This window comes from Akebia trifoliata, chromosome 7 (assembly GCF_017979445.1).
Source record: "Akebia trifoliata isolate Shusen 1 chromosome 7, ASM1797944v1, whole genome shotgun sequence".
Lineage (NCBI taxonomy): Eukaryota > Viridiplantae > Streptophyta > Magnoliopsida > Ranunculales > Lardizabalaceae > Akebia > Akebia trifoliata.
In genome coordinates, this window is record NC_141381.1 from 6,307,197 (window position 1) to 6,379,285 (window position 72,089).

A 72,089-nucleotide genomic window follows, 5' to 3' on the forward strand; every position below is an offset into this window, starting at 1 on the left:
TTTACAAAGTCAATAGAAAGCACTATTGAATTAGAGAGATTCTATTATCACACCAACTTTTACTAATAACACTCTATCATATATGCTAATTCTTAGTTAATATAGAATGAGTTGGGGTGTCCTTAGTAAAATGTTGATGTGGTAAAAAAGTCCAACTAACCTTACTAATTTAATAAAGAAAAAAAAAAAGACTTTACTAAGACTCATCAACTGTGAAAACAAAACCTTGAGATTTGTTATGAATCATAAGATTCTGTCACAAATTTCGAGGTCTTATTTTGAAGGTGGATGAACCTTAGTAAGATCTTTTTTTTTTTTTTCTTTACTAAAGTAGTTAGTGAGGCTAGTTAGACTCTTAAAATATTTACAACAACAGTAAAAACGTGACTAGGTAAATATCTTGGAAGTTGTCGTTGTGTCGTGGTAGTTGGTCCATTTCTCTTCTTTTAAATAAGTTTCAGAATAAGTCAAATCATAATCCAATCGAAAACATACTTCAGACAATTAAATTGTTTAAATTCCACATTTGCCCTCATGAAAATAAATCGATTACTCATGTATCCCTCTACAATCGACCCGAGGTGCGTGGGGACCACAACCACAACTAACTATTGTACTTTAAGTGTTTGTTTAGAGCCAAGCAAATGTTTGCCACGCTTGGGCTTTGCAAGTGGGGAGCGGCGCAAACGTGAAACTGTCGGCAAATAAAGGTTTGTCACGTGATAGAGCGACAGTACTTGTTTTGGTGTCACGTGCATGTGATACAGTGAATCTGTGACGCAGCAGAGACGATGAAAATTATTAACTAGGGTAAAGTTAGAAACATTTAAATGGGGTTAAACTTATATTTAAATAATTATAACTAATTTTATTAAGTGCGTTTATAAATTCTCAGTTATAAAATCTATTTTTTATATATATAAATAAAAACATTGAACAATTTTTTATAAAATCCCTAGATAGAATTTTTATTTTTTTATTTGGATTCCCTGGATGCTCAAAAGAGAAAATAATTTTCAATGTGAATTAATAATTTTATTAAATTTATAAAATATTTGAATGACAAAATCAAATTATATATAAATATTATAACTAGGTACTCCTATAGATAGTGAACTGAACTCTTATTTAAGGACTAATCCTGTAGCATGTGCAAAGCCCACGCATCACACACACTATGTACGTGAGAGTGCACCATCTCGAGTGATCTCCTAAGTAATTAATACTCATACTAGGTATCGAACTTATAACCTATGGGTATCAACCCCTTATAGGGTCCAAAATTGTCATTGAGCCAACCCCTCGGGTTAAATCGAACCATACTTAATCTTATTCCATTAACATTGATGTCTTATCAACGTGTATCCTATTTCAATATTTAATAATGAAGATGCCAAAACTGTGTAAAGGTCCCCACATCCCTCCTAATTGCATTAAAGTCAATAAAGTTGTAAACTGACACTAAACAATCAAATTGAGTCCTATCCCAATAAATTGACCTCTTATGGCCCAAGCATTAAATAATGTCTAAGGTTTATGGTGCAAACATATCATCAAGTATATCAATAAATTGATCCATAAACCATAAAAAAAAAAAATACATTGGCTCACGAATCAAATAGCTTAATTGTGAACCCTACAAGTAGGTGTGCTCACCAAAAGTGCATAAAATGATTATAATTTGACCTTCAAACTCATTAACATAAGATCATCAAATTAGGATAAGAGGAACATAAAATCAGGATAGAGGGGCCATTGACATCCCTAGAATAATAAGATATGTTACATTGAGATATGCAATAGAAGTGGAAGTCAGTATTCGACCTTTCCTAGAGTCAGAGTCGGGCAATTGGAAGCTAGAGTTGGCATATGGCTACGATCCTCCCCAAAGTTGAAGTTAGGAGTTGGAAACTGGGAAGTTCAAGTTGGAATTCAGTTAGAATCTTTCCTATAAAGTCAAAGTCTACGTTCAATTACAAACTTTCCCATAGTCGAAGTTAGGAATCAAATCACCTAGAATCATAATCAGCATTTAGTTACACCCTTCCTTGAAGTCTAAGTTAGGGTTATTACCCTCCCCAAAATTAGAGTCAGGAAGTGGTAAATGGGGGACACCAGTAACTATTCAACTTCGAGGATAGAAACGTAACCACAAAAGACTCAAGAAGGTTATAAGATAATTCCAAACAATCACACAATAGTTGCATGGCATGAAAAACTATTGGTGTGATAAAGGGATAAAATTATGGGAAAATTATTACGATAAATACTAACCCTAAAATTTATATAAAAAATAAAAAAAAGTAAACAATATTAAACAAAATCTCCCTTTTTATTCACAAATTGGGTAATTTGGGCATCACAGCATTTTCAGAAATACACCCGTAACACTTGTTGAACTAAAATTGAGGTAAGACCTAGTTTGAAAATGCATTGGACATGTCGAGGTAACTTCAAGATTTTTGACTTTGTAATTTGACATCATAAATTAAACAAAAGGTTACACTCTACTATGAAAAGAACGAGGCAAGATTAGACTATGAATAGAAATTTTATTTTTCATTTGTTCTTGGTTTTATCTTGCTACATCAAAATCGAACTAAAAATTAGACCATTTTTTTAAAAATTGGTCAGACAACAACCCCTCTTGGTACAATTTGGTTGGATCGATTTGCATTTGTTAAAGAATTTTGAAAATATGTATAACTTTTTTCTTAAATACCTAACGTTATTTTAATAAAAAGATAGCATTATACATGCATTATTAAGATCTTATGATTATAGACTTAGTGTATACACCTCGAAATGCGTGAGCCCAACCTAAAAAAGAAGGTTCCAAGGTTTAAACAAGTACAAGAGTTGAAATTATTTGGAGTCAAGATTTACATTCCAAATTATGGCCCAAACATCCAAAATCAATAAAAAGATCCAAATAGAAAACAGAGCCTCAAAAGATATCAATTTCGCTCATGGACTTTTTGTTTTACAATAAAAGGACATTGGGCAACCTTCCATAAGCCTCAATCTTTAAGAAGACTCTCATTGGTGGACCAATTCTCAAAGTCCATTGGTGGATCCACTCTCCATGAGAAATTTCAACTTCTACCTCCTAAATCAAAGTCAATTTAAAAAGCGTTAGGGTATTTTGTAAATATGTCAAAAACTATATGGTTGGCTATCTTACCCTCCAAAGGTAAAAGTACTTGGTCATTTGTTGTCACATTTCTCCCATCTAAAAGGTAATTTTTTAATCTAATTTTTTAATCATGCTTTTTAAAATATTTATTAAAAAAAAAAAATCAAAGCTTTTCTTTACACATGTTATCATCACATTCATACTTTTAAAATACTTTTTCAGCTCTCCGCATTTATCCTTTATTTTTTAGATATTTACAAGAAATCTAAAGTTCACATTTTCCATGTATTTATCTCCCTAATTCTCCCAAAAAATCACTTTTTTGTTTTTCTCTCCACTACCAAGGTTGGGCCACATGGTACAACCCACATAGGATTGGCCAAGTGGCATAGCTCAAGAGGCCCATGACATCTTTTCTCATTTACCCTTGAAAATCTTGAAAAATCCAAAGAAAGTTCATGAAAATCTCATGTCATTTTCTTTTATTTTTAGGGTTGGGCCCTTTTAATCCAAAAATGCTCCCAAAACTCTATAAAAAGACGTCCTCTCCTTTGAGAAAAATCCATACTTTAAGTCTTATTGTCCCTAAACTCTACCCGAATCCCTTCTTAAAAAACCCATATCTTACTCACTTTCTCTCCTATGCCCTCACTCTTTCTTTCCCTTTTTACTCAAAAAAATCTTCATTGAAGGCTTAAGAAAGAAAGAAAAGATCAAAAGTCAAGGTGGGTTTAGACTAGGTTTTTTTTTTTTTTTTTTTTAAGTTCTTGCATAACTTATCATTCTTCTTCCTCTTCAGCTCGCTCGCTCTCTCTCTCTCTCCTCTCTCTCTCTCTCTCTCTCTTTATTTTTTGTTCTAGAAATCCGTTAAGATGTGATGAATACTCTCTCCCACAATGGTTGATTGGGCTCAACCATCATGCAAAGCATGTGAACAAGTTCGGTCGAAATGGTGGGAATTGAAGCCCTATATACCCAATGGTAAGATCTCACAAGTGAGATGACCTTAGTCCCTAAGGGGATGGCACCACTTTGTTCCCTTAAACATTAGTGTTCTATGTCATACACATTCTATACACACTCAAACCATTGACAAAGGTAAAAAGGGATCACTCTCTTTTCATGAATGTGTCCCAGCCCATAGCCTCTTGCACTTCTATCTCATGCATTCTCAAGGCTTAGGTGATAAAGACACTTCCAATGAGATGACTCTATTCACCCCTTAACCAACATTACAATCCCTTTCTCCGGAGAAAATTTATGCATCCATATCATTGTAAGGCAAGGCTTAATTAAAGTGTTCCTTTCTCAATGAGGATGCCTTCATGACCTTATGCCAAAAGACAATGGCCTTTCTTTAATTAAGGGTATATCCCATGCATCAGTTTTCTTTTTTATTTTCTTTAAAAATGGCCTAATTAAAAGTTTATAACCATTTAAGGACGGAGAGAACGGGATGTCTAACACTTTCCACATTCTCTAATTGAATCTTCTTACCTAGACTCTAGGTTGACCACTCCCTTATCCATTAGCAGGGCGTAGTCAAGGGGGCAATTGCCCCCCTCCCCCCAACTTTTAGACACTCTTAGAATTTGTTGATAATTTGATATTGCCCATGCTTCAAGTCAATGACTTTCCCCCTTGAATGTGTTGCCCACCTCCGAATTCAATTTTTTGCTCCCCCCCCAAAATTGATTTAGATACCACCCTAGGGTTTGATGAATATTAATTTGAAATGCCCACATGTGATCAAACAAATTGGTGACATGTCCCCTTTAACCTTGCTGTCACCGCTCTTTCAAAAATTTTAAATGATTAAGACACTCCATCATCTTCTACTAAAAAATTCATATTATTAGATTTGGAGATTAAAGTATATTAATCTTAAGCTTCTCAAGCTTGAAAACTAAACTTTACCCAAGATGTTGAAGATGACTAATTTTACGGAGAAAAATCAATTTTTAGTTTCATGTTGACAATGAGGGTGTTGAGATCATTTTACATTAGCCTATTGTACAAGACTAAGGTCAAGGGCATGTAGACATTTTGATGAATTTGAGACGCCCGATGTTTCTAAACTAAATACATTTCCCCTTGACTTGAATCTTCTCTCGGATTAATGAGAAATAACTTAAATACCATTTTCTTCAAATTCTAACTTAAAAATCCTTGAATCTTCTACTAAAAAAATGTCAACTTGAAGCTTTAGAACCTAACCGTTAAATATAGTTTGCTTCCCCCTAGAAAAAAAAATCCTTGTCTTACCCCTACCCATTAGTGAGTCACTATAATGCAATGAAAATCATTTTCTTGAAAAATTATTTTCAAGTGATCATTCACATCCTTTTCTTATAAGAATAACAACGACTTCAAATCTAAGTGGTAACAAGATTTTCCTTAGTTGAAAATCATGTCATTACATTTAGCATAAAAAATGATTATTAAAGAATTATCCCATTATTCCAAAACAAAATAAAAAAGTATCTTAAAAGAAAAATATTGCAAAATATTTTTTTCTTTTAAAACAGTTTATCGGTTCCAAGTTAAACAACGGATAATGTTAAAATGGGTGATTCTTTCAAATATTATGAATCAATTTGAACCAGGTTTTATTTCAAATTAATTCTTTCAAACCGAGTTGGACTAATTGTTGGATTTAAAATTTTAAGACACTAGATAATACTCATTGTATTGAGATGAATTTTATAGAATTAATTATTATTTTTTCAACAAGAGATGCATGCATATCTGGATAAGATGAGATGAACATGGTGACAAGGCATCATGGCAAGCCATGCATGAAAATAATATAGTTATGGGGAACATGTAGAAAGATGATGGGTTAAATCTGAAAGAGAAACTGACCCATGCACTTAAAGTGCACAATCTTGAAGAGAGAGAGAGAGAGAGAGTATCACTGGTGGGAGTGGGGGAGTTTGGACCACTACTGTTATCTACTGTTTGCTTATTTTCCTCTTGTCTCTCTCTTTTGGGTGAAGAGCCCAAAATTCAACAAACAGTGGTCAGTGTATTATCTCCTTTTCCTCTGACTTCTCTCACTGTCCCCTCCCCTCCCTTAACATTTGCTTTCCCATAATTAAACATCACTACCAACACACACTCTCTCTCTACATGATCTCATCTCCACTTCTTCCCTTTTTCATCTCTTATCTCTCTCTCTTTCTTTTTTGGTTTCAGAAAAAAAGAAAACCCAAAAGCCTGTTTGGTCTTTAGATAGTCATTCAATGAAAGCTAAGTAGCACAATTGAAGGAAGATGTCTACTGCAACTTAAAAACAGTATGTATGCCTATGGTAATCCCCCAAAAATATATCTCATTTTTTTAATTTTTTTTTTAGTATCTAAGTTGTTTGATTTTGGTGATGATCTATTTGATTTGATTCTTTCTTGTGGTTATGCATATGGGTTGTTGAATATGTAGTATGTTTATAAATAATTTGTGGATTGATTTGAAATTGGGTTTCTTAGGTGTTTGCTTTGATCAAATGAATTGGGTCCATTTTTCTTTTGGGTGTTTATTATGGGTTTCTCTGTTTTTTTTGTTTTTTTTTTTCCTTAAATTCTTTTTGGGTATCTTTGATTTGGTTCTGTGATGTTTGTTTCAAGGGAACATGGAAAGGAGCGTCGAAGGACAGATCGATTCGATCAATCTTGGGGTGAAGATTAAGTGATGAATAATTACTACTGAAAATTTTATAGTATTTAGAACTAAGAATTTCCAAGCTTTTGGTTATCTAATCATTTGGAGTTATGGTCCACACTACTACTACAGAATTAGGGTTTCAAATCAACTTGTTTGAAGATTTGACTTGTTTCTAACACTTTCTCCTAAACTAGTTGATTTGAAAAGTTCACATATTTGGTTAACCACAGAATTAAAGTCAACCAATTTGGTTATGCTCAAGATCTTAGTTAGATTAGCTATTTTTGGGACTTGTGGAGGAATTTTGGCTGTTCAAAATTAAATAAAGATGGTTTTGGAGTTTTTGTTGGGCTTATAGGTTTCTATCTTTGTGTTGGGTTGGATGTCTTGGATTAAGACCTTGGTGGTTACTGTTCTCCCTCAATTTAGTAATTTCTTCCCTAGGGGCAATATTTACTTTTATGTAGATTATAAATTAATATTGAATTTTATTTTATTTTTAGGGTTTTTATGAGAAAGATTTTTCGGTTTCTTAGAGAAGTGAGATTGAGATTTGAGAGATTGTAACTCAGTTTTTCATGGAAATAGCAAAAGATCTCTCATTGCCCATGGGCTTAGGCAATCTCGTTGAATCATGTAAATCTTGTGTTTCTTGGTTAGTTTATCGTATACATCTCTAGAACAGGGATCCACACACAGTTTATCGTATATATTAAAGGAGAAATGGAGATTGAGGAGACCTGTCAAACAGAAAAGAAGATAAGGAGAAGAAACAATAAACAAACAAAGAACAGAAAAAACACAAGAACACATTGAGCTGAACTTTACAACTTAAAATCTGAACAAATCAATGGGGATTGCAAAACCGTAGGAAATCTCTTTCTGAATTGTGTAATTCGGAGTGCGGAAACCTTAAAAGGTGTAGCCTTATTTTATTTCAGAAAGAAATAGATCTGAAATGAGAATGTTATTGACTTTTATTTGGAAATGAACGGTATATCCGACTACTGATATATTTCAGTTGTTATGTGGATCACAATTACCACATGTCGAGACTGTTTAAATCTGAGGATACCTTTCACTGCCTCAAGAGTAGTAGCCAAGGAAACTAAACTTTTTCTCCCATAGATGATAATTATTGTATTTGAAAATAAGGTCAAATTGTTGCCAAGTTTATTCCAATCCGGGGGATTAGTTTCATTCTTCCTCGTATGTTATTTACTCATAATCATCCATTAGCACAACCTTAACAAAAAATTTGGGGTTGGCTGAACAAATTTTGCAACTCCATTCAATTCTATTTGAATGAAATGAAGCATTAAGATTCATGTTAGTAGGAGGCAAAGTTTGCTCACTGGTTGCCAACTCTCTGGGTACTCCTTTATCATTTCGTCCAAAAGGAATAGTTCTTCTAATTCCGCGGATTTTTCTGGAACGTTCTTTTCTAGATCATATAACCGGATTTGTCTTATTTGTATTTATTTTGTATGTAAAATGTCACATATTGACAAAAAAAGTTTTGAATTTGAATCTTGTGCCAATGTTGGCTGTATTGTCTTGTATATATAGAATTCTTACAAGAGGGAATCATGGGCAATCTTTACAATTATAGAAAGAACAATAAAGGAAATCGTTACAAAAATAGAAACAGTAAGAGAGGTGATTGAGGAAGAGAGTATAGGCTATGATAATATGTATCTGTATATGCTGTTAGTATGGCATAAAGATGTAGGGTAAAAGAAACACTACACAGGCTGAGTTTCATATATTAGTAACTAATTTACATATTTCTTTTAGTTGTATTTGTATATTCTATGTGTCCATGACTTCTTTTAAATGTTTATCATGGACCTGAGACCTATAAGTTAGGGAAAATTGCTTCCTATTGTGTTCATTCTCATGTTAATCTGAGAACATTCTTATGTTTGCTAAAACTAGATTGACATTTTTATTTTTTCCAAATTGTAAGTCTATTTTAAAAGGCTTTTGAGTACAAGATCTGTCATGCAACAACACAAGTCCTTACCAACTTGGAAAATTAACAAACAACTTAAAACTGGTGATTGCTACCACTGCGGAAGTCTGCTATTAATGAGATCTATTAAGGATAGAAATGTGTTTTGAACCTCAAAAACTTGCTACCGAAGAATACAAGCCCTTACCAAGTTACACAAGTAGCTTTTACAAAAGGCAATGAAGTTAAGTACCTCATTCTATTTGTTGATTTTCTCATGATAGCATACTAGAAAGAGTCTAGTTTTGGAGATAAATAGTATTGATCTTGAGGAAATTTTATGAAGTTGAGAACAACTTCAAAAGGGAAATAGAGTTAGGTCCATAGGAGTATAGAAAGTGCTCATAGTTCTCTAACTGTCCAAAAAAAAAAAGTGAAATGTATCAGATGATTAAGATCATCCACGGGTCACTTTCCATGGAGATCACCTTGGTGGCAAAGTCACCAAATTGGGTGACTTTTTGAAGAAATCATGTTTTAATCACGATGAAATCAAGACTTCTTCAAAAAGTCACCACATAAGTTGTAATAAAAATGATATAAACAAATTAGATCCTAAATTCTCTCTCTCCCCTCTTAAACCCCATACCCTCTCTCCTCTTGGACTGGTAGAAGCGCAACTCGCGAGAAAGAGAAGGGTAAGAAGAATATGATCATTTTGCCGATGAAGCATCAAAGAATGAGGATAATGTTGAATTTGATGTTTTTGATCGATTTATGAATCCTTAATACTTTCATAATGTGAATGAATAAACCTAGAATATGTTGTGAATTTGTGATTACTTTTTGTGGGTGTATGGATGATAACAATATGGGATTTGATGATTTATTATTTTAGTTTAGTAAGGGTTTTGATGATATAATAGGCCTTGATGCTATGGTTGTTAATTTTAAATGTTGTCACGATGTCATGTATTGTTACCTAATATTACACCTTGCTGACTTATTTTTTAATCCTGACTTGGTTACTATGCCTTATGAGACCTTCAGGACAATGCTTTTGGTTAGAGTTCTTTACAACTCTTATCACATGAATTACATGTATTAAACAAGATATAGAGCCTTGATGTGAAACCAAAGAATGACCTAATTAATTTAACTGTTTAATTAAGAGCCTATCTCGTGATATATTCTGAGTCATTCAATTGACTTGATGTTTTTTGAACCAAGAACTGAATCCGATTAAAGAGATGAAATTAAAATTGGAATTATGCACTTGAGGGGGCTGGCTTCTCCCTTCTTTCCTTTAATAGCAAAAATCCCTCTTAGGCTCCAAACCCATCATGGATTCTGGTGGGGTGCGCTTCAGCAGTGATTGGGGTTGGTCTACCACTCACAAACCATAGGATCCTTAAAGATACAAATCCCTTTGATCACACTTCTAAACGAAGTGGTATGTCTTTCCTTAATCATACAATCCTAATGCAACCTTTTAACCCTGCTTTTAGCTATATAGTAACTTTATGCGTGTATGTGTGTGCGTGAATGTGCTTTCTTGTCTTATTCGACTTTTGCCAATGTTACTGCCATGCAAAAGATCAAAACCATTTACAAATTTGTGATCCCTATTGGGATTTTTCACTTTTTCAAATTAACATAATACATGTTTTCAATCTCTCTTATAATGTAGGTGAAGAAAGAGATAGTCACCATCTATATCGTCAGGCGCGACTGAGTCTTTATAATTACTGCTCATTTAGATTCAAGAACGAGATCTGAACCTTACTTTACGATAACCAAGCAATGAAAAAGACAAATTCCGACATTGAAGCAGATGTTCCATCAGAAGAAGAAACCGATAGCAGCCAAATCGCTTCCAATATATCCATCCAAGATACCTCAGATCCTCCAAAAGACACCACTAACACTACAACCTCGTCCTGCCTTACAAATCTCATAAATCTTCAATCAGGTCATGGGTCTGAGTCAATCTCCCTTGACTTAACTCTCAGCTACAACACTGGTGATAAAAACTTATTTGACACAAAGGAATCCATGGAACTCTCATTATCGAGCACTAGTGGTAGTAACGAAGCTGCCCGAGCTCCAGCATCTACAATCCCAAGAATTTTCTCTTGTAACTATTGTCAGCGTAAGTTCTTCAGCTCACAAGCTTTGGGTGGTCACCAAAATGCACACAAGAGGGAGAGAACACTCGCGAAGAGAGCCATGCGAATGGGTATCTTTTCCGAGAGGTATACAAGCCTAGCTTCATTACCCCTACATGGGTCCGCTTACCGGTCCCTTGGGATCAAAGCCCATTCCTCCATTCACCATAGATTTGCACCACCACCTGAGAGACAGCCCCTTGAGATTAGAGGGGGTGCTAGGTTTGATCATAGTTACTTTGGGCATCCGGTGTTCATGGAGAATGACGACGTGGAGATGTTCTGGCCTGGGAGTTTTCGGCAAGTGGGCTTGGAAGGTGGTGGTAGTCATCCGGTTCCAGGTTTTGAATTGGTGGGAAGTTCGAATTTGAGTTTTGCAGCGGTGGGTCCACCTCAAGAGACTGATTCGTCCTCCACGCCAGATCTTACACTGAAACTTTGATAGGTTTCTGTATTTCCTTCTATGCATTATCCTCTATGTACATTGAGATATACCACTCGAGCCATGCGAGCTTCTCGTTTTTTTTTTTCAATTTTATTTTACGTGTGTCGTTGTTTTAGCATATATATCTGATCTTGTACCGGAGATTTTTTTAGAATGATTTTCCAGTCTAAATGCTTGTTTATGTTACTGAACATGCTGGTTGTATGGTGGAGAGATTCGGTGATTCGGATTCTCATTGCCATTATATTTTTTTCTCTCTCTAAATTTAGTAGGATGGCGATGAAGATTCGAGTCTTTGCTCGCATTTTTGGTTGTAGAGACATTTTTTTTAATTCTTAGATACAACATTATAAAAACTGTATTGAGATGGATGAAAACTAGGATAGATATGATTGATCACCTAGTCTCAATTGCACTCCCATCACTTAAAAAATCCACATTGCAATCCATTGAAACAATTGAACTTGAGAATATAAAAAAAAGAAATTGCACTTCTTTGGAAGCTCAAATCAGTTGAAGTATAGTCTACCTCTGTGGGAAGTTTCACTCCTTTTCGTTCAAGTTATCAGTGGAGAGAGAAAGAGAGATGGTGCAACTGATAGGAATTTAATATATATATATATATATCAGTATCCATGTACACACATATCTACTAATATATCTACAACGTGTTTTGTTCTATGTCGGTTAAAATTTTTGGATTGAGCTGATTTTTGGTTTGGATGATCTCTATGACGAGGATATCACCCTCGCCAAACATCAGCTAATTCTAAAACTTTTAACCCCATATATATATAAAGTATTTTTTTCAAGGTTGGGATGCAATCGATGACTTTGATCTACAAGTAATGGATAACAAGATAAATTAGAAATAACTGCATTTGAGAAAATGTACTTGTAATTCCAGTAACGATAAGTTAAGATAAAGTCAGTTAAGGTGGTTTGGGAATCTTCAACGATGGACGAAGGTTGGTTACAGCCACAGAAACAATATTCAAATTGAAGGTATTTTTAAGTTAAAATTCAAGTCGCATTTTAAAATCAAATTTAATAATTGTGTGTGTTAAGTTCCAATCCCCTGCATCTTCCACAACCCAATAGCATTATTTAAAATCTTGGTTAGATACTTCCTCACCTGATAGTCATAGTCTCATAGAAAAGGTGGAACTAATACCACTTTTGATGCAATGGGAAGTATATCACATTCATGCACAACCAATATAAAACACATGAAATTAACTTGTGTTGGTTGTTAAACGAGGGAGAGAGGTTAATAAAAAGTGAGTGAATTTCACATTTTGGAGAGAAATTGGTTTATTTAACAGCTTAACATCCTCATTTGTTAACAAGACAAATCCAAACACTGAGCTATATAAACTGAATGATGCATACGAGCAATGTAGCAAATTTCCTCAAATTTGGGAAGATTTTTCTCTGAACCAACAAACTTAGGAGAAGGCTATGCCGAGAGACATTTATTAGAGTCAAATGTTTCAGTCCGATTTCAGCATAAATCAAAATATCCCACCAAAACATATTCTGAAATGACACAAAATTGTTCTTCACCATTTACAAGCAAGCAAGCCAACCAACCCTCATTGCCCAAGCACAATTAGTAGAGGTTAAGCTATTTGTCCCCAAGTAAGAAAGGACAAGAAAAATGTGCACCCACCCTTGGAAACAAGTCCGACTTTGAAATGGGCAACTCGCTTCAAAATTTTGAAAGACCCCTGTTCGTACTATGACACGTGGTTTTTCTTATTTCATTCACATCCCTACTTTTTCATCAGTATTTTTGTATACCTCCTTGAAGATGTCTTGTAATCCAAAGAAGGGGGTTCCTTAAAAATTTTGAAGCAGCCTGCCCGCTTCAAAGTTTTTCCCTTTGGAAACTCCACACTATGAATGAGATGGCAATCAATTCAAGCTGTAGTGTTCCAAATTAAAACAAGATTCAGGACCATATTCATTAGGTTAGGTGTCAACGTGTTTAAAACACCTTGGGCTCTTAAACAAGCCGTTCAGACAGACCAATGTGTTTATTTCCTAACCAAATTATCGACACTTAAAAGGAATAATCTGACAACTTTTCGGAGACACACAAGCCAACCAACAACCCTTGTTTCCCAGGCAGTTTTCTGGATATTAAATACCATTGGATGGATTTCTTTTTATTAGCATTTGAAGCACTTCACATTATGGCAGATCAGAGTTCAATGAAACCTCCCCTTATATGATGGGATGATTAAGGAATTGTGTCGTAAAGAACCTTACATCCATGCCCCAATCCAACCACTTGAGAAACATGTGCTTCTAAAAGATCTTTCACACTACCCAATTCCCAAGTTAGTTCTATACATGTGACCAACTATCAGGAAAAGAATTGCAATAGCTAAATGATGATGACCAATATCAGTCGGCGACATTTAGCCGAAAGTAACAGAGGACACAAAAATGTGAGCATACATGCATGATCCATGATCCGGCCAAAACACAATGAAATTCCTTATAAAGTCTCCGTTTTTAATGGAGTTGACACTCTAAATAAGGTGGCAGAAATCAATTCAAGCCATAGTGCACTAGTAGCAAATGTGCAACCCCCAAGACCATGACACAAGCAACAAAAACCTCCAGTGAAGTCCTCCATCATCAGAGCTCAAAGCAAACCAGCGGTTTTCAGAGCTGCTTCGAAATCCTTGTCACACTGCCAATTGGATACCTGCACGTGCATGACATCAATTACAAGAAGGTATTTAGATTGCAATAAGCTGGAAATCCATCTTTATGATGAAGTGTGTAAATAAATGGATCAACTCTCTCCAAATGCCAACATTTAAGGTAAAGTAAAACTTCATATATTACCTCGGCTACTTCATTCCCAAAATGCTTCTGGATTTTTTCCATCAACATTTGATCCTTACTTGTGCATAGCAAATTAAATACTTCTCCAGCAAAACCAAATTCGAACATTTGTTGTTAGTTGTAGAACAGATTTGATAGATGTACTGAGACAATGGTTTAAAATAAGATAGTTACCATTGCCACACCAACTGTGTGCAATTCTTTGGTGATTTACATAGGAATTGGTGTGGCATTAGTAAAAGTTGGTGTGGCAATAACAGCTCTCTAAAATAAACAGGGCATAAAATGGGTTAGACTTTATCTGAAATCTGAGTAATGTAAACCCAAATTAGCAGGTATGGATCCTTGGAGCAGAGCAGAATAAAAAACCAGTAGAATATGGTTTAATGTCCCTTGATGCATCAAGGATCAAGGTCAGATACAAGCCCATCCCTAAATCTACTCGGATCCGAATGATATATTACTTTGAAAACTATAATATTTAAGGGTCTGTTAGTCTAGGCTTTTTTTGAGCTTTGAGCCGCAAAAGCCATGTTTGTTAGAGGTGCTTTTGCTTTTTTTTTCGCCTTTATGGAAGCCAAAAAGCCCATTTTCAAGAAGCTGGTCTGGGGTTGCCTTTGTGCGCAAGAGCTAATGCTGGAAGCCAAGACCAAAGAAACAGCTTGGGTGAAATACCCTTTTTACCCCTCTTTTAAATTCAACATAATCAACGAAACAGACTCCTCTATTGTTTTCACTCAGCAGAAACCATCGAACCCCCGGGAACCAAAGCAAAAGGGGTTTAGGGCGCGACCTTCGTCCAAATTTTCGATCAACCTCCGATCAGTTTCCGTTGCACTTCCGAAGGTAGGAAACCTATGCCAAACTAACTTCTATCATCGTTTTTTTCTCTCTTCTTAAACGATGTTCTGGTGATGAACATTCATGCAAACCAAAGGAAGATTTTTTTATTAGAATAAGAATTAGAGTTTAATTACAATAAGCTTTCAGTGGCTATAGGATTTAGATTTGATTTAGGAGTATACTTCTATGAATGATAGTATTTCCAGTTTTAGTAGTATTTATAGTTCTAGTAGGACTTATTAATTAGTTTTAGTAGTATTTCTAGTTGTAGTAGGACTTCTTTATTTTTTTCTATATAAGGATGTACTCGGATGGCTAGAACATTCATCAATAAATAAATTCTGATTTTTTTAAAGGTTTTAGACCTTTTCCTCTTGTGGATTCTAGTAATACTACCAGTTGAAGACAATGATCTTCTTCCTTGTTCATAATCACGATTTACTTCACGCTCTGCTACGTTAATTGGCATCAGAGCGAGAGTTCCTCGTTCCTATGGTAACTAAAGACGGATCAATTTCGACAAATCTCATATATGATACTCCAAATCATCGAGAGTCATAACCATAGCAATCTTCGAATCCTTCCAACGGGAGACTCAACAATCATTGCAAACTATGCATACAACAATTGAGCAGTTGACTCAGGCTTTGCATAAAAATCAGATTCAAAGTAATGAACGAATCATACCCAATGATAGAGATCAGCATGTTGAAGGACCTAGGGTTATGAACATTCGTAAGCAAGTTCATGAAGGTGAGTCTAGTGATGAAGAAATTGATGATACAATACTTCAACATGGTGAACGAAGGAGTTTAAAGCAAGAACAAGACTTTTGTATTAAGGTTGATCTTCCTTCTTTCAACGATCAACTTCATATAGAAGATTCCTCAATTGGCTTTTGGAGGTGGAACATTTTTTTGATTATATAGATATTGCGGAAGAAAAGAAAGTTAAGCTTGTAGCTTACAAGCTTAAAGGAGGAGCTTTAACTTGGTGGGAGTAGTTGCAATTGTCACGAACACGACAAGTCAAAGCCCCAATCCGAACTTGGCAGATAATGAAACAACTGGTGAGGGCACGCTTCCTCCCTATAGACTATGATTAGGTACCATTCCAACAGTACCAAAAATTTTGCCAAGGAAATCTTACAATCCAGGACTATATAGCTGAATTCTTTCGATTGTCAGTCCATAATGATCTTGCTCAGACATAATCACAAGTAGCTAGGTTTTTTGGTGGATTGCACGTCGCCATCCAAGAAAGGATTGTGTTATAGCTAGTTTACACTCTAAATGATGCAATTCAATTAGCAACAAGAGTTGAAATCCGATTGTATCATCTAGGTTGGCGGAATCAGTCCTCTGGGAAGATTGTGACCACTACGACAATATCGGAACCGGAACTGAAACTGAATCGAGGTAAAGCATCGTTTTGAAGAAATACCCAACCAAATGTTACAAACCGAGATTCGAGATGTAGTCAAGCTAAGTCAATAATGAAAGCCATTACTAATCGAGGTTCATCTTCAAATCCTTATGCCCACCCACAACTAAATAAGTGTTATCGTTGCAATCAATCAGGACATCGTTCTAACGGGTGCCCACAACGTCCATCGACCAATCTAACAACTCATGTTGGAGGAGCAGATGATGGTGAATCGGATCCTGAAGATATGGATGAAGTATAACAAGAGACTTGGACTCATGAAAGCAAAGGAGTTTATCTCATTGTTTGTAGATTGATGTATACACCAAAGCAGAAAATCAATCCACAAAGACATAACATCTTCAAGACTAGGTGTAAAGTCAATCAAAGGATTTGTGATTTGATTATAGATGGTGGCAACTGTGAAAACATTGTGTCCAAGACCATGGTTGACAAGCTACAATTGAGGACGGAAAAGCATCCCGGCCCATACACAATCGGTTAAATCAAGAACATAGAAGAAACAAACATAACTGAAAGATATCAAATTCCATTTTCAATTAGAAAATTTTACAAGGATACAGTTACTTGTGACGTAGTTGATATGGATGCTTGCCGTATGCTACTTGGTAGTATGATGTAGATTCTACCCCCACATTCATGTTTTACAAGGATGGGATTAAACTATCCTTGCCCCTATGAAAGGAAAGAATCGTCCCAAAACTACTAAAGTGGAAGGGCAATCATTTCTAATCGTTAGTGACATCTTACAAGAGTCTAAGGAAACGAGAGAGATATGCTTTAGTAGTGAAAAATGAAGAAGATAAGGTTCTGGAAGTCCCTAAAAGGTTGAGACATTTGCTGGTTGAATTTGAAATGATTGTACCCGAAGACATTTCAGATGGCCTTTCCCTATGATAGATATTCAACACCATATTGGTTTGATTCCTGATACAAGCTTCTGCCTAATCTGCCACATTATAGGATGAGCCTAAAAGAGTTTGAAATTCTGCAAATTTAAGTTGAAGAATTGATTCTTAAGTGTTGATCAGGGAAAGTATGAGCCCATGTGTTGTCCCAGCTTTGTTGACTCCAAAGAAAGATGGGAGTTTGAGGCTATGCATAGACAACAGAGCCATCAACAAAATGACCGTGAAGTATAGGTTTCTTATACCACGACTAGATGACATGCTTAATATGCTAAAGGGGTCTAAGGTGTTTTCTAAAATAAATCTAAAGAGTGGATACCACCAAATTCGCATTAGACCAGGTGATGAATGGAAAACAACTTTCAAAACCAAATAGGGTTTGTAAAAATGGTTGGTGATGCCATTCAGGTTGTCCAATGCACCAAGTACGTTTATGAGGGTGATGAATCAGGTACTCAAAACCCTTCATTGGATGATTTGTGATTGTTTATTTTGATGATATATTAATTGATAGTTGTAATGTGGAAGAACATGTTCAACACTTATGGGATGTGTTCACTATGTTCAAAAGAATAGTTTGTACGTCATATCAAGATGTGCAAATTTATAATTGAGTTTTATATTTCTGGGTTACGTGGTAAGTGCTTCAGGAATTAAAGTTGATGAAGATAAAGTAAGGGCATAAAAATTAGTGAGGTACGCAATTTCCACGAGTAAGCAACATTCTATAAGCACTTTGTGAAGAACTTCAGTAGCATTGCAACACCACTTACAGATTGCATGAAACAAAAACAGTTCCACTGGACAGAAAATGATGAGCAGATTGATCAAGGAGAAGTTGACTTACGCCGTTTTTTTGGCTTTGCCCAATTTTGAGAAGAAATTTTTCAAGGTGGATTGTGATGCCTCCTATGTAGGCATTGGAGCTGTCCTTTCCCAGGAAGGTAGGCTAATTTCCTTCTATAGTGAGAAGTTGAGTTATGCTAAAAAGAGGTGGTCCATGTACGAGTTAGAGTTGTATGTCGTGATTCAGTCTTGATGACATTGGAAGCATTACCTAGTGCAAAGAGAGTTTATATTACATACCGATCATCAAGCCTTAAAGTTCATCAATAGTTCAACAACTCCAAATCACATTCAAGTTAGGTGGATTGCAACAATCCAAGAGTTCACGTTTGTATTGAAACACTAGTATGGGGTACAGAATAAGGTAACAGATGCTTTAAGTCGACGAGTAACCCTACGACAATCAAAAGTGAAGTAATCGGGTTTGACTATTTGAAAGATTTATATGTTGATGATGAAGACTTTAAGGATGAAAGGGTTAGATGTATATCAAAACAACCAAGTTCAGGTGAATACCAAATTCAGAATGGTTTTCTATTTAAAAGAACTCATTGCGGGAACACATCATTCGAGAAAAGCATGGTGAAGGACTTGGACGTCATATGGGGTATGACAAAAGCATAGCTCTAGTTGAAGAATAGTATTTCTGACCACAATTGAAGAGAGATGTGGGACGGTATACACAACGATGTTATACTTGCTAAATATCCAAAGGTCAAACACAAAACACAAGTCTTTACACCCCATTGCCGATACCTAATGCACCATGGGAAGATCTTTCTATGGACTTCGTATTGGATCTTCTACAGACTCAACGAGGTATGGATTCTATTTTTGTTGTAGCAGATAGGTTTTCAAAGATGACACATTTCATTCCATGCAAGAAGACATCAGATACTACCAACATTGCCAACTTGTTCTTTAAAGAAGTTGTGTTTTGCATGGTATACCCAAGACTATTACTTTTGATCGTGACAATAAATTCTTAAGTCACTTTTGACGTAATTTGTGGAAACGATTGGATACATCATTGTAATACAGTAGTATGTGTCATCCACAAACAAATAGTCAAACAGCGGTAGTAAACCAAATCTTGGGCGATATTTTGCAGTGTGTCTAATGAGAAGCCTAAACAGTGGGACCTCACTCTTTGCCCAGGCTGAGTTTGCGTACAATAATGTGGTAAATCACCCTACTGGAAAACTACCATTTGAGATTGTGTACGGTCGACTTCACACACACATTGGATTTAGTTCCATTACCAAAATTACCTGGTATGAGCATTATTACAGATCACATGGTTGAAAAGATGACTTCAATTCATGTTAATGTCAAGAAGCAGTTGGAGGAATACAATAAACAAACACCGTCGAGTAAAGGTTTTCAAAGAAAATGATATGGTTATGATTCATATTCATAAAGAGAGATTCCCAATAGGCACGTACAACATTTAAAGCAAAAGAAAATTGGACCATTCAAGATCCTGTGGAAAATTAACAACAATGTTTATGTCATTGATCTTCCTAATGACATGACTATCTCGAAGACTTTCAACGTATAAGATTTCTTTGAGTATTATGCACCAAATTCCTCACTAATTACCATAAGCTAACTAGAGGACAAGTTTTTTCAAGTGGAGGGACTAGTGTAGAACATTCATGCAAGCCAAAGGAAGACTTTTTTATTAGAATCAGAATTAGTAGTATTTCTAGTTGTAGTAAAACTTATTTATTTATTTTTTCTATATAAGGGTGTAGTGGGATGGCTGGAACATTCTGTTGAATAATTCTGGTTTATTAGAATTTTTAGTCATTTGTCATTTTTTGTCTTTTCCAATTATTAGTCTTTTTAATTCCCCTTTAAAGTCCAATTAGGGCTAATCAATGAATTAACTTTTTTTCTCCATTATTTTTAACTTGGTATCAGAGTTGAGTTCCACTGTCCCCTCCTCTCTCTCTCTCATCCTTTCCTCCTTGTTGCAACTTCATCTTCCTCTTCCTCCTTAAACCTATCATCAACAACTCTCAACTTCAATAACTAGATCACCCCTACGGGGGTTGTTTGCTCCACACCCTAATCACATCATGTGATAGGGTCTTGAGGATTGTTTGAATCTCTACGGCAATAGTGTAGTCACCATCAAGGGCTGCAGCAACAGCAGGTTTGCTGGTTGGTGTTAGTTAGGCCTAACGATGGCATCTTGGACCTCTACAGAGGCTTACGATGACAGCAGCTTGGCTGTTTGCTGAAAACTAAGTTAGGTGACACAGGCTTGGACCTCCACAAGGGCTGACGATCACAGCAGTGTTGCTGTTTGGGGTTGGCAATCACAGCAGTGTTGCCGTTTGGTTGGTTTGGAGCCTGCGATCACCACAATATTACTGTTTGGGACTGGCAATCACAACAGTGTTGCTGTTTGGTTGATTTTGGAGCTTGCAATCACCACAGAGTTGCTGGTTGAGGCTGGAAATCACAGAAAATTGTTGGTTTAGTGCTTGCGATTACAACAGTGTTGCTGTATGAGACTGTACTCACAGTAGAGTTGTTATTTGACAATTGTAACCACATCAAGTGGCTGTTTGAAACTTATGACAGCGATAGAATTGATTTTTGGTGCCCTAAGATTAAGTTGATGGCTGTTCGGATCACCTACAGCAGTATTTGATCACCTTTCACGCCTCTTACGATCGTGTATTGCCACCGTTAGGGGGCTACGATCAGTTTCCTATTTGAATTCTCTTCAAACCAAAACACATCTACTCCTTGATGGCCTCCGAGGTATCTTCTTCCTCGATCACTGGCAATAGTAATGGATCGGGTGGTCTTACCTCTAATTCGATCGACTTTCTAGGTATTCAAATTAAACTGTGAAATTAGATGGTCCCAATTATCTTCTTTGGGCAAGATCGGTAGAAATGTTCATTGGTGGAAAAGGAAAAATCGATTACCTCATAGGGGTGGACAAACAACCTGCACCGACTGACCCTAATTACTCCAACTGGTTTGCTAATGATTATATGGTTCATTCTTGGTTATTTACATCTATGCAACCACATATTGCAACGGGTTTTATGTTCTCCACGACAGTAAAACAGATATGGGATTCCGCAAAAAACATCTACTCGCAACGTCAAAACAATGTTCGCATTTTTAATTTAGAACATGAGATTTCCCACCTTTCTCAAGGTGATTCTTCAATCACTACATACATATCACAACTTCATGCTCGATGGGTAGAGTTGACTTTCTATTCTTCGTTCTATGCGTGGAAGGACCCTTCTGATAAGGGATTATATGCATCGATTCTGGATAAGAATCGAGTCTTTCAGTTTCTAGTCGGTCTCCGGGATGAGTTTGAGTATGCGAGAGTTCATTTATTGGGTATGGATTCATTTCCGTCCTTATAGGCTACGTATTCTTATGTATTGGCTGATGAGAGTCGTCGCACAGTTGTCCTATCTTATTCTTCAGGAGACCACTCCGCCATACCACTCCGCCATACTTGCTCGCCTACCTTTTCCACAATCTCCCAGTGGGTCTCTGTCTACACATCAGCGATACAAGTGTGATCATTGTGGAAAATTGGGTCACGTAAAGACCCGTTGTTATGTACTTCATGGGTGTCCTAATCAGCTACATCAAGAATCTCAACGGCTTTCAGCTCATATAGCCTCTCAGCTGACTACTAATCTCGCACCTCCTTCAGCTACTACCTCCTTGGATTCGGTATCTCTACCCTAAGCCAAACTTGACAAGTTGAGAAAAATTTCAATCAAATAGAGGCTTCATCTCAACCAGTCTCTACTTTCGCTCACTCAGATACCTTTGCATCTGCACACAGTGTTTCTACAATCTCCTTACCATGGATCATTGATTCTGGTGTCTCAGATAATATGACCGGTACATCCTCCCTATTCCAAACCTATAGTGTTTGTTCTGGTCATCGCAAGGTTCGTCTTGTTGATGGTTTTTTGTCCTTTATAGCTGGTCAAGGTCAATTTTTGTTACACCTTCTTTATCCTTTACTTATACACTGCATGTTCCTCAACTTACTACTAATCTCATATTTGTTAGTAACATTACCAAAAATTTAAATTACAGTGTAACTTTTTATCACTCTCAATGTGTCTTTCAGGATCTGAGGTCGAAAAAGACGATTGACACTAGACGTGAAGTGAATGGCTTGTATATCTTGGATGCACCTGGTTCACATAGCACTCATTCTGTTTCTCAACTTAGTAGTAGTAGTCAGTCTAATAAGACTCTTGTAATGTGTTGGCACTTACGCTTAAGCCACATTTCTTTTGGATATTTGAAACATATGTTCCCTAGTTTATTTAATAATAACAATTTACTTGATTTTTCATGTGAAACTTGTTAATTAGCTAAACATGAATCGATCATAAAAAAAATTAGCTAAACATGTGCGTTCTTATTATCCTATTAGTATGAATACTACTATACTTGCTATGTTTGACCTAATTCACTCTGATATGTGGGGTCCTTCCCCCGTTACATCTTCTCGATTTTTGTTATTTTGTCTTGTTCATCGATGACCACAGTTGTATCACTTGGGTCTATCTTATAAAACACAAGAGTGACGTATATAGGATATTCAAGCAATTTCTTGCTATGGTTCATACCCAGTTTGGTCGTACCGTTAAGACATTCCGTTCTAATCATAGTACTGAGTACACTTATAGTGAGGTTTTGAAACTTTGTTTAGAGTATGGCATTGAACACCAAATGTCCAATGTTAAGACTCCTCAACAAAATAGTCGATCCGAAAGAAAAAATCACCATATTCTAGAGTTAGCCCGTGCCCTCTCTATTCACATGAACGTGCCACAATCCTATTGGGCCAATGCGGTTCTTACTGTTGTTTATATTATTAATCGAACTCCCTCCCGAGTTCTTTAGTTTGTCACGCCCTTCTCTAAGTTCCATCCGGATTGTCCTTTGTTTCCACTTGCTCCACGCGTATTTGGGTGCGTCACTTTGTTTAAATTTTTGACCAAACTCGTACTAAACTTGTCCCAAAGGTTGTTAAATGTATTTTTTTGGGTTATTCTTCTACCCAGAAAAAATACCGCTATTTTCATCCTTCTTCTCGAAGACGTTTCATTTTTCGGGATGTTTCCTTCTTTGAGCATACCTCATACTACAATGGGTCAATTGATATTTAGTCCGAGTGGTTTCCTCTAAATTCTCCTAATGATGATATCCATCTCCTTTGTTAGTTCATTTTCCTATGCTTGTTCTTCCTTCTCCACCCCCTGTCAGCTCGTCCCCTCCTTCATTGCAGTCTACTCTCGGCAATCACGAACCATGCAATACAACCATCACTTCTATGCTAGACTAGCGCGCTTCCTCGCCTTCAGCTTCGCCTCCTACTGTTCCTTGTGATGATCGTCCTATTACCACTCGCAAGGGTAAGCGCATTTGTACTTATCCTATTTCTAATTATATATCTAATTCTGCTATCTCACCCTCCTATCAGAGCTTTCTTGCCTCTGTTTTCTTCTACTAATACGGTTGCATATGCTATTGCCCATCCTGAGTGGCGAGCTGCTATGATTGATGAGTTGAATGCTCTTGAAAAGACTCAGACTTGGGAACTTATTCCTCTTCCGCCTAGGAGGAAGACTGTGGGATGTCGTTGGGTTTTCACCCTTAAGTATAATCTTGATGGTTCTATTGCTCGTTATAAAGCCCGTCTGGTGGTAAAGAGCTATGCTCAGACTTATGTGATTGATTATCAAGAGACATTCGCTCCAATTGCCAAGATGACCATCATTCGAGTTCTTTTTTCTATTACCGCAATCAGAGGGTGGCCTCTCTTTCAGTTAGACGTCAAGAATGCATTTCTCAATGGTGATCTTCAAGAAAAAGTCTATATGGTCCAACCTCCTAGTTTTCTCACACCTGCTTCTCCTACACATGTCTGTCTTCTTCGTCGCTCTCTATGGACTGAAGCAGTTTCCTCGTGCATGGTCTGAGCGCTTTAGTAAGGCAATGCATCAATTTGGTTTCCATTAGAATTCTGCTGATCACAATTTTTTCTTGCGGTACTCTAAGGGCAAAACTATCATTCTAATAATTAATGTGGATGATATTGTCCTTACTGGAGATGATAGTGTTGGCATTATCGAGGTCAAGTCCTACTTAGCCATCAATTTGAGATTAAGGACCTTGGCCATCTTTGTTATTTTTTGGGTATTGAGGTTTCGCGATCCCACTCTGGTAGATTTATCTCTTAACGTAAATATGTCATTGATTTAGTCCGTGATTCCGGGCAGCTTGGTTCTCGTCCAGTTGATACTCCTATTGAGCAGAATCACAGGTTGGCTGATTCTGAGGGGGAGTGTTTGTTAAATATTGGCCAGTATCAATGTCTTGTGGGAAAATTGATCTACTTGTCTATGACTTGTCCCGACATTGCCTATGTTGTTAATGTCGTAAGTCAGTTTATGCACTCGCCTCGAACATCTCTTCTTACTGTTGTTTATCGCATTCTTAGATATCTTAAAGGATGTCCTGGTTGAGGTATTTTGTTTAGCAATCATTGTCATCTTCGCATTGAGGCGTGGACAGATGTAGATTATGCTAGGTTAGTGACTGGTAGACGATCCACTTCGGGGTACTGTACTAAAGTTGGTGGCAACTTGGTAACTTGGCGTAGTAAGAAACAGGATGTGGTTTCTTGGTTCAGTGTTGAGTCAAAGTACAGAACTATAGTACTTGGAGTGTGTGAGTTGTTGTGGCTCAAGATCTTACTAGCTGATTTGTGTCTTCCCGTAACAGCCCCTTTTTCACTATATTGTGATAGTAAATCAACCATTAAAATAGCAGCAAATCCGGTTCAACATGACAAAACGAAACATATCGAAGTTGATCGACATTTCATTAGAAAGAAGATTGTTTCTGGGCAGATTTGTATTTCATTTGTTCCAACATATCAGCAACTCGCCGATATTCTTACTAAAGGTGTTAGCAAAACTGCCTTTGAAGGTATCTTGTCCAAGTTGGGTGTTGTGAATATCCATGCACCAACTTGAGGGGGAGTGTTGAATAATTCTGGTGTATTAGAATTTTTAGTCATTTGTCATTTTTTGTCTTTTCCATTTATTAGTCTTTTTAATTCCCCTTTAAAGCCCAATTAGAGTATCAATGAATTAATTTTTTCTCTCCATTATTTTTAACTCATTCATCAATAAATAAATTCTGATTTCTTTAAAGGTTTCAGACATTTTCTTCTTGTGGATTCTAGTAATCCTACTGGTTGAAGACGGTGATCTTCTTCCTTGTTCAAAATCGTGATTTGCTTCATGCTCCATTATGTCATATTCACTCTATTGTTTGATCAAGGTTGAAATCGAACCAAGCACAAAGGCAAAGGTCCGATCAAGCTCCGATTTATTTTCATTTTACTTCCAAAGGTACGAATCCCCATGGCCAAACTGAACTCTATCATCAATTTTTTGTTAATATGACTCGATATTCACTTTATTTTTCGATCAAGGTTGAAATCGAACCAAACACAAAAGCAAAGATCCGATCAAGCTCCGATTGACCTTATCATCGTCCCAATGTAAGAAATTTCTGATCTTCCTTCACAGATTTGGAATCACAAAGGATTAAATTTAGTAGATCTGATCTTGAAGTATTTCAAAATGTGATTTTGTTCATCTTGTACAGATCTGTACATGTAACATGATTCTTGTTTTGATCTTCCAATAAATTTAGTTTTGATCTTCCAACCACATGGATCTCAATACATATCACATGAGAATTCAATTCATAAAAAAAAATTTGATTTGGCTTTGAAGAAAAGAAGATATGAGATATGATATAGCTCATGGAATTTCCCAATATTGTGTTTGATTACTAGAAAAACTTTTAATGAAAAATAGATTTCTATCATTTTTCCCTCTAAACCAAATTTCCCATGTGTGTCGCAAGATAAAGAATTTGTTGGGAAAATTGGTTTCCCACTTGTTTTCATGGTTCATGAAATGTATCAAATTATCTCATATTTGTATTTAAAATTTTATTTGATTTTAGTCCAATCTTATTTGAAACTAATGCGTCTTAGTTAGAAGGTTTGAAAATATTCATGAGTTTTGATGTTTGGTTAATGGATAACGGGTCATTGTGAGTGGATTTGTTTTGAAGAAATTGTTTATTTTAAGGTGGTTCTATGATCATTATATTTTGTCAAATGGCGAGTAGATCAGGAAAAGAAATAGCCCCCAAAAATATAACTAAATGGACACCCCAATTACACATGAGAAGACATTGTTGTGTAATTGGTTAAGGGCAAAAGGGTTGGTACAACACTCAAAACGTCAAGTTATACCATATTGATAACACAATTCCAAGCTAAAACTGGAGTCTGTTACGATAAGTAGAAAAATAAGAATCATTGGGATAGGAAAAAAAGCCTTAGGGCTCGATGGAAAAAGCTTAAAAGCAATAATGGTGTGGGTAATGACGTTGATAACAATAGATTGTTGGCAGACGATGCTTGGGGGGACATGGTTGGAGGTAATTATTGGGATTTAGATTGTTGAATGGGGAATATAAATTTTAGGTTCTATTTTAACTTTTACAAATTTTACATCCAACTTTGTAGAATAATCCCAAAGACACAATGGCGTCACTCGGGATTGGAACTTGTTCGGGGGTTGGATATACTATTTAGTATTTTTACTTCAACGTTAATTGAAGGCATGTAATAGAATAAAACATGTTGATGACTGGTTTATATTATATATTTTTATATATTTGTATGGACAGTTATCAAGGTTTTAGTCAAAATATTCCATTTTTACCGTTTTTTTTTTACTTGTAAGGGCATTTTGATCATTTTTCTAGAATCCAGTAACTAAAAACTGTCAAACAAACAAGATTTTTAGGCTTCCATGCAAAGCCCGATACTTTTACAGCTTCTGTAACAAACAAGATCCTCCTAGACGCAGCTTCCTAGACTCTGGGCTTCTACTTCTCCCAGACACAATAGTCTGCAGTAGAAGCTGAAATCTATAATAGAAAGACCCAAAATCTCCCAAAAAAACCTTGTCTACTACTACTCTATGACATGGATTTTTATAAAATGAAATAGTTATAATGATAAAATAGAAAATATTATCAACTCGCAAAAAAGAAAAGCAGGAAAAAATGCCAAATGGCCCAAAATTACCCAACCTGAACCAAGTAATTCAGGTTGGGATAGAGATCCTGTTTTAGCGGAACACAAAATGGTTAGGATATCGTCTTAGTAGGATACAATTTGGTATAAAAAACCACCTAGCTAAGTTTGCACACACACACACACACTCATGGAAGGGGAACTCATATGTTCACTCACAATTCCAACCATGTATACATGGAATCCAACTGTTGAGACAAGATATCCATCTCAAGAATTCATCACATATCCCTAAGATTTATCTCAACTGTTGGATTTCTTGCTTACACAGTCAAGATTGTGAGTGAACATATGAGTTCATTTTCTATGAGTCTACGGATCCCCACCCTATATATATACCTAAAGAGGTGGGCCAAAGAAAGGAAAGTAGCTCGGATGGATTCCGGGAACCCTAAGAACGCATGAAAAGGCAACCCAGACATGTAATCTGAGGTCAAATAGATGGATCTAACAGGAATAGACCATTAAAATTCCTCAACCAGTCTCCTAACTTCAACCAGGGGAAGTGAAGGTGTATCATTGCTGCAAGCAATCAAAGTAGCAGTGGAATCTATCTACCAATCTTGTTTAGATTTCTTATAAAACCAAATTTCATGATAACTCGTAATTAGACTACCACTACATTCCTCACCATGTCCCTTTCTCTCCCCCTGCCCCTCTTTGTTACCTCTTCAAAGTAGAAAGAGACCCAGGAACAAGTCCTTAATGGAGGTTTCCTCAAATCATTGATTCTACCAGAAGCGGTCCCTATGGCTTTCTCCCACCTCAAAATGAAGCCATTTGATAAAATCTAGATACACATTATGAATGCCTCTTCAAATGCCATCGGAGTATGCTAATGATCCCATATTAACTTCGCTACTAGCTTTGAGGTAATAGTAGTCAATCTGGACCTTTCTTTGTGTATACTTCTGAAATCCCCCTTTACCAAAAGCATCGGACGCACCCAAGCCAGAAAATTCACCCTCTTCAAAACGTACTTGGGTTGTTCCGAGGGCTCAGTCTTCTCAATTGGCTGCTGGAGTTTCAGATTCTACAGTCCCTACAACAGCTGCAAAAAGAGATGTGTCTAAAGCGTTTCCTCTTCAGTTTGGGACATAAACCAGCCCTGGTTTCGTGAATGGAATGCAGATATATGCTCAACTAGTTCTGCTCCACCAAATTTGGATGAGCAGAAATGCAACCAGGCACACCATGATTCCTATATTGTTGTGCCTACATTGCCTGTCCCTTCTGTTCCTAAGCAGCAGCAATCAAGGAAGGATGCAAGTAGTGTTAACGAATCTAACAATGGTGACTTGCTCCATCCAAGACCAAAAGAGATGTGCATGTTAAAGTTCCTGCTGCAGCTGGCACAATGGCATCTCAAAAGCCTTCTGTAAAATTTATCGGTTCTTGCAAGACTGTCAAGATAACTCATCCCGACACTCATGAAGAATTGAGGTCTGATAAAAGGACCGACTGATCCATATTTAGAAGGTTGGGTCATCAGGCTCAAGGTTGAATCAAAATGTAAACCCCCCACCCAATTCCCAGCCCATTCCATCTTATACCCCGACTCATCAGATTCCCTACTATTCCCCTATACAACCCAATTCGTACAACCCTTGTAATGTTCAAAAATATATATATATATATATATATATATATATATATATTGACCAAGTCAACTAAGGTTGACTCAAGTCAAGTCAAACAACTTTGACTAAGTCAAATTGACTAAGATCTTTTTAGGAAATTCTAAAAGAATTAGAATTTTTTTGTAATATCTAGATATTTTTTTGAAAATATCAAATATGATATTAGCTGATTTTTGTTTGTTGTTTCACTTTTTACACAAAGAAGGAAGAGAAAAGTAAGAAAAAAAATGAAGAGAAAAGAAAAAATGAAGAGAAAGAAAAGAAGGTAAGGAAAAGAAAGAGAAACAAAAAAAAAGGTAGGCCCTTGCAACTCTTTATGATAGTTTTAGTAAAATTTAAAAAAATATATATTGCTGATTTTATAGTTGTAAAATAGAATTTGTTTTGTTTTTAAAACAATTCTGATTTAGTAATTTTAAAACTAAAGTTGTTTTGTAATTTTTTTTCAACAACATGCACATACTTTATACATATTTATATTATTGTTTTTATGAGTCTAAAGCATGCTAGTAGTTGTTGTTTTGTTTAAAAAGAATTATTATATACTTGTAGTTGGTTTATACATGTTTTAATAATTCTTTTTAAACAAAACAACTACTAGCATGTTTTAAACTCATAAAAACAATAATATAAATATGTATAAAGTATATGCATGTTGTTAAAAAAAATTACAAAATAATTTTAGTTTTAAAATTACTAAATCAGAATTGTTTTAAAAACAAAACAAATTCTACTTTACAACTATAAAATCAGCAATATATATTTTTTTTAATTTTACTAAAACTATCATAAAGAGTTGCAAGGGCCTACCTTTTTTTTGTTTCTCTTTCTTTTCCTTACCTTCTTTTCTTTCTCTTCCTTTTTCTTCTTATTTTTCTCTTCCTTCTTTGTGTAAAAAGTGAAACAACAAACAAAAATCAGCCAATATCATATTTGATATTTTCAAAAAAATATCTAGATATTACAAAAAAATTCTAATTCTTTTAGAATTTCCTAAAAGGACTTTAGTCAATTTGACTTAGTCAAAGTTGTTTGACTAGAATTGACTTGACTTGAGTCAACAATAGTTGACTTGACTTAAGTCAACAATGGTTGACCCAGAGTCAAGAATAGTTGACTTGGTCAATATATTTTTTTTAATTTTACTAAAACTATCATAAAGAGTTGCAAGGGCCTACCTTTTTTTTGTTTCTCTTTCTTTTCCTTACCTTCTTTTCTTTCTCTTCCTTTTTTCTTTTCTCTTCATTTTTCTTCTTACTTTTCTCTTCCTTCTTTGTGTAAAAAGTGAAACAACAAACAAAAATCAGCTAATATCATATTTGATATTTTCAAAAAAATATCTAGATATTACAAAAAAATTCTAATTCTTTTAGAATTTCCTAAAAAGACTTTAGTCAATTTGACTTAGTCAAAGTTGTTTGACTAGAATTGACTTGACTTGAGTCAACAATAGTTGACTTGACTTAAGTCAACAATGGTTGACCCAGAGTCAAGAATAGTTGACTTGGTCAATATTTTTTTTTTTGAACATTACAACCCTGCTCCTATGTTCTTTCAGACTCAAACTACTCACCATTTGACAGGTACCCATACGACTACCGGTCCTCAAACGTCGAAATATAATTATCCGGTTGGTCAAGGTTCACAAGCTGTACCGTTTATGGATCCTTCTGCTCTTAATCCTTTGCCTGTTAATAAGTTTGGCCCTCTAATGAATCCTTCTTATGCCTTCAGTGTTTGGTGACAAAGTTGGCTCCTCTTCAGTGAAGTTAGCTCACCAGTAGTAAGCAAGGGAGAATCACCTAAGCTATTGAGGCCACCTAAGGAAGCTAGGACACTGCATCCACAAAAAGACACTGGGATCAATTCAGAAAGCTCTATTCAGCATTCAAAATCTATGAACCAATAGGTTCCATTTCATTGTCTCTCACAACCCAACAATCTGCTACAATGTCTGCCACTGTTTTAGGGTAGATACTGTCCCCAGCACAACCTCTACTCCTACTGTACCTTCTGAGGAGACTACTACTGTTGTGATCAACACTGAAGGCAGAAGAAGGGATGTTCCAAGGTCCGACTCTTTTAAGGATCATCAGAAGAAGCTAAGCAGAAAAGATCTACGACAGGCAGTTCAAAGTAATATTCATTGAAGATGGCCCGGGAATTTTCCTAACACCCTGAGAATACTCAGTTGGATCATCCACAACTATCTAGAGCTTCCCTTCTCAGGGTTTGCAACATAATAGTTCATTGAAAGATGAAAATTTTGAAGCTATGGAAGGAGAAGGAACTACTACGACATCAGAAACATCTAGAGGTGTGCTTCATTCTACCGAGGAATCATTACCTAATTATTGTGCTAGTTCTAATGGTTTTGAAATGGTGATCGGTGGGGTTAGAATTTGGAAGGTGTTCACCTGTTTACAGTCAAACAAATCTAATCTTGAATTGGTGGGAACTGTTTATGGTAGTTCGGGTGCTGCTTGCCGTGCCAAACAAGATGATTGTACTCTTACCGGAGGTTTAACTTACTCAAAAAATTATGGAAATCATGGAACAAGAGAAAATTGAGCCATTTGAATGGCCCAAACAAGATGGTATAAATTTTGAAATGTGTACAGGATCGACTTCAAAGCAAATAGACAAATTGAGCAAGACTTCAATGTGAAAGAAACTACTGTTGGCAATGTTTCTGGTTTTGTGGAAACAACACAAAACGAATGAAGTACTAGGTTGCAGCTCAGAAGTTGACAGAATGGCTAATAACTTGGCAAGGTTGGACATCACCTCTCCAGATTCTACTGATGTTGAATCCACCCCTTCTGTTTCATCTACAATTTCTCTTGATAGTAAAACATCAATTGCGAATGGATCAATGACTAGAAATGAAAGGACTGATAGTAAAGATGATTCTGAAATGGAAGTTGTTAGATTAATTCATTATTATTATATTCTTAGTTTGTAGGCCATTTTTAGTCTTTTCCTTATTTAAATCTTTGTAATACTTTAAAGCCTAATTAGGGCTAATTAATTGAATAATAAGAAATTCTCTAAGTTTAATTTGGTATCAGAGCCAAAAACTCTCTGCCTCCATCGAAACCTACTGTTACAAACTCCATTAACTGATTCTTCGTTAAATCATCCTCAACTTCTCTCGTTTCCAATTTCATATCACCCCTACGGGGGTCCTCTGTTACTACAAACCTTAATCGCATCATGCGATAGGGAGTTAACACCTATTCAAAGTCTGCATTCAGGCTGTTCTCACGGCAATGATGTTGTTTGGTGCCTAAAATATCCATGGTGACTGTCTCTGAACCTTGCGACACTCAAGATAGAAGTTTCGATCTTGTGCAACCATCGTAGGTGGCTGTATGAGACCTACGATCACAGCAGGTACCATTTTTTGAGTTTTTTAACCATCGTGAGTGGCTGCTCAACCTCGTGCGACCATCGTAAGTGAGTTTATAAGACCTGAGATCATAGCAGTAGGCTGTTTTGGAGCTCACGATCACAGAAGATCACGGTTATGAAATCTGCAACACAACAGGACACCTCCACAGGACCTTACGACTGCAGTAGATTGTTGTTATGAGTTTGGCGACACTCTACGATCATAGCAGAAAGCTAACGACTACTTTAGATGGGGATTCTGGTATCTGCGACACCTGTGATCACCACAGAAATACAGTTTTGAAGCTTGCGATCATTTTTTGAGTCTTGGTTTGAGACCTATGATCACTGTGGAGGTGCAGTCAGAGGTCTACAACCACTCGAGTGATGGTGGTCACAGAAAATTCCTTGTTTTTTTTTTTCACGAAAACTAACTCTTTGTTTGGGAGGATCACAGTAGTAGTCACAGATTTTGTTTGATTTTTTTTTCTTGACCTCCCTTTCCAAACCAAAGTACATATTTTGTGTTTGTTATGGCCTCTGAGATGTCTTCTTCCTCGATCACCGGTGATAGTGCTGGATCAGGAGGTCTTCCCTCTTATTCGACAGATTTTCCATACATTCAAATCACCACCGTAAAATTAGAAGGTCCTAATTACCTTCTTTGGGCTCGTTCGGTTGAAATGTTTATTGGTGGAAAAGGGAAGATTGGTTACCTCATAGGGGCGGAAAAACAGCCGGCACCAACGGCCACTACTTACCCCCAATGGTTTGTTAATGACTCTATGGTCCGTTCTTGGCTAGTTACATCTATGCAACTACACATTGCAGTTGGTTTCATGTTCTCCAATACTGCAAAACAGATATGGGATTCCGCAAAAAATATCTACTCGCAACGTCAAAATAATGTCCGAATTTTTAACTTGGAGCGTGAGATTTCCCGTCTTTCGCAAGGACTCTTCAGTCACCTCCTATATATCAGAACTTCGGACTAGATGGGAAGAGTTGACCTTCTACTCCTCATCCTATGATTGGAAGGACTCGGGTGATGAGGCATTATATGCGTTGATTCTGGATAAGAATCGAGTTTTTCAGTTCCTAATCAGACTTCGGGATGAGTTTGAGTATGCGAGAGTGCACTTATTGGGTATAGATCATTTTCCGTCCCTACAGACCGCATATTCCTATGTTTTGGCTTATGAGAGCCGTCGCGTAGCTGTTCTACCTCATTCTTCAGGAGACCATTCAGCTATGCTTGCTCGCCTACCTTCTCCACAGATTCCTAATGGATCTATGTCTACCCGTCAGCGACATAAGTGTGATCATTGTGACAAGTTGGGTCACGTCAAGGCTCGTTGCTATGCACTTCATGGTCGTCCACCTCAGTAACGTCAGCAGTCTCAACGATCTTCAGCTCATGTAGTTTCTCAGCCGACTACTGATCTAACACCCTCTGCAGCTCCTACCACTTCATCGGATTCGGTATCTCTATCCCAAGCCGAACTTGACAAGTTCAGGAAATTCTTCAATCAGATGGAGACTTCATCTCAACCAGTCTCTACATTTGCTCAATCAGATACCTTTGCATTTGCAAACAGTGTTTCCACCACCTCCTCACCATGGATCATTGGTTTTGGTGCCTCAGATAACATGACCGGTACGTCCTCTTTTTAAAACCTACAGTGCTTGTTCTGGTCATCGCAAGGTTTGCTTAGCTGATGGTTCGTTGTCTTCTATAGCCGGTCAAGGTCATTTACCTGTTACATCCTCTTTATCCTTAACTAACACACTGCATGTTCATCATCTCACTACTAATCTTATATCTGTTAGTAGTATTACCAAAAACTTGAATTGAAGTGTAATCTTTTGTCCCTCTCATTGCGTCTTTCAGGATCTAGGGTCGACTAGGACGATTGGCACTAGACGTGAAGTGAATGGACTGTATCACTTGGACGTACCTGGTTCCCCTAGCATCCATTCTGTCTCCCAGCTTAGTAGTAGTAGTTATTATTATTAGGCTCTTGTAATGCGTTGGCATTTACGCCTAGGCCATATTTCTTTTGGATATTTGAAACACATGTTCCCTACTTTATTTAATAATAACAATTTGCTTGATTTTTCATGTGAAACTTGCCAATTAGCTAAACATGTGCTTTCCTCTTATCCCATTAGTATGAGTACTACTGCACCTGTTATGTTTAACCTAATTCATTCTGATGTATGGGGTCCTTCCCCTGTCGCATCAACCCTTGGTTTTCACTATTTTGTTCTGTTCATTGATGACCATAGTCGTACGACTTGGATTTATCTAATGAAACACAAGAGTGAAGTTTATGGGATTTTCAAGCAATTTTTTGCTATGGTTCATACCCAGTTTGGTCGTACCGTTAAGACCTTCCGTTCTAATCATGGTACTGAGTACACCTACAGTGAGGTCTTGAGACTTTGTTTAGAATCTGGCATTGAGCATCAAATGTCTAATGTTAAGACTCCTCAGCAAAATGGTCGATCCGAACGTAAAAATCGCCATATTCTAGAGTTAGCTCGTGCCATTTCTATTAGAATGAACGTGCCCCAATCCTATTGGGCTGAACCCCCTCCCAGGTTCTTCAGTTTGCCACACCCCTTTCTAAGCTTTGTCCAGATCGTCCCCTTTTTCCACTTCCTCCACGTGCTTTTGTGTGCGTCTGCTTTGTTCAAATTCTTGACCAAACTCGTACTAAACTAGACTCTAAGGCTGTAAAATGTATTTTTTTGGGTTATTCAGAAAGGATACCGGTGTTGCCATCCTCATTCTCAACGGCGATTCATTTCTCGGGATGTTTCCTTTTTTGAGCATACCTCGTATTACAATGGGTCTGTTGGCATTCAATCTGAATTATTTCCCCTCGATTCATCTACTGATCCTTTCCCTTCTTTATTTCCACTTCCCATGCATGTTCCTCCATTTCCACCCCCCGTCCGTTTGTCACCTCCTTCTTTGCAGGTTTACTCATGGCGTCCTCGCAATACTACCATCACTCATATGCTAGACCAGCTCGCTTCCTCGCCTCCAGCTCCGCCTCCTGTTCCCTATGATAACCGTCTCATTGCTATTCGTAAGGGTAAGCACACTTGTACTTATCCAATTTCTAATTATATATCTGATTCGGTTCTCTCACCCTCCTATCGGAGTTTTCTTGCTTCTGTGTCCGCTGTTTCTCTTCCAACTACTGTTGCAAATGTTATTACCCATCCTGAGTGGCGCACCGCTATGATTGATGAGTTGAATGCACTTAAAAAAACTCAGACTTGGGAAATTGTACCTCTTCCACCTGGTAAGAAGGCGGTGGGATGTCGCTGGGTTTTCAATCTTAAGTATAATCTGAATGGCTCTATTGCTCGTTATAAGGCCTGTTTGGTAACCAAGGGTTATGCTCAGATCTATGGTATTGATTATCAGAAGACATTTGCTCCAGTTGCCAAGATGACCACCATTCGCATTCTTCTTTCTGTTGCCGCTATCAGAGGGTGGTCTCTCTTTCAGTTGGATGTCAAGAATGCGTTTGTCAATGATGATCTTCAGGAAAAAATCTATATGGTCCAACCTCCTGGGTTTCTTACATCTGCTTCTCCAGCACATGTCTGTCGTCTTCGTTGTTCTCTTTATGGCCTGAAACAGTCGCCTCGCGCATGGTCTGAGCGCTTTACTAAAGCTATGCGTCAGTTTGGCTTCCATCAAAGTTCTGCTGATCACTCTTTTTTTGCGTTACTCCCAAGGCTAAACTGTAGCTTTGATTGTTTATGTGGATGACATTATTCTTACTGGAGATGATGTTGTTGGCATTGCCGAGGTAAAAACCTCCTTAGGCCGTCAATTTGAAATTAAAGACCTTGGGCATCTTCGCTATTTTTTGGGTATTGAGGTTGCGCAGTCTCAATCCGGTATATTTATTTCTTAGCGGAAGTATGTTCTTGATTTACTCAGTGACTCTGGTCAGCTTGGTTCTCGTCCCGCTGATACTCCTATTGAGCAGAATCACAAGTTAGCTGATTCTGAGGGGGAGTGTTTGGAGGATATTAGTCAGTATCAGCGTCTTGTGGGAAAATTGATTTACTTGTCTATGACTCGCCCTGATATTGCCCATGCTGTTAGTATTGTAAGTCAATTTATGCACTCGCCTCGAACATCTCATCTTACTGCTGTCTATCATATTCTTAGATATCTTAAGGGATGTCCTGGTCGAGATATCCTGTTCAGTAATAATGGTCATCTTCGCATTGAGGCATGGACAGATGCAGATTATGCTGGTTCGGTGACTGATAGACGATCTACTTCTGGGTATTTAACTAAGGTTGGTAGCAACTTAGCGCAGTAAGAAGCAGGATGTGGTTTCTTAGTCCAGTGCTGAGTCAGAATACCGAGCTATGGCACTTGGAGTGTGTGAGTTATTGTGGCTGAAGATCTTACTAGTAGACTTGTGTCTTCCTGTGCCAGTCCCTTTTTACTTTATTGCGATAATAAATTAGCTATTAACATAGCAGCAAATCCGATTCAGCATGACAGAACGAAACATATCGAAGTTGATCGACATTTTATTAGAAAAAAGATTGTTTTTGGATAGATTTGTACTCCCTTTGTACCTACATCTCAACAACTAGCTGATATTCTTACTAAAGATGTTAGTAAAATAGCCTTTGAAGGTGTCTTGTCCAAGTTGGGTATTGCTGATATCCATGCACCAACTTGAGGAGTGTTAGATTAATTCATTGTTATTATATTCTTAGTTTGTAGGCCCTTTTTAGTCTTTTCCTTATTTAAATCTTTGTAATACTTTAAAGCCTAATTAGGGCTAATTAATTGAATAATAAGAAATTCTCTAAGTTTAATTGAAGCTGATATGTTAGATCAAGTCTCAGCTCTTGCGCGAACACTAGTTTCCTCAGAAGTTACTAGGAAATTTGAAGGGAAAGGTACAGAAACTACTAGTGGTGGCCCTGATTCCACTTCAGTGCCGAGTTCAAAGGATAGGCCTACTTCCGAACCTAATAGGGTAAAGAGTATCACTACCAGAGGAACGAAAAAAAGAAAAAATATACTCGTAAGGCAGCATTGGCAGCTGGCTCAGCTTTTGATCTTTATAATGGCGTATAAGGGTCTAAAGGAAAAATGAGAAATTGTTGTTTCTTCTGAAAGTGTAGACAGATCTTTGAGCGTTGATGTGAAGTAGTTTGATAGATACGTATACAAAATGTGGGTGCTTGGAAGCTGCGAAAAGGGTGTTCAATAACTTATCTGAACTAAATGCAGCCTCGTGGACTTCTCTAATCATAGGATTTGTGTTAGATGATTTCATGGTGGCTACTCCAAATCCAACCTTGACAACAACTAGGTGATTCCGCCTCCGTGCAATGTCGCATCAATGTGATTCCTCCTCCAGGTGATACTGCTCCAGTGCGATTCCGCCTCCAGGCGATGCTGCCTCAGTGCGATTTCACCTCCAGGGGCAATCACCCTAGCGCGATGTCGCCTCAGTGCAATGTCACCCCTGCATGACATTGCTTGTCTTCTCAACTGCTTGTGTTTGCTTCATTTAATTGTGCGTCGCATGATTTGCACCAAGGATTGCTCGCCATAGAGGTTGTCATAACCTCAAAACCGTGCAGGGGGCAGATGTAGATAGTGCAAAATGAGGAGAGGGTATTTTAGTCCTTTCATTCTCCTTTTGCTTATAAATGAGAAATTGTGGCAACAAAGGAGGGGACAAAAACCTTGGAAGCCTAATTCCATCCCCTTCTCTCTCATCATTTTCTCTCTATAAAGTCCTTCCTCGTCTTAGTTGTTCTCCCCCTTTGACCCTAATCATCATTATCTAAGAACTTATCCACCATTTACAAGATCAAAAATAATAATGTTGCATTAAGCTAAATGTCAATAGGAAATTTTACCAACCTGAGACTGGAAAATTTCCTTAAAATCCAAAAATGACCAAAGAGAGACGATGTCCCTTTAAAAGATACAAACAGACATCAACGATTTGAGAAAATGTACACACGAATGAATAACATACTCTTCTATTCTTAAGAGAGTACACAAAACTAGAAATAACACAGGAGATTCTAAAAGACAAAAAAAATATGAACAAAAGCAAAATCCAATATTAACTATGTTCCCCCGTCTCTCCAAGGCCCAGTAAGATTTTAAAGAAAGAAAATATTGAAATTTCAAAACTCTTACTTTAACTACTGCTTTGGCCACATTTGAATCTAACTGATTCTCCAACGATTAGATTTCTGGAGCACTTGTTCACTTCACTCTTTCTCAAAGTAGAACTCAAATGATAACAGCACATCCAGACCATCAAGTGATGTTGAAGGACATTAAAAGAAGGGTGAAGAAGACATAGTAACTGAAGGAGCCCTACAAGATTCATTTTCCAAAATATCTTTAAAAAAGATGAAGTCTATACAATCTTTACCAGTTTTTTGAGAGGGGTCATGGGAGAAGGGAAAGGGAAACCCACATATTTGGTGGTTTTCCCATCCCCTGTGTTTTTGGTGTGTGTAAGCCCTGCCTATGACCCGCTTTCTTATTGGTTATTCTTTAGTTGTAAAAAATACAACGTTAAAATGGATCGAGTTTTCCAACCTTAAGGTCGGATAGTAAATGTGGGTGAAACAAACATAGCCACATTGAGTTATCAAACCATGTATCTACATTTTACTTCCCCTAAAGGGGCCTTTATATTTCGGCTTCTATTCTAATAATTCTCACTTTTTAAAACCCATAGCAATAGTTCTACCTAAGCATTGGGCTTTGCCATAGTCCCACTAAAAATTATGTGCTAAGAGCAAGTTAACATAATAACGAGAGATACACAACAGGCAACGAACTCTCACATTTCGAATTGGTTGACTCCATATGCCCAAGAATTACACAATGAATTATACACGTAATCATCACCATCTACAAATTATCCCAATTACGAGGGTCGACAACATGAATCGTATTTCATGATTTAACTATATCATTAACCATATCTTCAATCAAAACATATTCTTTCAAATATTTGCTTACTACATCCATCAATTGCCAGTTTCACTTTTCTTTTTTCACCATTTAGAATCCTCAACTTGCAAGTTCTTCTCACTGGTGTTATAATTGATCTTCAACTGTTTTGTGCTAAAAAACTAAAACTATCGATGAATCAAACTTCAAGTTCAAACTCAATTTCCTCCTCGATGGTCCTCTATGTGCCTTGTACAAACAATCTAACAATCAAGTCAGTTTCAATTTATATAGAATTTTAACTAAAGAAAACGAAGATTTGTACTTTTTTAAGCATGAAAGTCCTATTTACAAATTTTTGGAGGTCAGTAGTTTAATAACTCATTTTCTTAGTCACGTCACCTTCCCCAATTGCACAAGTGATATGATGTCACATCTCGGGATTGCTTCTCCGCATGTTTTGACACATGTAGACTCATTAATATTTGACATTATGGAGGTGAATCTCTCTAGATGCACATGCTCAATTCTAGACAAGTGAAAATTTGGTTGGCTCGTATGTTTTGCCATCATTGAAATTTAAAGCTTTTTCATATAATATAATGTCATATCTCGAGATGGTTTCTACGCATGTTGCAACACATGTCAATTCATGTCAATTTATCGGACCATGCACTTCTTAACAATAACCTTTCTTTGTTGACATGTCATATGATGTCCCTTTTACTTTTAGGGATCATCCCCTCGCATGCCTTGACACGTGTCGAATGGTGTTTGTTTGGTAACTACAACGGTTAATTTTCCAAAAAACATATATCAGATTTTAGCTTTATTAGTTATATAATGTCTTAAAAATCGGAACCCAAAACTTTTTAGTAAGGTTGATGGAAACGGTCACTCTATTGTAACATTCTAATTTTGAGCATGGGTTTCATCCGAGGTCTTTTTCAAACTGGGGCCTTTTACTACATATTTTTCACTCGGGGCTCAGGTGTAACCTAACTCGTGAAAGGTTTATCTTCCATAATGACAATGTTTAAACCACCTTAAATGACTTCCCCTTATTTAATTGGTCTTCACATTTGTTTTCCCTAATATTTCCACTAATCCATCTTAATATCCTCATCTATCTTTGCTACATTCATTCATCAATCTTGATAGTGCATATCTTAAGAACAATTGGTCTTCTTTGTCATCTTGTAAAATTTTCCTTTTAGTTCCTTTCCTGATAAGTAAATTTCCTTTCAGTTTGACCATTACACGTAACACTTGAGCAGTATTCTTCCACTTTATCCATCTAGCACTAAGTTTATGGATTTATGTATGATTGAACCTAAATAATAGAAACAATTTCTTTGGGGAATTACTTGTTTGTCAATCTTAACTCAATCCCAAAAGAAAATAAGGAAAATTGTAAGCCTAACAATTGTTAGCTGATCTCCAAATAGAAAGGAAAAAGTAACTACCACGGCCAACATGTATCACTTCATATAAAAAAAAGTATCTTGATCTACTTAAAGGTGCCAACTTAGCTAAGTTGGTAAGGCGTGTGGAGTGATCTCAAGAAATGAGGTTCAAAACTCATTGATCCCAATCATCACTTATGTTGACACTAACCTCTTGCTTGCCTAGCAAATATATATATATATAACTTCATCTCCCTAATACTCAATTTCTTGAACAACATCCATTTCTTGATTGCACTAAGAGTTCTAATCACTATATGATCATTGGTGGTGCCCACTTCGCAAGTGGAATATAAACACTCTTATCCATGGGTATAGCGCAAACGGAACTTATTCTAGTGAACTTACCCATCTTCGTCAAATCTTCCACAAAACCTCCAAATTCTAGATTCCCAATTCTCTAGTAGGGTAAATGCAAAGTGTATGGGGGTGTTTTCAAATTTGATTTGAGGTGACCAAACATCCCTAGCACAAAACAAGTTATCTTACCAAACCCATTATGAGATTGAGCAATCAGATCCTTATATTGGGATGATATAAGGAACATTGACAAGCTTATTGCTTGGATCTTACTTAATCGAGTAAAATTCAATTCAATATAAATCCCTTTCAACAACTCGTAAGATAGATTCAAGCCCTTTCATTTTAACATAGGTTTATTGGTATTCATTACAATATTCAAAGTCGAACTATATCAAATGACTTTCCATCATTTTATCTCCCATTTGAGTTGTAGAGGATAAACTTTCTAGGGTCAAGACACTTCCAACCCCAAGTCAAAATCTTATAAAAACAATCAGAAGTTCGTCACAAAAGGACTCTAAATGGCACCAAAGCCCAAAATCAAAGCAACAAATTCAGAATGACCATCTCCAACCGCATTCAAAAGCCTCAAGCCACAATCTTCAAGATCAATAATAACTAACAATGGTGGAAATCCAATTCAAGCACTTAAAAAAATCAACCACCCTAACCATCAAATAAAACATCATCCATCATATGGCAAAATATATTAGGAACTGGACCCCAGAAGTGACATCAACACCACTTGACCAACCAAAAGGAACTATGCTCAAGAAGCACATAACCCAACAAGCTGATAAAAATCAAACACGTGTCACAACATGCGTAAAAACCATCTGAGACATGAAATCACAATCCATGACAAGGCTCCAACTACAACAACTAAGCACACAAACTAACGAAGTCAACACGTTAGCAGGGCTGAATGCATGAGATCAAAGAGATTTTCCTCCCTAATTACCAAGGAAACATAAGTTATACATATCAAGACATGCAAAGTAGCAATCACGAGACATGACGTCATATCATGTGTAGAATTGAGAAACGTGATATGACCATGAAGAACAAGTGATTTAACTAAGAATCTCCAAAAATCTATAAATAAGACCTTCATGCATGAGAAAGATACGAAATCTCCATTCTCTTTCACCAAAATTTATCTAATTTTTAACTAACTTGATCGTCAGAGTGTTGGTAAGAAATGGCACACAAAGGATCATCAAGGAAAAAATCAAGATTGAATCTGAACATTCGATCCGAACATAATTTCTAATTTTTACCACACAAACTATTTCTAAATTTCCTTGAATATACTCATTTTACTCTCATATTTGTCTTCCCTAGATTAGCCAAAAAAAAATTGCCTTCAGATTCATATTAACATCTTTATCATTGTTACACACATTCATGCTCTTTCCTAACATCAAAATAATGATGTATGGTAATATTATATATTTATTTAGATATATAATTTGTATTCCATTTCATACATATTTTCATCCAAAAAGATACTATTGGATTAGGACCAATCCGAAACTATTGATTTTTTTTTTTGAATCAGATCAGATCAGATCCAAAAGATCCTACCTACAAATTCACTAAACATAGGCAATACAAATGCTATACCCATAAGTTGCCTGGCCACAACAAAATTAATTTTAAATAATATGGATTACTTTTTTCCCTTCATCCAGTGCCCAATATTAATAAATCATGAACAACTTTAGCATTTATGTTGTTTGATAATATTGGTACCATCAGGGCTTACTAAGTTTATAGTTTGTCAACAATTGTTTCATGCCATAGAATGATGGGGGACACAAGCCCATACCCATATTAGGAGTCCAGATTCATTAGGAGTTTTTAGGCCAAATTTATAGTCTTTAGTATTTTTATTTTTATTTTTTTTGCTTAATTATTATCAATGGACCACAATTTTTTATGGGCATGTGTTAAATTTTTATTTTATTTTATTTTAAACCTCTTAATAAGATGGTCCACGTTTTAAGTAGGGGTGTGACTTAATTTAGTTTATTTTCATGTTAGCCCTTTATAGAAAATTCCACATGGATTTCTTTTTTGATTAGTTTCTAATAAATCTGAGCCATAGGCATGGGCCTAGGTCCCTATCAACTACTCTAGACTCCCAATGACTTTGGACTCTTAATAAATATGGGCTCTTAAGAAATCAGGACTCCTAAAAATTCCTAATGAATAAGGACTCCTAATAAATATGGGCTCTTAAGAAATTAGGAGTTATCAAACCATTCTACATTTTAATTCCCTAGAGGGTCTTTTATACTTTTGTTTCTGTTCTAGTAACTTTCCCTTTCTAAAAATCCATAAAAATGGTTTTAGATAAGTCATTGAGCTCTTCCATATTCCCGCTAAAAACACGTGTGGATGGCAAGTTTACATAATAAGGAGAGATACGCAACATGCGTCCAACTCTCACATTTCCAATTGGTTAACTCCATATATTTTAAAATTAAGCAATGAATTATCCACATCGTCATCACCATCTACAAATTATCACAATTACTAGGGTCAACAACATGAATCACCTCTCGTGGTTAAACTATATCATGAGCCACATCTTCAATCAAAGCAATCCCTTTCATATTTTTCTTTTTACCTCCAACAAGGCCAATTTCAATTTTCCCTTCTAAAAGCTTCAACTTGCAAACGTTTGTTATCATAGATGTTGTCATTGATTATTGTGTGCAAAAACACTAAGAACTATGTATGAAACTATGAATCAAACTTCAAGTTCAAACCCAACTTCCTCTTTGATAGCACTCTGTATCCTACAAATACTTTAACGATCAAATCAATTTCAAGTTAGACAAAGTTTTAACCACAAAAAAAAACGATTTTGTAATTTCTTTATGCATGAAGACCATATTTATAGATTTTTGGAAGTCCCTAGTTGAATCGCTCATTCTCTTAGTCATATTGTGCAACTCGACTGCACATATGATCTTACGTCACATCTCACAATTGTTTCTCTGCATGTTTTGACATGTGTCAACTTATGATTGTTTGGCAATTATGAAAACGGATCTCTCTGAGTGCATGTGTAATGCTTGCTCCGTAAAAATTACGTTAGCTCGTGTGTTACGTATTCAGAGTACTTTGAAGCATCGTTATAGAGTGTGATGTCATGTCTTAAGATGACTTTTATGCATATTGCAACACATGTTGAATTCATATTAGTCTATCGAACTATTAACTTATTTTATCGCAACTATTCTTAGTTGACCACGTGGTATGATGTCACTTCTCGGGATTGGCCCTAACGTGCCTTAACACATGTCAGATTGTGTGAGTTTGGTAGTCATGGCAATTTATTTTCCTTAAGGCAAGCTTTGGATTTTCAAATTTGTCAGTTTTTTTATCCCGAAAATCAAGACCTAAAGCCTTTGAATGTGATTGATAAAGACGGTCATTCCAAATGTGTGATGCTAATTTCGGGTTTGAGTGTCATTCAGAGTTCTTTTCAAGAATCGAACATCCGACTTGGGTTCAAGGGTGATCTGACCCGTGAAATTTTTTTATCATCCACAATCAAAACCATGTCAAATGACTTCCCTCATTTAAGAGGTCCTCAGATTTATTTTCCTTAATATTTCTACATATCCATCTCAAAACCTTTATCTCTATTACATTCCCTCATGAACATGTCTTTGATATTCCAATATTCAACTCCACAAATAAAATTGGCCTTTTTAGTTTGATTGTTACACATCAACCACATAACACTTAAGAAGTGTTCTTCCATTTTATCCACCTAGCACTAAATTTTATGGATCATATCCTCACAAACTTTTTCCATTTGTTCATATGATTGAACCTAGATTAAAAATAAAAAAATAAAAAGGTTTCTTTGGGAAATTGCTTGTTCGTCAATCTTAACTAGTGTTGTCCTGAATAAAGTTTTGATACATTTTTTTTATTCCCACTTATCTGAAAATCTTTACTTCAATGTATCCATCTAGAATTTATTTTTGAATTTACTCCCTCCCCTCTATAATTACATTTTTTATGGATTATTTATACCCATGTGTTCCCAAGTTCAAACTAATCTCCAAATAAAAAGGAAAGTGGAACTACCTTCGCCAACATGTGATCCACTTCATCAAAAACATGTACATTTACCTCTATAATGCTCAATTTCTTGAACAAGTGGAACGTAGTAATCGGCACCCGCTTCGTAAGTGGAATGGAATATCAACACTCTTGTCCATAGGCATAACGCAAGAGGAACATTGTAAACTTAACCACCTTCCTTAGAACTTCCAAATTCTAGATTGCTAATTCTCTAGTAGGGAGATCTAGAATAAAAAGTGCCTAGGGTACTTTCAAATTTGGTTCGACAAGACTCAACATCCCAAGCACAAAACAAGCTGTCTTACCAAAACCAATATGAGCTTGAGCAATTAGAACCTTTTAATGTGGTGTGAGCATAACCACCTTCCTTAGAACTTCCAAATTCTAGATTGCTAATTCTCTAGTAGGGAGATCTAGAATAAAAAGTGCCTAGGGTACTTTCAAATTTGGTTTGACAAGACTCAACATCCCAAGCACAAAACAAGTTGTCTTACCAAAACCAATATGAGCTTGAGCAATTAGAACCTTTTAATGTGGTGTGAGCATAATTTATAGGCGTATTGCATGGATCTTACTTAGCCAATTAAAATTCCTTTCAATATAAAACCCTCCCAACATCTTCCGACACATATTCAAGCCCTTTTCATTTTGACATAGGCTTATCGGTATTCGTTACAATGCCCTAAGCATCTCAAATAACTTTCCCTTCTTCTATCTGTTATTTCAACAATAGAGGATAAACTTTCACTGATCAAAATCCTATAGTAGGAATCTCAAGTTCGCAAAAAGATTGCAAATGGTACTCAAACCCAAAATCAAATCGACGCATTAAGAATGATTGTTTTTAATCTCACTAAGAGGCTTCGATCCCAACCTTCAAGTTCAATAAAAATTGATAGTGGTGAAAATCCAATGCAAGCACTCAGAAAAGCTAAACACCATAACTGCAGCACAAAATATCATCTAACACGTGTTAAAACATACTATGGACTGAACCCCAAGAAGTGATGTCACACCACGTAATCAACAAAGAGGACTTACAATCAATAAGCACATAACTCGACAAGCTAAAAAAATCTAACACGTGTTGCAACATGCATAAAAGTCATTCTGACAAATGACATCACAATCCATGACAAGGCTCCAAAGGCCTACGACGGCAAAACACATGAACTAATAGAATCACTACACGGCCAAAGCTGGACACATATGAATACAGAGATTTACCTTCATAAGCACCAAAGATACATGAGCTAATAAGTATCAAGACATGTAGAGAAGTAATCCCGAAACATGACATCAAGTCATGTGTACGGTTGGAAAACGTGATATAACCAAGACAGACGATTTAACCAAGAATCTCTAAAAAAATCTATAAATAGGGCCTTCATGCATAAGAAAAGAGACAAAATCTTTTTATTCCTTAGTTAAAACTTTATCCAATTTGTAACAACCTTGATAGTCAGAGTATTTGTAAGAGGTAGCACACAGAGCATTATCAAGAAAAAAATTAGGATTGAATTTGAAGATTCAATTTAACCATAAATTATAATTTTTACCCACACAGGAGTAATTTCTAAATTTCCTCAAATATACTCCTTTAAGATTTTTTTTCCTAGTATTTCCACTTATCCATCTTAATGTGTTACATAGATTCATCTTCTTTCTTAGCAACCAAATATTCAAATCCACAAAGACTGATTGATCTTCTAGTTGGTGGTCACCTTGCAAAATTGCCTTTAGTTTCACTATTGCACAAGTTATTATAATGTCAATCACATCTATATCATAAATTCACAATAAAGTAAAGGGAATAGTGGTGTCTATGGATCAGACCAGACCAAACCCGATCCAATAAATCCAAGTCTGAATCAAAGATTTCCCCTCCGATAAGGAACCGATTTGACTAGTTTTGGATCAACCATGCCCCAATCCGATAATGTGCTTGAATATACATAAACGACGTGTGTGCGCCGGGTGTGCAACCCCCCCCCCCCAGCGCACACACATTCATACATACATACATATATGAGATGGGGTTATATTGACTGAAGGGCCATCTATCTCTATGGACCACACGTCAACGTAGCGCCCAAATACACCATCAGGTGCCACACGTATATATGAAATTTTATGTACAAAAAAAAAACAGATTTGAAAAAGAGGTTTTTTCACCGTTGGATTCAACTTTTAAATCTAGGTGTTCAATGGCTGTCCATTTTTCAAACTAAGATCTAGCTCCAAAAAAGAAAAAAAAATTGGATTTTTTTTCAAACCCAAGCTAGACCACAAACAAGAGTGATGAGTTGTCATTTGGACCAACCGGGTAGTCCACGTGGCCCAAATGTGGACCTCGGTCCATACTCTACATGGTCCCTTGGTCCATGCAAACTTTTCCCTATATATAACACATTATATTCAATGCATGCTCATCCAATCAAATTGGATTGGATTAGGACCAGCCAAAAATATTGAATTTTTCAGACCAGATCCAAAACAACACAGCATATTGTATCCAATCAGGTCTAGAACTATAAAATTTCTCTTCAGATTGGTACCAATTTAGCACCAATCTGATCCAAACCCAATCCATCAACATACCTAGAAGGAAACACCATCTACATTTAGATAAAAGCAACAAATTAACACATGTAAAATTTTTCCATAAAATCATCGCAAGGAGAGAAAATAAAATTTCAACATGACATAACAAGAACAATAGATAGATTCATACAAACTTCAAGAGCCATCAAATCTAAAATCCATTGGAGATGAACCTTTATTATAAAAGGTCCAAAAAGCTCATCAGCATTAAAACCAGAACTCAATCCAAAACAGGAATCATTATTCAAACTGATTTCAAAACAAAAGGAAAGAACAATTACCTATACCATGTGATCAGCTTCATTGAAAACAAGTATCTTCACCTCTCCCGTACATAATTTCTTGAATGACATTCATTTCTTTATTGTTGCAGGAGTTCCAATCACTGCTTGATCAGTGATCGCCAACACCTCTAAATCGGAATATCAACACTCCTATCCATAGGAATAGCACAAATAGAACTTATTCCACTATATTTACCCATTCTCTTCAAAACTTCCAAACTTGGGATCGCCAATTCTCTTGTAGGGAAAATGCAACCCATTTGCGGAACTTTAAGATTCGGATCGACGCGACTCAACATTCCAAGAACGAGACAAGTGGTTTTTCCAGAACCGTTATGAGATTGAGCTATTAGATCCTTGTATGGTGGAATCAAGATCATGGGTAAGCTTATCGATTTGATCTTACTAGGTCGAGTGAAATTCATTTCTACATAAAACCCTTTTAATAACTACTCTGGAGACAGATTTAAATCCTCGAATGTTGTTCCAGTTGAATAAAGAGTATCTCCAGAGGTAACCTAGGGTTTCAAAATTGTCAAAATTGAAAATTTTATCAATCAATGAAATATAAAAATAAAAAAAAATAAAAAACAAACTGAACTAAACTAGAGAAAAACCCTAAAAATTAGAAGAGAGAGAGAGATTTACGGCTTTGATGTTGAATCTTCTGGCTCGACTAGAAATTTGTTGGTCTTTTTGGTTTCGTCGATTGTTAGTGATTCCATGTTTGGTTCTGAAGTATTGTCGACGGGAGCAGATGAAGTTGATTCGTCAGGAATCTCGTCACCTACTTCGTCTCCCCAAGAACGCTTCACTTACGGCGATTTCTTAGGAATGGTGACGTTGTTGTTATTGTCGGCCATTGACGAGGAGCTGTAAAACAGCTAGAGAGAGGACGAGTTGGAGAGGGGGAGAGAGAGATTTGCAGACGAAGAGTAGCAGTCTAATCTAATATCTATTATATTATATTATAGGGGAAATGTTCAGCACCCAACCATTTACCAACATGTTTTGTCGGTTAGAAATTTTGAAATGAGCTGATTTTTTGTGAGGATGATCTCTACGTAGAGATCATCCTCACAAAAAATCAGCCCATTCCAAAACTTCGAACCCCATGTTTATAAGTTGAAAAATCGTGGACCGTCCACTTTTTGTAAATCATTTGTGATGGGGTTAGAAATTTTAGAATGAGTTAGTTTTTGTGAGGATGATCTCCTCACCATAGAGATCATCCTCACCAAAAATCAATTTATTCCAAAACTTTAACCAATGTAAGAGAAAACATATTGGGCAAATTGTTGGGTAAATGGTTGGGTGCCGAACGGGATATATATATATATATATATATGAGGCATGTCCAATACCCTATCCTTTACCCTACGTGTTTTGTCTTACATAGGTTAGAAGCTTTGGAATGAATTGATTTTTAGTGAAGATAATCTTTATGATGAGGAGATCATACTCACCAAAAAACAACCCATTTGAAATTTCTAACTCCGTCAAAAATGATTTATAAAAAATGGAGGATCCACAATTCTTCAACTTGTAAACATGGGACTAAAAGTTTCAGAATGGATTAATTTTTGGTGAGAATGATCTTCTCATCATAGAGATCATCCTCACAAAAAATTAGCAAATTCCAAAACTTCTAACCCATGTAGGACAAAACACGTAAGGCAAATAACAGGGTGCCAAACATTTTCATACACATATGGAAAGCATTTGGAGGCCCTACAGAGAGCTAAACATTTTTTTAAATAGGGGTTAAAAGTTTCAGAATGGGCTGATTTTTTGTGAGGATGATCTCTATGGTGAAGATATCATCTTCACCAAAAATCAACTCATTCCGAAAATTCTAACCCTAGTTTACAAGTTGAAGAATTGTGGACCATCCTATATATATAGGGTTGGGTTCCATAGACACATAAAGCTACTCGTAAAGTTACAACGTTTTTGTCTTATATGGTTAAAAAGATTGAAATAAGCTGATTTTTTGTCAGGATGATCTCTATGGTGAGGGGACCATCCTTGCAAAAAATCATCCCATTCCAAAACTTCTAACCCCATCAAAACTGATTTACAAAAATTGGACAGTCTAAAAATTTTCAACTTGTAAACATGGGGCTAGAAGTTTCATAATAGGCTGATTTTTGGCAAGGATGATCTCCTCACCATAGAGATCATCCTCACAAAAAATCAGCCCATTCCAAACATTTTTGCCCATATAAGACAAAACACGTTGTAGCTTTATGAGTAGTTTTATGTGTATACAGATCCTAATCTATATATATATAATATATATATATATATATGTTCAGCACTCAACCATTTACCCAACAATTTGCCCAACATGTTTTGTCCTACATGGGTTAGAAGTTTTGGAATGGGCTGATTTTTTGAGGATGATCTTCTAATCGTAAAGATCATCCTCACAAAAAATCAGCCCATTCCAAAACTTCTAACCCCATATTTACAGGTTGAAAAATTGTGGACCGTCCATTTTTTATAAACCATTTGTGATGAGGTTAGAAGTTTTGGAATGGGCTGATTTTTGGTGAGGATGATCTTTACGGTTAGAAGATCATCCTCACCAAAAATCAACCTATTCCAAAACTTCTAACCCATGTAAGACAAAACATGTTGGGCAAATTGTTGGGTAAATGTTTGGGTGTCGAACGGGACCCATATATAAATATGGGTCTCATTCAGCGCCTCACAGTTTACCCAGCACTTTAACAAACAGTTTCGGACCGTTCGATATAACGCGATCCAACGGACGCGATTAAATCTCGCACGATTTAACTTAAACGGTATAACTTTTGGATTTATTACAGCGCCGTCCCTCAAAATAGAGGGATTTAGTGCCACCTCCCTCTTCGTTTTAAACCCAAGAGAAACAGAGAACAGACATTCTCTTCGACTCAAGAGAAAATCTTAGATCTCTCTCATCTTCTTTCGCTGAACAGACCTCTCTCTCACTCTCTCATTCTCTCTCGTTCTCACCCTCGCCCTGAAACTATATCCCTCTCAACCCTCTCTCTCACTCTCTCATTCTCTCTCGCACAAACACGAACAGCTGTTATTCCTCCCTGCAACTCCATCTCACGAACACGAACGGCTGCAACACGATCGGCTCGCTGTAACTCCATCTCACGAACATGAACAGCTGCAACATCACTGCAAATCTCTTTGTAGTTGACAGAACTGTAAGTTTTTTTTTTTTTTTTTTTGGAAATTTCTCAAACACTGTCATGAAATTATTCTGTGAACATGAATAATTTATTCATTCATGAAGATAAAAAAATCCAGAATTATTGTGATTTGATTTCCGATTTTATGAAGACAAAAAATCTAGAATTATTTAGGGGTTTTTTTTTTCGATTTAATTTTTTAGGGTTATTTATTTTCTAGCTGATGATCATGCTATGATTTTAATTATTTAGGGGTTTTTTCGATTTTTTTTATTGTGATGCATTTGTTTCAAATCTAGATATATCGATATTTGCTGTTCTTTAGTGCAATATTGGGCATATTTTTATGGTCTGGGAGATTCATGTATGCTTGATTAATAGGATATTACGTGTTTCTATGTGGGTATGCCATGTTCGTTGTTGTCTGTCATGTTCTTTGTCTCTTTTACTTCAATTCTTTGAATTTTCTAATTGAAATTGGATTCCTATTTACTCCCCTTTGTTTCTTTGATGTCTGTTTTTTGATTTCGACTTAATTTTTTTTTATTGGTCTGATTTGGACATATTGGTGAGTTGGATTATTTTTCCTCCATATAATGGTTCCTCCCAGGGACTAAAATGCTTTAATCTTGGCCTCTTACGTGGTTAGGATTTCTGCTCAACCCACCCTTTTATGCGCCATCTACGAATTTGTGAATGAGCTCGAGGAAGCATTGAAGCTCTTACAAAAGGCAATGAAATTGTTGGAAGACACACCGGGGCAGCAAAGCACGATTACAGGGATAGAAGCACAGATGGGTGTGATGCTTTACATGGTTGGACAATATGGAGAGGCTCGGAGCTCTTTTGAGAGTGTTGTAGCAAAGCTTAGAGCCAGTGGAGAGGAAATCAACATTCTTTGGGGTTGTACTGAATCAGATGGGATTGGCTTGTGTAGAAGTGTACAAGATTGATGAGGCTGTTGAGTTGTTTGAAGAAGCAAGGGGGATACTAGAAAGGGAGTGTGGTACATGTTATCCAAATCAAATGTTTGCAATCGTATGAAGTCTTGTGTTCTTTTGGCCATTGCATGAGTAAAACATGCCTTATGTATTGAACAAGAATTGTAAATGAGATGTATATTACTTGCTGAATTGTAAATGAACAAGAATTATGGCCTTAGAAAGATGTCTCGATGCTTTGAAAATTGTTTAGATGTATATTACTTGCTGATTGTGTGTTATAAAATGCATTTCAACTTTTTAATGGTCAACCAGCTCAACTGGTTGTTTTGTTAATGGTGGGAGATTTGTTTCTTGAGAGGTACCAAAGAAAAAAATTATCTTCACTAGCTCTCTATGGGAACATGCTTGACAAGGGTCTACTTTCCAATCGACTCCAAAACTTCACTTTCAATCAAGCTTCTGGGACATGAATACAGGGTGGGCTGAATGAACTGATGAGAGTTTTCTTCGAACTTAATCACAACCAAAACCCTCTCTCTCATTCTCTCTCGCTCTCGCCTGAAACCCTTTCTCTCACTCTCTCATTCTCTCTCGCCCTATTCCTCGCTACAACTACCTCGCCCTGGCATGAACGGCTTTCGCTGCAAAACTCCTCTCTCTCGCTGCAACTCTTGCTCACATGTGCTGCAACTCCCTCTCGACGAAGACAGGTACTCTCTAAATTTTCAATACTTTCCTAAATACTAATGTGGGTTTTTCTTATATTATTGATTCAAATTAAAAACTTCATTGAAATTACATATGGTTTCAAGGTAGAAAATGGTTTTGATTCTATTTTAGTTCAACCTATTGAGTAAGTTTTTTTGAGTTTGTATAAGTGGTTTTGATCCTATTTAAGTAATAATTATTTGAAATAAGCATCTCTCTGTTGAGAAGATTGTAGTTCTAGTGTTTAAATTAAATCCTTAATTGTTATCCATGTGAAACCCCATTTTAAAATTTTCTAAATGCTTAACTTTGTGGAGAACCATTGATTTTTAATTTTTTTTTTTTTGAGTTTGTATAAGTTGTTTTATTCACTTTGTAAATTTCTCTAAAATATCTATTAATTATGCAACGAAAATTTAAACTAAATTGATGTACAAATTAAATTACCAAGTATGTCTGTGCCTTAGTTTCATTAACAGTGGGTGGGAAATTGAAAAGTGCAGACTACATAAATACAATTGATCTGTGACCCAGATAAACTCAATGGTGTAAACAACATACCAGAAGGAGACTCATCATGCCAGAGTTGACAGCATTGTGGAAGAGGCACCCCATTATTGATTCAAATTAAGAACTTCATTGAAACTACATCTGGTTTCAAGGTAGAAAAAAGCTATGCAAATTTTTATTTACTAACAAACAACCAATATTTTAACATAAAGAGGGGGTTAGGATTTAGGAGATGTGCGGTTGGATTAAGGAGAGAGACCGTGGAGCTTATGGTTTGATGGCTGAGGTAGAGGTGGTGTGTGTGAGTATGTGTCTAAAAGAGAAGGAAACTGGTTTCAGGTACTCTGTGTGGAAGAGAAGATATACATCCAAAATGATGAAGTTCTCCTTCATAGATTTTTTTTTCCAGCCAAATCCGTAGAAACATTAAATGATTGAAGAGGCTATTTAAATCCTAAAAAAAGACAAAATTATGTCCTTAAAAAGGTGTTTTGTTTTAGAGAGAACATTGATTTTTCTTCATTTGAAGGTCCATTGTGAAAGGGTGGTTTGGATAGTGTTGGTTAATGGTGATGATGGGGGTGACCTTATGCCGTGGCTTTGTGGTCTGAGGATGCTTTTTTATCTTCTTGTTTTCATATTCTATATGTTTTGTTGACCTATGGTTTCAGCAATTGGACTCTCTATTATGTCTTTATGATCCTTTTTAACGTTTTCTCTAATGAGTTCCATTGTCTGGCTGATGTTATATCATTGTTGCTCATCTTATTCATATTACCAGCACCAGATAAACAGTAACATAATTTTCAATTTGACAGAATATATGGTTTTAAATAGAATTTAATGAAGAAATTGGACTTGTATTGTTTGCAACAAATATCTGGAATCAAGTTAATTGTTATGATGATATCCTTAAAGCTTTCCTTGAATTGTTGTTTAACTTATTTATTCAGCACATGCTGTACATTCATGCGCATCCTTGAAGAGTTTCTTCTTATTAATCATGCCCTTTGTTGCAGCCGGATGAGCAAATGCCAAGTGATAAGACAGTTGGAGGAGGAGATGATGCATTCACACCTTCTTCAGTGAAACTAGTGCTGGTAAACATGTTCCTCGTGCTGTTTTTGTAGACCTTGAGCCTACTGTCATCGATGAAGTGAGGACAGGAATATATTACCAGCTCTTCCACCTTGAACAACTCATCAGTGGCAAAGAAAATGTTGCCAACAACTTTGCTCATGGACACTACACCAGTAATTACAATACCTGGATACCAAGGATTCCAATTTTGGTTACAACAACTTTGGTTATGAACAATATTTTTAAATGAGTTATTTTACTTCTATTAGTGTTTTTGACAATCAAGTTATTCAGAATATTTCACCGTCAACTGGATTCAATTGCAATTGTTTGCAAATATATTTATTAAGAGTTATTCAATCTTAAGCCTCCATTAACTTTCAAGCTCATTTTTCTTTAGGTAATGAGTTCCTCCATCTCTACTCTATTTTTCTTTTAACTGGATTTTATTAATTGATGAAGGGGGGAAAAGTGGGTGCTTTAGATACCATGTGGTTCTGCACCCAAATTTGTATTCCACAATCCAAAAATTGGAATGGCACCTAAATTTGAAAAAGTTGCAATGGCTCCTTTCATAAGTACCAAAAATCACTTCATTTTCAAAATTAAAATCCATTTTCTTAGTTCTTAATTATAAGTATAGATATGTATATATGTACTCCTATTTTCAGGGGAAGACTATGTTAAATTTAATATTCTAGTTTTATTCTTTCCGTCAATATGAGGTTGTCTTATTGATTTTGAGGATGGATTCAATGAAGTTACTTAGATTTGATATTGTTTTCGGTTGAAGTTGTTTTACTTTCACTTTTACTTAACCACACAAGCATGATTGTGGGTGCCAGGAATTTAACAAAGCATGATTGTGGGTGTCAAAGGAATTTTACACTATGTTCTCTATATTTTTGGAAGTCCAAGACATTCTGATGGATCAAAGTACAGCAGATCCAATCAGAAAATTTTTACCCATTCCAGTCAAGTGGCATTATTTATGGTTAAAAAAAAAAACAAAATTTACAAAATTTTACGTGCCTCAAACAAGAACACATCTGAGTCATCAGTCACAATACCATCTACAAAATTTACTAGTTCCATGTATGTACACTGAGCTTCTACTTCCATAGGTGCAATGATATATTGTAAGCCAAACATTTGCAGCAATTTCTAAAATCAGCAAGGGAAGATAACAAATACAATAAGTATATAAGATTAAGTGTTAACAAGCTTTGCAATGCCAATTCAGCTGAGAGATGAAACTCTTCTATAAACTGAAAAATTGGAATAATAATTCCACCTTTTATCTGCATAGCAATTGTAGCTTCACCAATTTTGAAGTATGGTTCACACTTGTTTTTTTCAAATTGAAAAAGCAATCTCTTTGGTTGGCATATCTGATCAGTTCATTCAGCCCACCCTGTATTCATGTCCCAGAAGCTTAATTGAAGGTGAAGTTTTGGAGTCGATTGGAAAGTAGACCCTTGTCAAGCATGTTCCCATAGAGAGCTAGTGAAGATAATTTCTTTCTTTGGTACCTCTCAAAAAACAAATCTCCCACCATTAACAAAACAACCAGTCGAGCTGGTTGATCATTAAAAAAGTCGAGATGCATTTTATAACACACAATCAACAAGTAATATACATCTAAACAATTTTCAAAGCATTGAGACATCTTTCTAAGGCCATAATTCTTGTTCATTTACAATTCAGCAAGTAATATACATCTCATTTACAATTCTTATTCAATACATAAGGCATGTTTTACTCATGCAATGGCCAAAAGAACACAAGACTTTATACGATTGCAAACATTTGATCTGGATGACATGTACTACACTCCTGTTCTAGTATCCCCCTTGCTTCTTCAAACAACTCAACAGCCTCATCAATCTTGTACACTTCTACACAAGCCAATCCCATCTGATTCAGTACAACCCCAAAGAATGTTGATTTCCTCTCCACTGGTTAAAAGCTTTGCTATAGCACTCTCAAAAGAGCTCCGAGCCTCTTCATATTGTCCAACCATGTAAAGCATTACACCCATCTATGCTTCTATCCCTGTAATCATGCTTCGCTGCCCCGGTGTGTCTTCCAACAATTTCATTGCCTTTTGTAAGAGCTTCAATGCTTCCTCGGGCTCATTCACAGATTCGTAGATGGCGCATAAAAGGGCAGGTTGAGTAGAAATCCTAACCACGTAAGAGGCCAAGATTAAAGCATTTTAGTCCATGGGAGGAACCATTATATGGAGGAAAAAAGAGAAGCAGGAAAAATAATCCAACTCACCAATATGTCCAAATCAGACCAATAAAAAAAATTAAGTCGAAATCAGAAAACAGACATAAAAAAAACAAAGGGGAGTAAATAGGAATCCAATTTCAATTAGAAAATTTCAAAGAATTGAAGTAAAAAAGACAAAGAACATGACAGACAACAACAAACATGGCATACCCACACAGAAACATATAATATCCTATTAATCAAGCATACATGAATTTCCCAGACCATAAAAATATGCCCGATGTTGCACTAAAGAATAGCAAATACCGATATATCAAGATTTGAAACAAATGCATCATAATAAATAAAATCGGAAAAAAACCCTAAATAATTAAAATCATAACATGATCATCAACGAAAAAATAAATAACCCAAAAAAATTAAATCGAAAAAAAATCACAATAATTCTGGATATTTTGTCTTCATGAATGAATAAATTATTCATGTTCACAGAATAATTCCATAATAGTGTTTGAGAAATTTCCCAAAAAAAAAAAAACTTACAGTTCTGTCAACTACAAAGAGATTTGCAGCGATGTTGCAGCCGTTCGTGTTCGTGAGATGGAGTTGCAGCGAGTCGATCATGTTGTAACCATTCGTGTTCGTGAGATGGAGTTGTAGGGAGGAATAACAGCCGTTCGTGTTCATGCGAGAGAGAATGAGAGAGTGAGAGAGAGGGTTGAGAGGGATCTAGTTTCAGGGCGAGGGTGAGAGCGAGAGAGAATGAGAGAGTGAAAGAAAGGGTCTGTTCAGCGAGAGAAGATGAGAAAGATCTAAGATTTTCTCATAAGTCGAATAGAACGTCTATTCTCTGTTTCTCTTGGGTTTAAAACGAAGAGGGAGGTGGTACTAAATCCCTCTATTTTAAGGGATGGCAATGTAATAAATTCAAAAGTTATACTATTTAAGTTAAATTGTGCAAGATTTAATCGCATCCGTTGGATCGCGTTATATCGAACGGTTCGAAATTATTTGTTAAAGCGTAGGGCAAATTGTGAGGCGCCGAACGGGACCCCATATATATAGGAAAATGTTCAGCAACAAACATTTTGGCAAAACATTTTTCAAAACATGGGTTAAAGGTTTTGGAATGGGCTGATTTTTGGTGAGGATGATCTTTACGGTGAGGAGATCATCATCACCAAAAATCAGCCCATTCCAAAACTTCTAACCCCATCAAAAATGATTTACAAAAAATGGACGGTCCACATTTTTCAACTTGTAAATTGGGGCTAGAAGTTTAGGAATGGGCTGATTTTTGGTGAGGATGATCTCCTCACCATAGAGATCATCCTCACCAAAAATCAGCCCATTCCAAAACCTCTAACCCATGTTTTGAAAAATGTTTTGCCAAAATGTTTGTTGCTGAACGGGACTCATATATATATATATATATATATGGGTCCCGTTTGCCACCCTACGCTTTACCAAACGTGTTTTGTCCTACATGGGTTAAAAGTTTTGGAATAGGCTGATTTTTGGTGAGGATGATCTTTATGGTGAGGAGATCATCCTCACAAAAAATCAGCCTAATTTAAAACTTCTAACCCCATAAAAAATGGTTTACAAAAAATGGACGGTCCACGATTTTTCAACTTGTAAACATGGGGTTAGAAATTTCGGAATGGGCTGATTTTTTGTGAGGATGATCTCTATCATCTTCACCAAAAATCAGCCCATTCCAAAACTTCTAACCCATGTAGGACAAAACATGTTTGGTAAATGGTAGGGTAAAATGTAGGGTGTTGAACATTTCCCTATATATATAGGGTAGCGTTCTTTTGACAAAATCCTAGCCAACATTCTAGATAAAGTTTTGTCTTATATGGCTAAAAAGTTTTGGAATGGAATGATTTTTTTGAGGATGATCTCTATAGTCAGTAGATCATCCTCACAAAAAATCCACCAATTCTAAAACTTCTAACCCCATGAAATGAGGTTACAAACTAACGGTAAAAATTGATGGTTCACGATTCTTCATCTTATAAGCTAGGGTAAAATTTTTCAAATTTTGCTGATTTTTTGTAAGGATGATTTACTCATCATAGAGATCATCCTCACAAAAATTCAGCCCATTTTGAAACTTTTAGCCCATATAAGACAAAATGCTTTGTTTAGGATTTTGTCAAAAGAACGCCACCCATATATATATATATATACCCATTTTAAAAGAGGATTGTTTGGGACGATTTTTTTCATTTGACAAAATTATTCTTATTTTAAATTATTTACCATCTATATCTTATAAATAAATAGGGAAAATTAGCACACACAAAAAAATTTATAATTAAAATAAATTAATAAAATAATATCAATTAAAATTTTTTTTTTTATCAAAAGAGTAATAAATCAGTATTTTAAATGCCAATTTATTTTAAATAAATAAGAAAAATTAACAAAAAAAAACTAATATACCTATTTTAAAAGAGGATTGTTTGGTACAAATTTTTCATTTAACATAATTATTCTTATTTTGAATTATTTACCTTCTATATCTTATAAATAAATAGGGAAAATTAGCAAAAAACAATCTCTAATTAAAATAAATTAGTAAAATAATATCAATTTTTTAAAAATTATCAAAAGAGTAACAAATCGACACTTTAAGGGCCAATTTATTTTAAATAAATAGGGGAAATTAGCAAAAAAAAACCTATAATTAAAATAAATTAGCAACATAATACCATTTTTAGTAAGTATCAAAAAAGTAACAAATCAACACTTAAAGTGCCGAAAATTTAATTTTTTAAAACAAATTCAACACTTTAAGTGTCGAAATGTTTTGAATACGACCGTTTTATGAACATTATTTATCTGTTGAGAAAATTTGAAATTTCTAACCATTGCACTCTATATAAACTTATATTACACACTCATATTTCTCACAATTTTCATTCTCTTTTTAATTCTTATAATTCTGTTACAAGATTTTATAATTCAATCGAAGATGTCTACAGGAGTTATTATTTGTCGATATGGACGTTACGTTGAAGGTATCACGTATATTGGTGAAAATACACAACTTTTATCAATTTCATCAGAAATTTTATATTCTGAGTGACAAGCTCTTATTTTTTCGATTTGCAATATTCGTCAATAATTTTTAATAAGGTCAATTATCAATTTAGATAATGAAAATTTTTTAATTGACATTTTTTACCAAGAAACTTGGGAATATATATTAAATAGTAATCAAAATTTTCAAAGTATAAGTATTTTTTAGTACAACATGAAAATATTGGAACGTATCAATCAAATTATGGTCAAAGTGGGCCTAGTTCATCAAATCAATGTCTAAATATCGATATTGACCATAATATTGCGTACGGTTCAAATGAACCTAATATTGTAGTACAAAATGATTCCGATAATGATATAAATACATTTGTTGATAATAATTTTAGTTCATCATACGACGATGATGAAAATATATTTGATATTTATATTAGTAAAATTTTCAATAATATAGTTGAATTAAGAGAAAAAATTATTTTTTTAACTATTTCAAATAATTTTTCCATAAAATATGTTCTTAATAATAAAGAAAATGTTATAACTAAATGTGATGTTCCAAATTGTGAGTGACATATATATGTTAAAAAAATTATAAATGATGATTTAGTTACTATATATAAGTTTAACACAACTCACACATGTATGGGTAGAATGGGCTCACGATCTCGTCCTCAAGCTAGCAGTAATTAGATAAATGATAAAATTTTAACTCGCGTAAGGAATATTCAATTTTATTTCCCCTAATCCAATTTTATATCTATCACATATATAAAAACTTAAAAAATAAGAGAAAAAAATTAATCGTGAAATACATGATAATGAAATTGGGGCATATAAAAATATTGAATATTTTTACCAAACTATTTTAGAAACAAATCCAGGTATCTTTTATTTTCTTAAAATTAGTTCAAATAGTCATTTTCAATGTATTTTTTTTTCTTTAGGGCATACATATTAGATTTTAAGCATACAAAATCTTTAATATAACCATTAATCTATAATTCCCATTAAGGATCTAGAATCATACATATGTCTCAAAAAACTAATCAGATTTTTAAGAATTGAAGTCACGGTACTTACCTTGTGTCATAACCAAAATCATTGATCCAAGATATGTTGGAGATGTGTTTTTCGCAATCCGTGTGTTTGATGAACGAAATGCGCAAACTCCAAATCGTTAATCCCTTTAGTTATAGACTCACCTTCTCTTTCTTATCTAATTGGATTAGCTAGGGCTCTAGTGATTAATGAAAATCATTATATTCAAAACTCTATCAATGTTTGTGAGTCTCTCACTATTATTCTATTATGGGGTGTCGATCCTCTTTTATAGATGGAGATAGAGGGCCTAAAGTTCCCCTCTTAGTAAGATTTATATCCATCAAGATTTCTTACTAAACTTAAATGAGTAGTTACTAATTCTAACAATATTAAGAATATTTTTCAATATTGACATATTTAATATTAGAATCATTGTGCAAATAAAACTATAGTCGACAATCCCAAGTCTTGAAATAAAATGTCACAATCATAAAACATGACTCGTGGCCTCAAAGCATGCCATGAATTCAACCTCCATAGTGGATGAAGCAATAATGTTCTGCTTCACACTCTTCTTACTAGTAAAAATAAGAAATCTATGTAGACTTTCTGCTATTAGGGCATCTTATAAAATCTAAATCTAAGTATTTGATCACTTCTAGATGATCTGATCTCCTATAAGTAAGCATATAGTCATTCGTCTCTTGTCAAAACCTCATAATCTTTTTTATAACTTTCTAATGATATATTCTTGGGTTACTTTGATAATTTTCTAATATTCCAACTGTAAAATTGATATCCGATTTACTACATGTCAGAGCGTACGTCAAACTCCCAATAGCTAAAGCATATGAGATATCCTTTATCTGCTCATTTTTTAAATCATTCTACGAACATTTCATTAAGTTGAATTTGTTTTTTTTTTCGAAAGGTGCATCACCAATAAAAACAAGATTACATACTATATATCTTTAAGATTCTGTTGATATAACCTTTTTGAAACAAACCCTGATAATCCTTGAGATCGATTTTTAAGAATTTTAATGCCAATGACATATGTTGTCTTACTCATATCAACCATCTTAGATTTTTTAGTAAGATCATTATTAGTTTCGTGTAATAAACCAAGATCACTACTAACTAACAGAATATCATCCACATATAAAACTAATATAATAAACTTGTTCCCATTGATCTTCAAATATATATACTCATCAACAATATTTTTCTTAAATTCAAAGAAAGTAATGGTTTCATTAAACTTTATGTATCATTGCCTTGAAGCTTGTTTAAGTCCGTAAATGAATTTCTTAAGTTTGTAAGTTAACTTTTTTTCCCTTTTCTATAAATCCTTCAAGTTGCTCCATGTCAATTTCTTCATCCTAACTCCCATTTAAAAATGTCATTTTTAATCCATTTCGTGTAATTTTAAATTATAATGAGCTGCCAATGCTATAATGATTTTAAGTGAGTATTTCTTTGAAAACGAAGAGAAAGTTTAAGTGTAATCGATACCTTCCTTCTAGGTAAAACCTTTAGCCACAAGTTTGACATTGCCTTTTATGTCACATTTGGTCTTGACCCATTTATGATCGATTTTCTTATTTTTAGAAGGTAATTTGATGAGATTACAAACACAGTTCTGGTCCATAAATTTAACTATTCTTTTATGGCATCATCCACTTGATATAATCATCATCCATTGTTTGTGAAAATGTAATCGGATATTTAATTATCTTAATATCAAAGTCAAATTTTTGTAGATATACCACGTAATCATCTGAAATGACATGTCTTTTTTATTTTAAGAAATCGTCTCAGAACTACTGGTGGTGAATCTTCAATCATAATGATTGAGTCTTGATAGAGTAATGAACCAACTTGCTCTAACTATTGTCCATTCTCCTCAAGTTATTGAACATCTTGAAAATTAATAATTACTTGAAGATTAAGAGGTGGTAGGATATCTAGTCTTATTTATTTAAGAGTTATTTTACTTGATTCTACACTCCTATTAATCTCACCATTTTCCAAGAATCTGGTGTTTTCGATTTTAACTATTCTCTTATTATGGCTAGGACAATAAAATTTATATCATTTAAATTTTTTTGGACAAGCTATAATATATGCAAAGATGGTCTTAGGATTCAATTTTTCTTTCTTGTGTGTTATAGGTCCTTGCCTCCGTTGAACGACCCCAAACATATAAGTATCTTAAACTAGGTTTTCTTTGAATTCATAATTAAAATGGAGTCTTAGAAATTACCTTACTAGAAATATTTTTTAAGATGTACATTACGATCTTTAATACTTCTTCCTTACAAGAATTTTGGAATTATTGAGTCACTTAACATATTCCTAACCATGTCCATAAGTGTACAATTACGTCTTTCAATTACACCATTTTATTAAGGCATCCCAATTATTGTATACTGTGCACAAATACCTAATTTTTCTAAGAATTTAATAAAAAGACCAGTATCTTGACTTGATTAATTAAATCTACCATAGTATTCACCTCATCTATTTGACCTAACTATTTTAACCCTTCTATCTAACTGACTTTTTTACCTTAGTTATAAATATTTAAAGGATATCCACAAACTAAGATTTTTAATGAATCAGATAGACATAACCAAACTTAGAGATGTCATCTATAAAGTGATAAAATATATTTTTTTCACTAAAACATGCAGTCCGAAAAAATTCACAAATGTTACTATATATGATCTCAAGAAATTCTTTACTTCTTATGACTCATTTCTTAGTATATCTGGTTTGCTCCCCTTTAATGCAATTCACGCATATCGAGAAATTTGTATAGTCTAAATTATTCAAAATTTTGTCCTTTAATAATTTTTCTATCCTAGTTCTGGGGATGTGTCATAAACGTTTATGCCATAAAGTATTAGACGTAAAATAATTGAATTACATAATAAACGTATATTAAAGAATCTTACTTAGAATTCTCAATTAATTCAAAGGATTGAAAATAAAATTCGAAAAAATACAAAAGGTTATTAGTTGTGAAATTTTAATTATTAATGATATGAGATTTGAGGTTTATGATTGTCCAAAATAAAAAAACTTATGTGGTTCAAATGGATCACAAATATTGTATGTATGAAAAATAGGATCAAACACGTATTCCATGCCAATATGCAATAAAACATGCGATACTAAAAGATGTGATAAATATCAATTTTGTTCAAACGAGTTCACTGTTGAAAGATATAGACAATGTTATGCAACTTCTATTGAAGGTATTCTTGTTCCATATGAATTAGAAAATCCTCTACAATGAGAAAAACAAATTTTATCACCAATGACTCGACGCCGACCTGATCTTCTAAAAGTCAACAGAAGGAAGACCAACGTTCAAGATATGCGACCATTATATTGTAACCGTTGCAGAAATATTGGACAGAATCAATCAACACGTAAAAATTCAATTTTAAAATAATTGTGATTTTTAAATTTTTTTTAATGTTTATGTATTTAATTTTGTATATTTATAAATGGTTGTCATGTAATATTTAAGTTTCAAAGTAGTGGATTAATTCAAAAGAACCTAGGGACGTAGTTGCCAAATTGTACAACGAACCTTATAAATAAATCTTGTCTGTCCTTTATTTTATTGTGTATTGAAATCGAAATTTAGAATAAGTTATGCACGTTTTGAAAAAAAAGTCCAATTAATTATGGCTGCGTGCTTGATTCTAGAGTAATATCAGATTTTTTAAGTTTATTATACCTTAGAAATGATTTATTTTAGAATACACTAACGAATTTAACTGGAAAGATGATCATGAAATCTTTTGTATTGATATCTAATATAAATTTTTGAATCCAATTTTCCAATGTGAGTGGGTAATCTAATTTATTTATTTTAGCATCATTATTTTGTTGTCTTCATTTTAACTCTAGAAATGAGGTACACCATAACAATCCAAATTATATGAAGGTGCAACTTAGTTAAGTGACAAAGGCTTGAGAAAAATTGATCTCATGACCTGAATTCAAATCCCGTTGAACCCATCTTTACCTCCATCAACGACTAATCCCTTGTTTACTTAGCAAAAACAAATAATGATCCAAATTACATGCATATTTATTGCATTTAGCTAGTTTATTATTTTATTTTTGCTAAGCAAGCAAGGGATTATTGAATTAATTTTGGTGAAACAGATAAATGAGGGGTAAAAATCTCATGTAGATATACAAACAATAAATCATAATATAAAATATAGTATAATAACGACAATGTTTGCCTTGACTACAATTACCCTTCAATAACTCTTGTACAGATTTTTAGTCACGTTTTTTGGATTACGCCTAGGTAAAACAATACTCAAATCCTCAGTAGATGGGAGTTGAAATGACTCAACAGAAGTCTATAGATATTACATGTGATGTCCATATGAATCTACATGCTAATATGACTCTATAGGGGAAAATGATGAGTGCATATCATAATAGAGACTCTGTGGGTACTGCATATGATATCTATGTGATGAAAAATAACCAGCCCCGAGATTTGCACGTACCATATCCTCATCCCGGTCAACTTGCACTGGTAAATAATCACTCTGATTGGTCTAGACACGACCAATCTTATCATGTTACTGTTTATAATCCTCATCATATCCCTTCTTATCCTTCTGCACAGGCTTAGGCTGACGTCGACGATGTCGTGATTGTTAAACTCTATAAATCGACTTACTTGGTCTAGCTATCTAAAGAGGCAATGGTGATAACATTATCAATGTCGAGACAACAACTTTTAATTGATCTATGACTCTTCTATGAACATCCATCTCACGGATTTGGGAGTCAACATATTGAGAATACTGACCTAAAAAATAAATAAATATATTAAATATATATTTTTATTTATAAATTTCTTAAAAGTAATTAAAATAAATGTTATAACTTACCACATTATAACATTGATCGCTATATAATGCGTATAACTCATCCGTATAACCACAAGTTATATATCGTAGTTCAAGGTAGTGTAGTGCCGGATTATGCATTCGAGGGCAACCATAACATCTTCAAAATTTCTCAGATGGTCAATTGGCTAAAAAATTTTAAAATTACCTCGCACATATTGAGTAATTATAGACACGCCATTTTTGTACTCGTTTGATTAATGTTACAAAGCTTGGATGAGATATTGATGATAAATGAATGTTTTAAAGTTTTTATTTGTTATAAGATGTGTTTTCAAAGCACGGATGAGATATTCAAGCAAACAAACTTTGGAAATCTTATTATACTAGAAAAATATGATCCAAAACATAAAAACCATCATTTTAAGATTAAAAGAAGTTTTATAAGAAAAATCATCAAAATACCCCTGACGCCAGAACATCCTTGGAGGCTACATTACGCTTAGAAAAATCTTTTCAAACACATAAAATAACAAACTAAAATCAAATAAATTAGTTTATCACTTTTCACAAAATTCAATAAAATTATTAAAATACTCCTTGTGGGATCCACTCTCATTCACGTCAAAAATTTATAAGTAACACAAACCAATATTTTTATTGAATTCTTTGTGAAAAACTAATTTCAAAATATTCCAAAACGTTAAAAACGACATCCCAACGCAAAAGTCCTCTTTGAAGACAAAATGATAATTTTTCAACCCTAAAATTCAAAAATCTAAAATTAATAATTAAAATATTAATTAATGTAAAGTAAAATTTTAATAAATCAAATTAAAATTTTTGAACAAATAAATTTAATTACTTAAAGTCAATGGGTCAAATTTCAAGTAGCGACCCATTTATTCAAGTGGGGCCCACCTGATATTTAATAAAGAATCATTTATCAGGTCTTTCAAAGAATTCAAAATAATTTAATAAGGAACCCTCCATTGGGGGGTTCTTCAAAATTTAAAATATTCATTCTACGTAAGTTAAAAAATCAAAATTCAAATAAAATCACTTAGAATCTTATCTAAACCACTTAAAAGATTAGTTAGAGATATAATCTATCTAAAAGAGACCTAATCAAACCTTAGTCTTATTAATAAAACTCTTTAAAAAGGGAATTTCACTACCAAATCTCGCAGGTATTGAAAATCCTAGAAAATAGAGGTCCAAAACTCTCCAAAACTTTCTTAAAACCATAAATCTAGAGCCCCAAGTCAATACTTAACCCCAAACCCTAATTTTTAACCTAAAAACACTTAGAAACATTTAAATAAACCTCAAAAAATTAAAAAAAGATTGAGATTTAGAAGAAGAAAGTCTGATCTCAAAGATCGAAAATAGATCTAGAAGTAAAGATAAATCGAGAAGATTCACACGAGGAACACTCATCACCAATTTTTTAGGGAATCGATTATCACAATCACTCAAGTAAAAATAAAGGTAATTTTTTTTTTTTATATCTTTATTCTAGATTTAGGCCGTTTTTTAATGTAAATCTTTGAAAATAATAGAAATTGGCTTTCGCCAGACGAGATTAGTGCCTAACACATTCAAATTCCATAACTTGATCCTCGTACCTACAATATTTTTGTATTTTTGTTTTTCTTATCTGTTTAGAGTCATCTTTGTTTCCTAGACCATAAAATTAAGTGACGACTCCAAAAAAAAATCAAATCGTCATCGATGGATCGATGGTGCTTTTAGTGGTGATTCTACTAGGGATTTTGAGGATCAAATTTAAAAATCTCAGTGCATTGCAAAGTTGACCTAATTTTCTTTTCTTTTCTTATGTTTTTTGGCATGTTGGTTGAGTTTTTATCATTTTAGACGATTTTCTTTTTTATTTTTATTTTTGATGATTTTTTGTTCTAACCACCTTTGAACGACTCAAAACAATTTAACATTTAAGATTCAAGACAAATTGGGAGAGGTTAATTGTTGGGTTTATGCTTCGGATTATACTATTATTAAAAAAAATGGGGTGCCCACCCGACAGTTATTTTTCAATGATCCTAGAAAGATTTAATGCTTAAGCAATAGTGGGTTATCTGAGGCTTCTTGCAAAATAAGAAATACAAGAATATGAGATAAAGTGGGGGTGTGATGTGGCAAGCATTAAAGAAAAAAAAGCAATTAAAAATGGTTGGTGAACTGTTTTGTGTGTATGTGTGTGTGCGTTGTTGGCAATAACAAGAAAGAAAAAAGAAAAAGAAAATAATTAATAGTGATCCAGAATGGTGGACCATTCCTAACCATGGTCGACGACACCCCATTAGTATGCCACGTGGAACTCTTGTGACCTACTAGCTGTATGGATGTATGATTCATACCTTGATGAATCTACATCTAAGAAATCAGTTTGATTGGTGATGTGCATCCATTGATATTAACGTTGTCTTGATAGTGATTTTTAACCATAGGATTTAAACTCCTTTAAAGAGATTATATCTAGTGGATATTAATTGTTGAACATTATGATTTTTGGTACAAAGATTCACCAAGGGATGAACCTCATATCCGTACGGTCAGTGGGTCCAAAACAATTTCACGTGGCATATGGTGAGGTGCCAGCTAACCAAGATTAGGAATGCCGCATCGTTTTGGATTCTTACTCCTTAAAACTCCTTGTTGTTAGCCACATGAACCTTACTTCAGGTCAAGTTATTATGACTAGTTTAGTAAGATATTAAATCTTACTAAGTGTCACTGGACCCACTTGGAAGATCAAATTAGAAATCTGGCACAACAACCTTCTTGATTTCTTGAAAAAACTCATATTTAAAAGTGATCTTGATATTCGATTTTGAGTGTGGATGGCTATGATCTGTCAATTTAAAAATTAAAATCCAACGGTGAACATTGATAGTTTTTTTTTTTTAAACTTATTTTTCAAAATTCTTAGAATTTTTTCCTTTATAATCCTATGGAATTTGATCATGTTTTAGAGTGCCACAAATTAATGGGGTTTACGATCCATTCAAATATTTGTCAATTCACAAATTAACCCCATTAATTTGAGTTTTGCAAAATTGTATGAAGGACAAAATCATATATATAGGCTTCAAAAAAACATTATTTTTTAATTTGGGGATTGTATCAGCCATACATTTCAATATCCTAAATATAAAATAAATAAAAATCTAAAAGATTCTTGCACCTATAATACCCTCAATTATATCATCTAAATTGTTGGTGGTTGCTTTGAAGGGGTATTATAAGTATTTGATCATTTGCAATATCATGGGTCCCAATTCAAGTTATGTTAAGCAAAGAACTTACTTTCTGATTGCATCATTGCACGGCATTAAAAATAATAAGACTAGCCTTACTAACTAAGGTGTTGTTGTTAAATTGAAAAAAATAAGAGCTGGATAGCATTAAGCGTTGCAACCTATAAGCGCTGAATTTAAGTGATGAAAAAGTTATTTGTTTAGATGCTGAACCATGTTTGTTACACATTGCTGAAGCTGGTAAATTGTCTTTGTTACCCTTACAATCATGTTATACATTGTTTGCATTTTTCAAATGCCTATGTCTTATCAAACACAATAAAATATATTATTTTTTTATAAAATTAAAATACAATTCATTTTTAAATAATAAATAATACTCAAATCTTCAATTTATAAATAATAATTTCTGTTTATAAAAGACCACAAATTTCAAATTAAAAATAATAAATTCATACAAGTCACCAAAATTTGAAATCAATATTGAAAGAACTTAATTTTCGATGAATAATTTTCGATGGAAATGAAGGATGTGTAATTATAAAAGCACCCTATGAATTAATAAAGGCAATCCACACCATAGCCAATTTTTTTTTTGTTTTATATAGGTTAAAGTTTTTGGAATGAGCAAAATTTTTAGTGAGGATGGTCTAGAGATCATCCTCACAAAAAATCAGTCCATTTTGAAACTTCTAACTCGTCAAAAATAGTTTTAAAAAAAAAGGGGACGATTTATGGTTCTTGAACTTGTTTTGATAGGGTTAGAAGTTTCAGGATGTGCTGATTTTTGGTGAGGATGATCTCCTCATTGTAAAAATCATCCTCATCAAAAATCAACTTATTCCAAAAAATTTAACCCATATAAGATAAAATAATTTAGCTATGGTGTGGGTTTATTAATTTGTGGGGTGCTTATATACTAATGAGGAGATCATCCTCACCAAAAATCAACTCATTCCAAAATTTTAACCCATATAAGACAAAATAATTTAGCCAGGTTGTGGGTTTATTAATTTGTGGGGGGCTTATATGCTTATCCATGGGATATAAAAGGTAATATCATTTTAAGAATAAGGGCATACTTATCCATGCTCAAAAAAATAAAGGGTATACTTGTCCGTGTCGAAAAAAGCGAAGTGCTTACCGCTTCAGCACTTTTTTTCAGCATTAAAATAGTGCTGAATTTTTTTCACTTATTTTCAGCAATAAGCACTGAAAATATAGAGTAAACAAACGTGCTATTTTGACAAAAAGTGCTGAATTTAAATTTTTTTTAGCAATAAACACTGAAAAAAAATGCAAACAAACACTGCCTTAATACAATTTTATTTTTTACTAATGTTCTTTGACCTCACCACGTGGAACTTGAAAGCATGATCCAACGTCACAAACTTGTGGAGGAAGAAATTCTAAGAGTTTTTTAAAGAAAAATTTCAAAAAAAAAAAAATCATTTTAAATTTTAATTTAAAATTTTGGAATTTCGATAGTCGTCCATTTTCAAAACCATAGGTCTAAGCTTGAAAAAGGAAGAATTTGTTTTCGAATTTTATTTTTTATTTCGATCCAAACTTTTTTACTTGAAACCTAAAAGGTTGTGGTATTAGTATGCCGATACAATCGTCCACGTGAACCCAATAATCCTTAGTAAGGTTTTAAATCTTACTTAGTTGGTTAGGATAACCTAAGTTCTCACTATCAAGACTGGTTGAGTAACAAACTTAATAAAGCAAGGGAATTTTTTTGCTAAAAATGTGACAAGTCTACCCGGTAAAAACAAAAAAGAAAAAAATTATTAGTTCTTCTTATGCCCATGTCTAATGGATGATTGATATGTTTGCACTACCTTGATTGATTGCATATCTGACATGCCATGATCCTTATTGATATATATATATTTGATGTACATGCCTTTGATCTTGATCTTGATATTATGGATATTTTTATGTTTTATGATCAATACTTATTTGATATCCATACTTTGGTGATGTGATCTGACCCGTGGGCCCATTTATCCGAAAAATGCCTTGGGCGCACTTCATCCTATTTGCACACACCATTAGCACGTCTAATTCATGATGCATCGCCTGCTTGCATGTCCTTATAACCAACGTTGTACTAGTACATGGTCTAATCTCCTTAAGGGATGCGACGTCATTCATAAAAATCACAACTTCAGTTATGTACCTCTATGATATATAAAATTGAGGCATCAATACCATTTGATCAAGTGACCCTAAAAGGTATATCAATTCACCCACACTGGAGCAACTTGGGCATTTATCCTATTGTCCCCGAATGCCAACATAGTACTAGTACGCGGTCGGTCTCTGTGAGGGATGTAAAACTATTTACGAAAATTACAATCCTAGCCTCGTACCTGTACGATATATCAAACCAAGTCACCATGTACCGTCTGATTGGGTATGCTCGAGAGGTATATAAATGCATTTGAGCAAGGGTGACCAGATTAATTGCATTGCATGTAATTAACATAGAGTCTAGGAACCTTCCTATAGGTCACGATTCGAACTTATCGTAGGTGTTCCCAGGTTCTTTTTGAAAAATAGGATTGTTCAAATGCTAAGATCAGTAAATGACAATCTTGTCCTCAAGACGATCAAACATTTTATTTTAATCTAACTCAAGGCTATCATATCACTGTGTGCACCAACCCGATAAAAAATTCATTTTAATTATGGTAATGATTCAAAATGACCCATTCAATTGATCCAACGATCATTATGGGCTGGGCCATTCAAAACGACATTCAAACATTTTCTAATTACAGTTCCAACCTATTTCAAAAGAAGAAAAAATGTTATTCTAAAACGTAAGGGAAGAAAAGAACCTTTACAAAGATCTATATTTTACATGAA

The 72,089-nt window shown here is 35.0% G+C and overlaps 1 protein-coding gene and 1 long non-coding RNA gene across 8 annotated transcripts; one reads left to right on the top strand and one right to left on the bottom strand.

Annotated features, from left to right (window-relative positions):
* The first annotated feature begins 5,982 nt into the window (after positions 1-5,982).
* LOC147398128 (zinc finger protein 4-like) lies at positions 5,983-11,552 on the top strand. 5 transcript variants are annotated; one of them, XM_086447281.1, is made up of 4 exons: positions 5,983-6,158; positions 6,335-6,434; positions 6,763-6,812; positions 10,444-11,552. In XM_086447281.1, exon 4 carries the CDS (start codon positions 10,557-10,559, stop codon positions 11,361-11,363), a length of 807 nt encoding a protein of 268 aa, XP_086303407.1. In that variant the 5' UTR covers positions 5,983-6,158; positions 6,335-6,434; positions 6,763-6,812; positions 10,444-10,556; the 3' UTR covers positions 11,364-11,552. The 5 variants fall into 5 exon arrangements, with proteins under 5 accessions (XP_086303407.1, XP_086303405.1, XP_086303406.1 ...); XM_086447279.1 differs by lacking the exon at positions 6,763-6,812 and having other exon boundaries at positions 6,335-6,449; XM_086447280.1 differs by lacking the exon at positions 6,763-6,812.
* Positions 11,553-13,753: 2,201 nt separating this feature from the next.
* Positions 13,754-49,232, bottom strand: LOC147398129 (uncharacterized). Of its 3 annotated transcripts, XR_015179765.1 has the most exons (5): positions 48,919-49,232; positions 48,268-48,788; positions 18,273-18,482; positions 14,229-14,308; positions 13,754-14,085 (listed from the first exon to the last, which is right to left on the bottom strand). It is a non-coding gene; the product is annotated as an uncharacterized LOC147398129 (long non-coding RNA). The 3 variants fall into 3 exon arrangements; XR_015179764.1 differs by lacking the exon at positions 18,273-18,482 and having other exon boundaries at positions 48,919-49,229; XR_015179763.1 differs by lacking the exons at positions 14,229-14,308; positions 18,273-18,482 and having other exon boundaries at positions 48,919-49,228.
* Between the last annotated feature and the right edge of the window lie 22,857 nt (positions 49,233-72,089).

What these genes read in the sequence shown, in the direction of transcription:
- LOC147398128 (XM_086447277.1), top strand. Translation starts at nt 10,557, where the DNA reads ATGAAAAAGACAAATTCCGACATTGAAGCAGATGTTCCATCAGAAGAA.